This window comes from Saccopteryx bilineata, chromosome 9 (assembly GCF_036850765.1).
Source record: "Saccopteryx bilineata isolate mSacBil1 chromosome 9, mSacBil1_pri_phased_curated, whole genome shotgun sequence".
In the NCBI taxonomy this organism is placed as follows: domain Eukaryota; kingdom Metazoa; phylum Chordata; class Mammalia; order Chiroptera; family Emballonuridae; genus Saccopteryx; species Saccopteryx bilineata.
Genome location: NC_089498.1, coordinates 15,363,959 through 15,436,047, shown reverse-complemented (window position 1 = coordinate 15,436,047; position 72,089 = coordinate 15,363,959). Strand labels below are relative to the sequence as shown.

At 42.3% G+C, this 72,089-nt stretch overlaps 1 non-coding gene and 1 pseudogene across 1 annotated transcript; one reads left to right on the top strand and one right to left on the bottom strand.

Annotated features, from left to right (window-relative positions):
- Window positions 1-41,657: 41,657 nt before the first annotated feature.
- LOC136313575 (small ribosomal subunit protein eS1-like) lies at window positions 41,658-48,666 on the bottom strand (annotated as a pseudogene).
- Window positions 48,667-68,836: 20,170 nt separating this feature from the next.
- Window positions 68,837-68,912, top strand: TRNAF-GAA (transfer RNA phenylalanine (anticodon GAA)). The gene has a single exon. It is a non-coding gene; the product is annotated as a tRNA-Phe (tRNA).
- The last annotated feature ends 3,177 nt before the right edge of the window (window positions 68,913-72,089 follow it).

Genomic DNA, 72,089 nt, shown 5'->3' with positions numbered 1-72,089 from the left:
TGGGACCGCCGCGTGGAAGCAAGAGCTGCCTTCACTTCTGCTCTCTCTCCCTCAGTTCTGTTTTAGGCTTCAAACAAGCAATTGAAGCCAGAGGCTGTGTGAGTCCCCTGGCTGAGGCTGAGTGATAGGCTGCATTAGTGCGCTGGGGGGTGGGGGCTGGAGGTCAAGTTCTGCGGGAGCCCTGGTGGGACCGTCCCACCACGCGGGCTGGGGCAGGAGATTGGCAGCAGCATTACAGCAACAAACAAGGGCAGACCCAAACCCTCCGGGACTGGGATTCCAAGTGCTGCAGCTACTGGACTCAGTGAGAGCCGAAGGAGGGAGGAAGCCTGGCCTCCAGCTGCTGCTGCCCTTCTGCTGGGGGTGCACATGCTCAAGGGGGGGCATGGGCTCTAAGTCAGTTTCTTTGGCGAATTAAATCCCAGATGGTGGGCACAGGTGTCTTGGAGTAGGTGGGCTACTGTATGGTTCAAACTGGTATATAGTATTCTCAAGAATTTTAAAAGTTAATTCTATATATCTATGTATCTATCTATAGTATGTATGTATGTATGTATGTATGTGTCTAATGTTTTGTGTTTTTTAACATAAGCCAGGAAATCTACCTGCCTTAAACCTAAATAACATTAACTTTTAGCCCAAGGAAATGTCATCTTTTCCTTTTCCAAAGTGAAAAATAATGACAATGATTATTTTGTTCATTAGGTATATCCTGGGGATCAAATTCCACACATAAATAATATAATTTAGTGACAGATCTCTCTTTCTCTGTATATCTCTATATCTATATTTATATCTTTATATAGATGTATTATATAGATACATATATGATATAACTTATTTGTGTGTGTGTGTGTGTGTGTGTGTGTGACAGAGACAGAGAGAGAGAGAGTCAGAGATAACATATAGGGACAGACAGGAAGGGAGAGAGATGAGAAGCATCAATTCTTCTCTGTGACTCCTTAGTTGTTCATTGATAGCTTTCTCCTATGTGACTTGACCAGGAGCTCCAGTAGAGCAAGTGACCCCTTGCTCAAGCCAGCAACCTTGGACTTCAAGCCAGCAACCTTTGGGCTCCAGCCAGTGACCATGGGGTCATGTCCATAATTCCACGCTCAAGCCAGTGATCCTGCGCTCAAGCTGGTGAGCCCACGCTCAAACCTGAGACCTTGGTGTTTCGAAACTGGGGCCTCTACATCCCAGTCCAATGCTCTATACACTGCGCCACCAGCTGGCCAGGCTATATATGATATACTTTAATATTCAGCGAAGCCCTGGACGGTAGACAGCACCCCTCATTTGTGGATGAATGATGTGACACCCCAGAAGTATCTAGACTTGCCTCAGTTCCTACCGCCAGTAAGGAAGTAAGGGGAATTTGAACCCAGATCTGCTTGCAGACCTACCCCGCGTGCTTTGCACTGCTGTGCCAGCTTGCTGCATGTGAGTGGCCTGGGCAGCGCCAGGGCTTACGGACAGGTTGGAGTTCAGAGCCGTGACCAGAGGAGATCATACTGGGGAGTTGTACTTTGATAAAGAAAACTGAAAACAATTCTTTGTAAATGTTTGCACACCAGCTATTAAATGACAATCACTTCACATTTTTTTTAAAAAAGCACCAGCTCTGAATAAAAGTGAGTTTTAGAAAATACAAATTGGTGAAATCTGACCAATGAACTCCACAGACACTAACTGAACTCAGCCGCCAGCCTTCCGGGCGCGAGCGGCCTCGGAGGCCGGTGCGCAGTAGACCGGTAATGCTGGAATAATGGGACTCCTTTAATTAGAGACCCAAATTGTTCCAGGGGAATTGATACAGGGGAGGGGGGGGAAGAAGCAGGATCCAAGCTTCCAGCTGTCCAGTGGTCCCTGACTTAGAACTAATTAGGTGAAAACAAAACAAAACAAAACAAAACCCAGCCCATGAAGATAGTGGGCTGCGGTTAGCTCCGAAGCGTTTTAGAGTAGCAACTGACAACAACCTCGGAGCCCGGCTGTCAGTCAGGAATCGCAGGGAGAAGACCAGATGCCCGTCAGTGTGGCAAGAGTGAAGTCCAAGGAAGGAGCAGTGCCCAACATCCAGTGACAAGGTTCACCCGGCTAAACCTGCCCAGAGCTCCAGGTCGAAGCCCGAGCAGGAAGAGGGAGGTCCCTGGAAGGTGTTTGTGTGCAGAGCGCCCTGCTGCCACCCAGGTTCCTCCCCGAGGGCAGACACTCAAAGCTTTCTCACCACGCCCTTAATTTTGCTTTGTAGCAGTTCCTGGAGCTGACAAATCAACCATCCTAAAGCAATTATATCCCCTGAATAACCACTTCCTACATATACAACATGCACCTAAAATATATACATTAAATACTGTCTTCCTATAGATTCTGTGGACTGCAGCCAATCCATCCTTGTAGGCAAATGAGCATTGGGGTCAATGAATGCATAAATATTACTGGGGAAAAAAGAGTCATAGGTCTTCAGCTGTGTGTGTGTGTGTGTGTGTGTGTGTGTGTGTGTGTGAGAGAGAGAGAGAGAGAGAGAGAGAGAGACTATGAGAATGAATGTATGTGTCTCCATTTGAACCTTATTGAATTAATGTCCTAAAACCTATAAAAGCCAGAAAGACATGGAATGACTACCATTAGTTGGGTGAATATCTGAAAGCTAAAATAAACAAGGCTACATTTCTTGAAGAAAAAGAGAGAAAGTATAAACATTCAAAGAACTTCCCAAGTTTAAATTAATTCAAGGTTATAATGAACCAATCTCAATTCTGGAAATGGTGAAAAATTTAATAACCCCACCACCACCCTGTAAAGTAGTGATAATAACAATTGAGTTCTTATTTTGTACCAAGTACTGCATGATGCATTTACTAGATACTATCTCATTTGCCACCAAAGGATGAGAGAGCAGGAAGTATTATAATCCCTTTCTACGGATGACGGAATTAAGGCACAGGGTAGGTTACGTGGCGTTTCACACAATGTCACAAACTAAATACAGGAGCCTGGATTTTCATCCCCTTCAGTCTGATGCCAGAGCCCAATTAAACTGGGGCCAAAATAAGGCAAATATCAAAAGCATTCTTCCGAGTTCTCCACTCTGTGCAAGAACAAGATAGGTAGGATTTTTCATGGAAACCCTGCCCTTTAGTGGTCTGTTCTCTCTCCACCTTCCTGTTTATGGGCACCATGTCTGTGCTCATTGAACAACACTTCCAGTGTGCATGGTGCATTTGGATGTGTGTAGGCTGCTGAATTATATAAATGCTTATCACCTCGGGGACTACCATGCGACTTTTGGTCACTGTTCTGATTCCCTCCTTCCTTCTCTGAGTGAGATTTATCTGCATAACCCAAAGAGGAATTTCCACAGGTTCCCCAATGGTAAAAAAATTTGCCTCTGCTCGGCTAAGTGTCTCGAAGGCTTCAATAGCCAGTGGAGAAGGAAACCAATGGAAGTGAAGTCTCTACTTAGCCTTCAGCGGTTACTTCTGAGCTCTCTTTAGAATTGAGGAGCTACTGGCAAATCGAATACAATAACATATTAAAAAAATAATACACCATGATCAAGTGGGATTCATCCCAGAATCTCAAGGATGGTTCAACATACGTAAAACGGTTAACGTAATACACCATATCAACAAAACAAAGAACAAAAACCACATGATCTTATCAATAGATGCAGAAAAGGCTTTTGATAAAATACAACACAATTTTATGTTTAAGACTCTCAACAAAATGGGTATAGAAGGAAAATATCTCAACATGGTAAAGGCCATATATGATAAACCATCAGCCAACATCATATTAAATGTCATAAAACTGAGGACTTTCCACCTTAAATCAGGAACAAGACAGGGTTGTCCACGCTCTCCACTCTTATTTAACGTGGTGCTAGAAGTTCTGGCCAGAGCAATCAGACAAGACAAAGAAATAAAAGGCATCCATATCGGAAAAGAAGAAGTAAAGGTATCACTTTTTGCTGATATGATCCTATACATCGAAAACCCGAAGGACTCCACAAAAAGATTATTAGAAACAATAAACCAATACAGTAAGGTCGCAGGATACAAAATTAACATACAAAAGTCCATAGCCTTTCTATATGCCAACAATGAAATATTAGAAAACCAACTCAAAAAAATAATCCCCTTCGCGATTGCAACAAAAAAAATAAAATACCTAGGAATAAACATAACTAAGAATGTAAAGGACCTATATAACAAAAACTACAAAGCATTGTTAAGAGAAATAGAAAAACACACAATGAGATGGAAAAATATTCCTTGTTCTTGGATAGGAAGAATAAATATAATTAAAATGGCCATATTACCCAAAGCAATATATAAATTTAATGCAATTCTCATCAAAATTCCTATGACATTTTTTAAAGAAATGGAACAAAAAATCATCAGATTTATATGGAATTATAAAAAAACCCGGAATAGCCAAAGCAATCCTAAGGAAAAAGAATGAAGCTGGGGGCATTACAATACCTGACTTTAAACTATATTATAGGGCCACGATAATCAAAACAGCATGGTATTGGCAGAAAAATAGACACTCAGACCAATGGAACAGAATAGAAAGCCCAGAAATAAAACCACATATATATGGTCAAATAACTTTTGATAAAGGGGCCAAAAAACACAATGGAGAAAAGAAAGCCTCTTCAAAAATGGTGCTGGGAAAACTGGAAAGCCACATGCAAAAGAATGAAACTCGACTACAGCCTCTCCCCGTGTACTAAAATTAATTCAAAATGGATCAAAGACCTAAATATAAGACCTGAAACAATAAAGTACATAGAAGAAGACACAGGTACTCAACTCATGGACCTGGGTTTTAAAGAACATTTTATGAAATTGACTCCAATGGCAAGAGAAGTGAAGGCAAAGATAAATGAATGGGACTTCATCAGAATAAAAAGTTTTTGCTTAGCAAGAGAAACTGATATCAAAATAAACAGACAGCCAACTAAATGGGAAATGTTATTTTCAAACAACAGCTCAGATAAGGGCCTAATATCCAAAATTTACAGAGCTCATAAAACTCAACAACAAACAAACAAACAATCCAATAAAAAAATGGGAAGAAGAAATGAACAGACACTTCTCCCAGGAAGAAATACGAATGGCCAACAGATATATGAAAAGATGCTCATCTTCATTAGTTATTAGAGAAATGCAAATCAAAACTACAATGAGATACCACCTCACCCCTGTTAGATTAGCTATTATCAACAAGATGGGTAATAGCAAATGTTGGAGAGGCTGCGGAGAAAAGGGAACTCTCATTCACTGTTGGTGGGAATGTAAAGTAGTACAACCATTATGGAGGAAAGTATGCTGGTTCCTCAAAAAACTGAAAATAGAACTACCTTATGACTCAGCAATCCCTCTACTGGGTATATACCCCAAAAACTCAGAAACATTGATACATAAAGACACATGCAGCCCCATGTTCATTGCAGCATTGCTCACAGTGGCCAGGACATGGAAACAACCAAAAAACCCATCAATAGATGACTGGATAAAGAAGATGTGGCACATATACACTATGGAATACTACTCAGCCATAAGAAATGATGACATCGGAACATTTACAGCACAATGGTGGGATCTTGATAACATTATATGGAGTGAAATAAGTAAATCAGAAAAAAACAAGAACTACATGATTCCATACATTGGTGGAACATAAAAACGAGACTAAGAGACATGGACAAGAGTGTGGTGGTTACCAGGGGTGGGGGGAGGGAGGATACAGGAGGGAGGGAGGGAGAGAATTAGGGGGAGGGGGAGGGGCACAGAGAAAACTAGATAGAGGGTGACAGAGGACAATCTGACTCTGGGCGAGGGTTATGCAACATAATTTAATGACAAGATAACCTAGACATGTTTTCTTTGAATATATGTACCCTGATTTATTAATGTCATCCCATTAACATTAATAAAAATTTATTTAAAAAAAAAGAAAAGAATTGAAGAGCTAACGTCACGTCACAGCCATTTTGGAGTCTGTGCTCAAATTACAGTGTGTCCCCCTGGATGAATTTTAGTTTTAGAAATTTGGACTAATGACTTCTTTTGTTGAATGGGAAAGGAGACAAATGCTCCCCAGAAGCAACCACAAAAGATTGCTCTATTTTGACCCTGAAAATTACAATGAATCTTTTTGCATTTTTATCTTAATAAGAAAGAAAAATACCCTAAAGTTTATATTTCTTCCATATCCACCCGCCACAGGGACTCATAAATGCCTGCTAATGAAATTAAGGAGCATCACGTGCACAGACACTATTAACCCCAAGCACAGAAAAATAATTAAATTAAATACTTAATGAGAGGCATTCTTTTTTTTTTTTCTTTTTGCTTGGCTCTGAAATATTTAGGTTATGGCACATTTTGACCTTACTATCTCTGCTTTACTCAGGCTGAAACTTTTTGCATTATCTTTGCTCAGTACATGTTTGAGTATGATGAAAGCCAAATACTTTTGTTTTTGTTTTTATTTTTTATTTTTTTACAGAGACAGAGAGAGAGTCAGAGAGAGGGATAGATAGGGACAGACAGACAGGAATGGAGAGAGATGCGAAGCATCAACCATCAGTTTTTCATTGCGACACCTTAGTTGTTCATTGATTGCTTTTTCATATGTGCCTTGACCGCGGGCCTTCAGCAGACCGAGTAACCCCTTGCTCAAGCCAGCAACCTTGGGACTTTGGATCCAAGCTGGTGAGCTTTGCTCAAACCAGATGAGCCCATGCTCAAACTGGGGACCTCAGGGTCTCAAACCTGGGTCCTCTGCATCCCAGTCCGATGCTCTATCCACTGCTCCACCGCCTGGTCAGGTGAAAGCCAAATACTTTTTGAATGTTTAAGCAACAAAATAATACTGGAGGTACACATTATATTTTTAATTATTCCTGCCTTTGAATGATTATCCCACAAAATCAACAATGCCAACTGAGAACACCATCTTTTCCTTTGCCTTATAGACAGCAAACAGTGAGTGCTTGGAAATTTTTGAGAGCAGGGTAAATTTTGGAAGAACAAAAATCAAGTTTTTTTTTTTATGTTTTCAAGTTGCATCGATGTTTTATTAACATCTCTGCAAACCTGGGTGGAAAATATTTATGGTTTTTTCATATGAAACCCTCCAGAACCAAATTTTAGCCTTCAGTTCCAATGTCCTCACTACAAGTGATTGCTGGTCCCTAAATTTCACTTGTAACAAGAGTGAGGTGGTTACACATCAATGTCCCACCGTCCAAATTGGACAAAAACAGATTGACCTCTTCGGTGTTTGCAAATTGGGATCTTTTACTTTGGCAACACTGTAAAAAAATGAATAGGTCTAGAAACAGTGGGTTCATATTCCTACACGGCAATTATTAGCCGGAAGGAAGTATTGTCTGACCTGTGCAGGTGAGGAAGCGATCCTCCTGGTTACCACAGGTTCTAGTCCTGGTCCCTCCTCTCTTCTTATCACTGGGTTGTTTTGCTCATTTACAATAGGTACTTGGCCATTGTAGACAAATTTACCCATCACGCTTTTTTTCTATTTCCTTGTCATTATTTATGGTATCCCTTTGTCCTTCCTGGTCTCTTTGTTCCCCTCTGACAGATGCTTTCTAAGCCTTCTTCAAAGGTTACCTTCCTTTGTTGGTATATTTTGATACGTATACCCTTTGCGCAGACGCGTTCTACCTAGCTTTCCTCATTCACTGCCCCGTCAGGGAGCTTAGCCAAGCACTGGAATGTTAATGGAAGGTGAGTGCATCTGACCCACACGTTTCTGGGATGTGTTCCCAGTGTCATTTGATCACACTGCTGTGAAAGCACTCTGATTAGGCTTATAGAAGTGAGAGCTAATAGATGTGATCTGGGAACTAATTGAAAAGTTAGTGAGGCTCCTTCAGTAATTGCCTTTTTCTGCAAGGCCCAGGACCATTGTGCTTGCAGGCGTCCCCAAACTACGGCCCACGGGCCACATGCGGCCCCCTGAGGCCATTTATCCGGCCCCCTGCCACACTCCCGGAAGGGGCACCTCTTTCATTGGTGGTCAGTGAGAGGAGCACTGTATGTGGTGGCCCTCCAATGGTCTGAGGGACAGTGAACTGGCCCCCTGTGTAAAAAGTTTGGGGACCTCTACTCCAAAGCCTTGTCAATAAAGTGGCCTATCCCTTCCCTCACCTGTTTCCTCATCTTCTTCCCTCTGTCCCTCCTTTCCTCTCTTCCTCCCTTCCTCCCTTCCTCTCTCCCTTCCTCCCTTCCTCGCTTCCTCCCTGCTTCCCTCCCTCCTGTCTTTCCTTCCTTCCTTCCTTCCATTGTTTTGGATGAGTTGTGGTATCACATTGTTGTTTTAATTCGTGTTTCTATATTACTAGTGAATTTGAATATCTTTGCATATGTTTTGCCAGTTTAAAAAGTCTTTGCTTTTTCCTTATTGATTCGTAGGCATTCATTATATATTACGAAAGAGTCCTTTGTTAGATACCTGGTTAGACATATGCGTTTCGGCGCACTGAAGAAAAGAATCTTACTGGTGACCCTCTGTGCCGATTCCTCGAATATCAATGTTTCACTCCATATACGCACCCCTCTTCCCCTCTCTTCTCCAGATAGCGTGGAAATACATTTCCAGGTCCCCAGTGGAGCTGCTCCTGACACGATGCTGTCAGCATCGTGACACTTGGCTAACTCCACCCCCTCTAAGCGCTCTGCTTGACCAGAAAACACGGTACGGTACTGGTATACTCAGTCACTCAGTTTCCAAACACCACGCCAATCTGGGCTCTATCCCCCCAAACAGGGCCGCCTCTGTGGCCCCGTCAATCAGATGCTTTCTGTTTCTCTTCCTTGTTCTTTATTATTTATCCTACACCAGGTGGTCACCTTCCACCCCATTTTGTAGTTCTCTGAAAGGGGGCTGATCATCTCATGAATAATTAAGTACAGTCTGTTTGCATCATCTACTTTTTTTAAACCATTTTTTAATGATAAAGATGTTTTTAGGAATGTGAATTTTTATTTTTATTGAGTTCAGTTTATCTTTTTTTTTTTTTAATTTTTTTTTCTACATGGTTCGAGCCTTTGGTGTTCTTCTTAAAAACTCTCTCCCCCTCAAAGCCACGGATTCAATATTTTCCTTCTCTTCGGTATAAAGAAAGAAGCGTGCTGACGTCGCTGCTTACATTCCTGGGCATTTATTGGGTGGCTGTGCGATGTTAGGTAAACACATGGAAAGAATTATGGGCAGATGCGTTATTCCCTTAAGGGTTAAACATCTCTCTCTTTGATCTATTCTTTGGCTCACTGCTTTTGTTTTCTTTGATTTTGTGTCTACTTTTTTTTTTGTTTTGTTTTGTTTCTTGCTGCATTCCAACATTGTTATTTTACACTTATTAAAGGGGTCAGTTCCAAGATGCAAGTCTGGGTTTAAAGAAAGGTACCACTTAAAATTCCAAACCACAGCAAAAGAATTCTCCATAACCCAGCTCAGTGTGCAAAGGGTAAGGCCACGGCCGGCCAAGTGCAAAGTACCCTTTGCCCTGCCTTGCCTCTGCGTCCTTGTTCTCCCTCGCTCGGGGGCAGGAGCTGTGCCCAGCTGGCTATGGTGTTTAGGTATTTCTAGATACGAAGGGCCAAGGACCCCTTAGTAGCCTCCTGCTCTCAAGCCCCTACAAATGTATATCTTGTTGATCTAGTGGATTTTCTGATAAATGAAACAAAATCAGTAAGAGGAAGCAAAATTATGATTGGTTTGCTCTATTTAGGAATAAACTTTATGGGGAAACTAGATCGAGTTAAATGGATAAAGGGGAACAAGAACAATACCTTTCTGGCAGGACTGTTTATTAATAAAACATATGGCAATTAAATGAGCTAGACTAAACAGACTCCTCTTTATAACGTATCCCACGAAGAACTCTTATTTCCTTACGCTGGGAGAAAGCCTTCTTAGGGCTGCCCAAATACTTACTTTCCCGTTACGAACATGTGAGCTCTCTGACATGTCCTACCGCCCTCAGAGCCCCCATTTAAACCCCGCTGCTCACTGCCTTTTCATTTCCCCCTGCCGTCCTTGGACACTAGAGGTACTTTTCTGATGTATTTGCTATCAATTACATCCTACAAATGTTCCAAACATCCAATAGGCTCTACCCAGTCATCATTTATATATGTGGACCCTTTAGAAACGAACAATCTTCTTTTCTCCCCCTTTTACTATTTTTTTTTTAATTTTTTTTCATTTTTTTTTCTGAAGCTGGAAACAGGGAGAGACAGTCAGACAGACTCCCGCATGCGCCCGACCGGGATCCACCCGGCACGCCCACCAGGGGCGACGCTCTGCCCACCAGGGGGCGATGCTCTGCCCATCCTGGGCGTCGCCATGTTGCGACCAGAGCCACTCTAGCGCCTGAGGCAGAGGCCACAGAGCCATCCCCAGCGCCCGGGCCATGTTTGCTCCAATGGAGCCTTGGCTGCGGGAGGGGAAGAGAGAGACAGAGAGGAAAGCGCAGCGGAGGGGTGGAGAAGCAAATGGGCGCTTCTGCTTCTCCTGTGTGCCCTGGCCGGAATCGAACCCGGGTCCTCCGCACGCTAGGCCGACGCTCTACTGCTGAGCCAACCGGCCAGGGCCCCCCTTTTACTATTTAAATCTGAGGAAAATGTACAGTTATATGAGTGTAAGGTGAAGGACTTCTCCCATCGCCAATTTCCTATCGTTAGGTTGGGGGATTATAAACTTCCATGCTGGGATAAAGTTACTTTGTATACCAGAGTCTGGAGGCATTTTATTTATTTATTTATTTTCATTTAAATACCTTTGACTCATGGGAGTCCATTAGAAAAATACAGCTTCATTGGAATTAGGAGAAAATATACTCTTTGTTCAACATTTAATATTGTATTTCCAATTCACATATGATTGTTTATACAGTTTTCAGTTTCCCAGAACCCAAATAAAAAAGGTTTTATATACTATAGCTGTAAATTTCAAAAGACAGCGTCAAAACATTCAGTAGAACAGAACTTTCTTATCGCTCCGGGCAGACTCAGCTCTAGGCTGGCATGGGGGAACAGGGCTTAATTATAACCGCTTCCTATTACAGTAAGCTACTTGGTTACCGCATGTTGCAAAGTTTACAGACATGAAAAATGTGGATCTCGTTTCTCTCTCTGTTTATTTTTCTACGGTGCTTGGGGAGGGGAGTTTCAACAGGGGAGCAGCGGCACTGCCTCTGGGGCCCCTCTTAGTGATCCCTAAATTCATGTTAAAATGAACTGTAAATAAGACTTGAACAGTCTTCATCCTGTGTTTAACTGTGCTCACTGGGTTATTCAGTAGATCTCAAGTCTTAGTCTAAATCCAGACATATGTACCTTTGTGCTGGGGTGGGGGGAGGGGGATTCTGAGGCTAAGCTTCAACGGGATGAGAAGAGGGAGAGTGGAGGAGTAGCCTTCGCCCTTTGCTGCTGACTTCATGGAAGAAGGGGAGGTGTGAAGGAAGTCAGGGGAATGTATAATGAGGGCCTGGATATTTGGCCACGGAAATAGCCCTGCCTCTTGCACTTGTCCTTGTGTCCACAATGAGAGATGGAAGGAAAAAGGGAAGAAGGGAGGAAGGGAAGGAGGAAGGAAGGGAGGGAGGAAGGAAAGAAGGAAGGAAGGAAGGAAGGAAGGAAGGAGAGAGAGAGAGAGAGAGAGAGAGAGAAAGAAAGAAAGGAGAAAAAGAGAAAAAAAGAGAAAGAGAGAAAGGGGGAAAGAAAGAGGAAAGAAAGAGGGAAGGAAGGAAGGAAGGAATGAAGGAAGGAAGGGAAGGGAAGGAGAGAGGGCGGGACGGAATGTGGGAGGGAGAAAAGAAAGAAGGAGGAAAAAGGAATTAAGGATAGCTGGGTCTAGATCTAGCTCTGTTACAATGTCCCACAGTTTATAACCTTAGTAAGTCACTTCCCCTCTCTGGGCCTTAATTCAATCGTTATTTAAAAATGGAGAGGAAGGATGATGATTTTGTCCCCGAGGTTTTTTCCAGAAGTGTTCCTGGCACTAACCTAAGTGTCTGGAAGAAGCTGGGCCCCAGACAACCAGAGGCGATGGCTGAACCAGGACAGCAGACTGACCCATGTCAATAACATGACCGTGAGAAAATGTGGGGGTAAAGGATGTCATTTGGGCAGGACTCGCTGACGGAGCTAATTTTATTTTCAGTGGTCTATAATAATGTGCCTGGTCCAAAAACAGAAAATGAGGAGATGGACACCTGGCCTCGGTGAGGGTCAGGTGACCCATGACTGAGCCAGAGGCCAGGAGGGCTAGGGGTTAAAGGCACGCACACCCACCCTTGAAGCAGCGTCGTAGGTCTAACTCCATCGAGGTGGCCAACATTGACGACTGGCAAGCTAGTCACCTCCATCCCTCAGCTGGCCACGTTGGGCCCTGTTCCAGGGCAGCTGGGGGATGCGGTACCCAAGGCCAGCATCTCCCCTGCCTGCGTTTGAAGGCGTTAGTGAAGGCATCAGCCCACCTGTAAGGAAAGCTCCCCTCATACCTTCTGAGATGCAAGTGCAGCATCCAGCCACATGCCAATCTGAAATACAGTTTTTAAAGAGATAGAAAGGATGGAGTAAAAAGAGAAGGAAGAATGGAGTCTGGAACATTAAAGGGAAAAACTCTGAACTTGACTTCAGAAGATTTGACTTATACCAGTTTCAGGGGTTTTTTTCTCCTGCATATCGGTCTCTTTCCTCTTTTATTTCCCTTCCCTGCAGGCTCACGTTTACTCTCCTTCATGTTATCTGTTACCTGTGGTCGGTACCATTGCAGGCCACGTGAGGGCAGGGGGTTAAACGTCAGTGACATACACCTGCCCCCAGAGGTCTTACCTTTTAGTGGTGGAGACAGGAAGCAAAGACACCATGAGAAACGAATCAACATGATAGATAACTAAGATAACAGATGATCTGAGAGAAAAGTATCGAGTCCTGGAAAACCAACTAGAGGAAAGAGAACCATATAACAAGAGGACTGATCTACTCCAGAGGCAGCAAGTCTCCCGGCAGAGCAGCCCAGGCAGGGAGAGCCCCTGGGCAAGCAGGAGTCATGATCAGGTTTCCCAGCTAACTGGAATCAGAGAAAAAAAATTAAACCAGTTGCCTTTTACTTTTTCTCATTCCCCTGTTTGTGTTCATTTGGGTGGCCAGCACATATGCAACTGGGTATTATTATTCCTGAAACCATTTCAATTCCTTGTCTCTTTCTCTTGCTGGTGATGGTTGAAGCTTTCAGTTTTACACCACCCTTAGATGCTCTATCCTTTCTTAAACTCATAGCCAAAAAGGAAGCTGATAATATTCTTACTTTATATGACTGGCAATGTTCCTCTAGGCGGAGCATCGAAAGACCCACGATTTTCAGTTTTTGACCGTCTGATGTTAGGCACTGCTGTTGAGCATTCTAAATTTGTGGGCACCTTTAATGTCTGTACAGCTCTGCATACTATTTACTACTGTTTTCCCATTTTACAGATGATAAAATTAAGTGACAAAGACATGAGTTTGTCTGCCCATGAACTAGTGACTTACTGAACCTGGAATTTGCAGCCAGAACATTCTGAAACTGACATTTGCATATTTAATTTCATTCATTACATGCCTCTTTAGTTTAATCAACTTTTGCTTTCCTGAAGCACAAGGAAAGGAAATTGAGTTGCCTAATATAGCAGAAAATACAGCAGAACTTTGTGAGAATAGTGTCCTTATATCACCAGTATCCAGTATGGGGAGAAAAACTATATAAGATGAAAATTCCATTTCTCCTCCCTCTCTGTCCATCACATCTAGGTAAATAGATAAAGAGATGCTAGATATTAAGTTTAGTTTAGTTTGGATATATTTATCATTTGAGTAGATCTATAGTTTTAAGTATATCTTATATGAATATAAATTTTTATTATTATAGTCAAATTAATTTTTTTCCTTTTATAGTTAAATATTTGGTACCAGGGTTGGAATCCAATCTCCAATGCTTTCTCACTCGGTGATTTTCTTGGAAAAGGGTATTAACATCTCTACACTGCATCTTTCATTCTGAAAATAGAGTTAATTATGTCATGTGTTTATTATGTTGGCTGCTGGTTGATAGAATGCATATATCAATGGTGTCCTTAGTGGTCAGTGGACAGTAGATATAAATAAATGAGAAATTAAGTCATTAACACATAAGGTAGTTGTGAAAGAAAAAAAAGATGACATTCGAGGGCAGTCTGAGGTAGATGTGCAGATGGAGGGAGCTGAGGAAGAGAAGCTATGACATCTTTGTTTCTTGTTTATTTTACTACCTGCCCTGTGCTTTTTACAAAGCTTCCAGGGGCGGGGGACAATGTATGAGCTCTGAGAATGTGACACTCTCCAAATTATGAACAGATGTCCTTCAAGTTAACTAGTCTAAGGTGATTGATCATCCATGAAATCTATTTATTCTTGACTCCCAATACCCTGTGTCTACACTGCCTCTCCAAAGTGTGTCTCTCTCAATCCTGTGGCTAAGGTCTTCTCTCACATCATTCAATGTGAGTGCCTTAAAGACGTGGTCAATGTGCTCAGCCCATCCTCGCCCTTAGCGCCAGGGTTTGTTTATTATATATCCAGGTTTCCAGGCCTTCGGCTGCTCCTGACACGTGGTTGATAATAACCCTCCTTTTGGTTTAGACTTGTTCCCAATCTAACACCATGGCCTTAGACAAGCCGCTCTCTGGACCACAGCTTTTCTATCTGCAAAATAAGGTAGTAAAATAAGGTTTTCAAGACCCTTAAGGAGCTAAATCCCATTTCTTTGGGCAGCTTCCCTCACTCCCCAAGCAGGAAAACTCTGAAATAAATGGTCAGAGAGCGTGCTTGTGAACAGGCGATGCTCACAGTTATGAGCTGTTATCCCCGGGCCTAATGGTGCAGGGGCAGGGCCTCCTCCTGACTCTGTCCCTGTGTCTGGACCTTGCCTGGCTCTGGGGTCTACAGTCATCTTTCCACAGATGACAACACAGCATCAGCTGAGCACTGTCATGTGCCAAATCCCCTCTTCTCTTTCCTTTTAACCAATGAACCACACTCACAGATACATTTTAAGGCATGAAACGCACATGCCATGTAGACACTACTTTCTACTGAAAACAACAGTGTGGAAAGAGAAAAATACATGGTTTTCAGGCTACACTCGCCCTGTTCTTCACAAGACATTAACGTCAACACAGAAAACAATGATCTGGCTAGAGGGAAAATAACTTCTGATTGTTGAGAGCTCTGTCACAGTGGGTGCCAGAATGGTCACTGACTTCTCTTGGTTTCCGTTATAATGAACACATTTTAACTAATTTGTTTCACATTCCTTTGCTGCATGCATCTCTCTGTATGGAAAATGGAGATAATGATACTTTGTTTCTGAGAACAACACTATTCCGCAGGAGCTCTACCTGGGAAGGACCTGCCTGGGAACCCTGTTTTTATCACTTACTAGGTATAGGCAAAGCACTACACTTACTAAGACAAATCACTTAACCAGCCCCCCTTAAGATGGTGATGCCTCACTCACGAGAATTTTGCAAAAATTAAAAAATATATATGCAGCCTAGTTTCTGGTGCACAGTAGGTGTTCAACAATGGCATAGTATTATGTAGCTGATGCTTTCCCGCCCAGTTCAAAGGTCTGTAGTATTGTTTTCTTTAGTCCTAGACACAGAGTAAAATGCCTGTTGCTACAGAAAACAGGTGGGAGGACACGGGCGGGGAGGCCCAACTGTTCCTTGTCCTGAAGTCCAGGAGGAGCCATGCAGTAAACACACTTGGCTGGACCCTAACTGCTTGGCGCCCTTTGGAAAATCATGTCTCATTCTCCGGACCTCTCTTGTTCCTGCCTGTGATTTAAAGAGTTTCGGTTGGTAATTGCCAATGTTTCTTCGGCTTTACCGTGTTAGGGGGTGAGAGATCGAGCCTTTCGCTGGCTGCAGGAGCAGCAGTCAGCAGAGATTTGATGGTTTCAAAATTCAAATAAATGGAAGCCGTGCCCTGAAGGCGAAATTCAGGTGCGTTAAATCCATTGTACAGTGGGGAGCCTCCGTCCCAAGGATGCCAGCAGCAGTGCCCCATTCGTAATTTTAGCAGCTCATGTATTTCTTGGTGAGTGCATTCCCAAAGCCTCGGAAATTTTTATGCCATTATTTGTTCTACAAAGACGCAAAGGCTTAGCCTCTTAAAATTACATGTGTGGGTTTTTTGTTGTTGTTGTTGTTGTTGTTTTTTTTTATTTTGCACCGAGTCCTGATAAACAACACGGTATGCTAATAATAATCATGATGAGGATTTTTTTTTTATGATAAAAGTACATCTATACCAAATTCTCTGGGCACCCAAGAACGCCAAGCTGAATATATTGCCTAATAAAAGGGCAGCCCAGCTCTATAAATCTTAAGCCTAGTGAAGAAAAATTCTCCGTAACCACCACCAACTGCATAATAAATAAAGCAACTATTCACCCATGCAAAACAAAGGAAATAAGGAGCTTTGAAAATCACCAGAACTTTGTATCTGAGGACTTCAAAGCAGAGGCTATAAACCTAGGAAAGGGTAATAGAGTTAAATGGTGTACTAGACTCTGAAAAGTTAAACCAAACCTCTTCTTAGAAACCAGGTAAGCTGACTAGCCTTTGGAGACTTCATTGCTGCTGAATTAGTTAGAGACTGTATGTGCTAGTACACACACTCCCAAAAGCTCAGTGGTGCCACCTATCTGTCAGCATTAACATCACACTCATCCTAAGTCCAAGGTCAATGTGAGGGCTCATGCGCATCAGTTTGGGGACCCAGGCTGTATCTTGGCTCCTTTTCTCTTAGCAACTTTGACATCCTGGTGCTTTTCATTTTCATCAGGTAAAGGAAAGAGATGAGAGAGCATAACAGACTCATGCCTCTTCCTAACTACTTCGGACTAGGAATAACACAAGCTGATTCCGGTCACAGTCCACTGCCCAGAACTAGCCACATGGCCCTAACTTTACATGAGAAAGGCTGAATGAAATAAGTGAAGCTGTCTGGTGAGTAAGACTGTTTTCCAACGGTCTGCATATTTGTGTGTGTGTGTGTGTGTGGGGAGTTAACTATATCTCTGACCTTGCTGCATGGTCTAGTAAGCCTGCGTGCCCACTAAGACTACAGCACACTCAAGAGTTAACACAACTGAATTTCAAGTGGCAGGATCGTGTCAGAGATCAAGGGGAATAATGACCCTGAATAATGGGGCTACCTCAAAGCAGAATCTAAAAGGTGGGTTTATACAATATATATCATGAAGTATGTGGGTCCTGGTGGCATGCTATCTTTGTTCAAATTCTGGCACCAACATTTATTTAAACTTCTATTGTTAAGCTGCTTAATTTTTTTAAGGTTCAGATTTCCCATTATTTAAATATAATTATATATAAATAAAATATATAAATTATATATAAATAAAATATATATACATATTTATTTATTCATAAATTTTCCCTAAAACTAGCAGATGTGAGCTATGAGGTTTTTTTAAAAGATAAATAGTGTGTGTAAAAGTGTGACCAAAACCATTATGTCTTTTGTAAGTTTAACATATTGATAGATTGAGTTGAAAGTTGTAGGTCCTAACAGATCCCCTTGAAGTCTGATAGAATGCTTTGAGCAGTAAGTAACAGGTGACCCCTTATACAGGCTAAAACAATGAGAATACTCATTATCTTTTATAACGGTAAGCACAAAGGAAGGTTCCAATGGCAGATCTTCAATGACTGAAGTCTGTGTCAGGTCTCCACATCGATATCCTTCATGCCAATTTCATCCTCAGTCCACAACCAAGGGAACTGTGGCAGTGCCAGGTGTCATTCCCGGACAAAACAGTCAAGAGCAAGAAGACACATTATTCTAGGGTAATCTTTCCACCCTGCCCTCCACCTTCTGGTAGAATCCCTTACAGCTTATTGCCAGAATTGGGCCATGTGACTATGCCTAAATCAATCATTGGCTAAGGGAACAGGATTGCCATAACTGGCTTGGGCTAATCAGGTTGCATGGGATTTCAGATGTTAAGGAATCAACCAGAATGACATATGGTTTCCCTTGTTTTCAGTTACTGGAGCAGCACTGCCTTCTCCACAGAGTTTCCTCACTCTGACAGCGTCTGCACTGTGTTCTCTTGGAAACAAGAAAGGAATCCTAGCTCAGCTACTGCAGTCAAGGCGGTGGTGCCTGAGCCCAGGGTGAGAACCCCAGGCAGACCGAGGCTGGGTTATTCTCCCGGACTTGTAAAACAACTCGCCAGGTTGAGATTTAGACTCCAATCTGTGCAGCCGGGGCCATGAACGTTGCCAGAGGCTCCGTCTCCCATGTTCCATTTTCTCCCTATGAAGCAGGGTATTAAGACTGACTCATGCGTCTTCGGAGATGACTGAATTAAATAATGCCGCATTCCTGGCACACAGTAGGCAGTCAGTAAGAGTTATCACTGGTAATAGTACCAGCATTAGTATAATGAAGAATTAGAAGAAGAAAAACCATTCTCAGTCCCTTACCCTATACCTTCCTTTTCCTGCTCATATTAGACATACATGGCTCTCTGTCCTTTCCAAGAATCCTTGTGTCAATATGAATAGTTCTCATGTTTTTACACAAATATGCCTTGAAGAATATATTCATCTTTGATGTTCAAACACAGGGGCATTGTTCGGTAAACTGGGATAAGCCCATATGGTGGAAAGTTAATCAACTATTAAAAACAATGTTTGTGCAGCACTTTTAATAACATGGAGAATGACTTCCATTATAATATTTAAAATGTGTTTCCAAAGTGTGTGTGTGTGTGTGTGTGTGTGTGTGTGATATGATCTCCACTATGCAAAGAAAAATATTCAGAGGAGACAAGTTTGGAGAGAAAAGCACCAAACTTAAACTGTAGCTCTCATAAGCCAGATCCTGCATGATTTTATTTTTGTTCTTTAATTTCATATTATCCCAACTTTCTTTTTTGAGCTTATATCACTTATGTATTTAATTAAACTATACTGAATACAAAGTCAGTATAGATTCATAGAAAAATTTAGGTATGTAGACGTTATCATTTATTGAGCTCTTACCCACATACCCGGTCTTCTGTTAGCCTTATTATATAGCCATTGTCTCATTCCTTTTTCTGCCAGGATCTCATGGAATAGGTACAATTGTTTCCATCACTATTTCCAGATGATGAAATTGGATCTGAGAGGAGGGAGTAAATTACAAATATCACCCACCTTACGAGGGACCTGGCATTGGAAACCCTAAGGTGTTAGCCCCAAACACCCATGATTTGGACTACTTCAAATAATACCTTGCCTTTATAAAGCAGAGAGTCAGAGATAAATCACTTATTGGAGATATTATAGAGGTAGGTTAAGTAGTCAAGTCCTGTTAGAGGTCCCATTCCATAAAGAGTTTTGATTTCCTAGAAGAGTAGAACAGGAGAACATGTTTTGGAGATGAGTGTCCAACCGAAACTGTGGTGCAAGCAGGTAAGAAACACCTGGTTTTAACAGAGGGAACGGGGTGGGGGGGGAGCAGTAGGAACGCCATGTGAAGCAGAAAGCGGCATTTCGATCTTTCTGCCTATATCGCTACATAGCCACAATCATTGCTGGCTCGTTCTCATGGAGACTGTTGTGTCCTTAACTTCTCAGTCTGTGGCTTCCTGTTCACGCGACCGTGGGGCATCCATGGACTCGCAGCTCAGCCTGTGGAACAGTGGGTAGTAACTAAGAGCGGAAGCTGCTTTGGCTTGGCAGGTGAGACGCAGGTGCTTTATTTCAAAGTCAAATCATTAAAAATATAAATTAAGCTCAAAAAGCAAACATATGTCATACAACTCACTTGTGCTGGGTATGTCAGGTAAAATTTGTGCCGGGACATTTTTTTAGTACGTTGGCGACTCCACGGAGGATCTATAACAGGGGTCCCCAAACTTTTTACACAGGGGGCCAGTTCACTGTCCCTCAGACTGTTGGAGGGCCGGACTATAAAAAAAAACTATGAACAAATCCCTGTGCACAATGCACATATCTTATTTTAAAGTAAAAAAAACAAAATGGAAACAAATACAATATTTAAAATAAAGAACAAGTAAATTTAAATCAACAAACTGACCCGTATTTCAATGGGAACTATGCTCCTCTCACTGACCACCAATGAAAGAGGTGCCCCTTCCGGAAGTGCAGCAGGGACCGGATAAATGGCCTCAGGGGGCCGCATGCGGCCCGTGGGCTGTAGTTTGGGGACCCCTGATCTATAATGAGCTCGGTAGAGGGAGGTTGCCTGAGTTAAATTATACAGTCAGAGTTAAATCTGGCATTCTGCCTTTCTGTGATTTTTTTTTTTTTTTTTTTTTTTTTTTTTTAGGTGTACCAATACGATGACCTGGCTGTACGAAATCTTCCTTTAAATTCAGTTAGACCTCAGCTGCATGTGTTAGAAAGAGAGCACTCCCACGATAATACCTCATGCCATTTCGGCTAACACCTGTGGATTCTTTGTCCGTGTCATGTTGAAGAAGTACAAAGGGAAGGGCTGCGTTTGTTTATAGTGGATGTGTTCAGGTGACAGAGAATGGACAGAACTCAGTGTCTGTCGTGCGCACTGCGCGGCGCATTATTTTTGAATGCCAGTCTCAGAGCGTCGATGTTCCTGAGCTGCAGTGGTACGCGGCAGCAAAGCTGGGCCTGACACTGACACAGTGAAGTCTGCCAGCTCCTGACAGGATGACAGGGGAACTGTGAAGATATCCGGGACCTGGCCACTAGGGAAGTCCTTGGGAAAGCATGCGGGTAAGATTACACAGAATATTTATTGTTTCTACCTGCTCTGCACTCAACTCTCTTCCCACTAGTACAAGGAAGTGCTCAGCTACTGGAGGCATTACCTTCAGCATCTGGTGATGCTGACTCTGTTTTTAATGCCGACCGGAGTCTCACATCTCTCAGGTCTTAAAGCTTGCTTCAGGGACAGCGAGACAACCCAGAAAGGGTTGATTTGAGTTGACATGTGAGAAAAGAAAACAACTTCTTTCTTTTCATTTTAAGGGAGGATACAATTTTCTACTTAGCTGAGAGATCAGAGGCTATGCAGCTAGCTGCTATGGGCAGAGAGAAAGATACTTCATAAAAATAACTTCTTTTAGAACCAAAATAGTTCAGAAGCAGAGAGTAGAATGATAAAGAAAAGCCTCATTTCAGATACATGGAGTGAGCCCCTGGATCCAGCCAATTCCGAAGCCATAACCACATCTGGACTTCTTAATTACATGAGTCAATAGGCAATTTTTTTGTTTATTCCAGTTTATGTTGGGTTCCTTTCATAATGGACATAAGAATGTGCATAGTACCAAGGTGTATACATATATGTGTAATATATTATAATCTCAAACAGCTAACACCAGGAAAACCAGCAACCTAATTAAAAAGTAGGCAGAAGACCTAAACAGACACTTCTCCAAGGAAGACATACAGAGTAGCCAATACACATATGAGACACTGCTCAGCATCACTAAAACCAGGAAATACAAGTCAAGCCCACAATGAAGTATTACCTCATACCTATCCGAATGGCTATCTATCATCAATAAATTAAGAAACAACAGGTGTCGGAGAGGATGTGGAGAAAAGAGAACTCTAGTGCACTGTTGGTGGGCATGCTGACTGGTGTAACTGCTATGGAAAAACAGTGTGGAGTTTCCTCAAAAATATTAACACGGAAACTGCTTATGACCCAGTGACTCCACTTCTGGGAACATATCTGAAGAAATCCGAAACACTCATTTGAAAGAATACATGCACCCTTATGTTCACTGCAGCGTTGTTTACTATATCTAAGATATGGAAGCGACCCAAGTGCTTATCGATAGATGAGTGGATAAAAAAGCTGTGGTACATTTTGCCATAATGAAATACCGCTCTGCCATAGAAAAGAAGGTGATCTTACCCTTTGCAACAACATGGATGACTTACTTAGAGGATATTATGCTGAGTGAACTAAGTCAGACACAGGACGACAAATACCATATGATCTCACCTATATCTAAAGAACAAAACAAACAAGCAAAATGGAAACAGACTCATCGAGGCAGAGAACAGACAGATAGGATCAGAGGGGAGAAGGGAAGGGAGCTGGGTGAAAAAGGTGTACAAGGGAATAAAAAGTACAAATTGATAGTTACAGAACAGTCACCAAGATGTGAATGACAGACAGCATAGGGAACATAGTCAATAATATCAGAGCAGCTAGGTATGGGGCCAGGTGGACGCCTGATGCATTGGGGAGATCCCTCTGTAAAGTACCTGGTTTTCTAGACACGATGCTACACTTCTGATCGTAATGTAGAATGGTTCTTCGTGTAGACGAATTGAAAAGTAAGATAAAGATATGTTATTTATCGTATTTTATCATACCATATTATAATACATACATCAGGTATATAATCGTACCCCTAGTCGGCTGTAGGAGTGGTGTGAAGGAGGGTTTTACAATAGTAAAAAAAAAATAAACTGGTAAATGACAAAATAGTGTCGTAACCTGCACCTCAAAAACAAACAGAAAATCTTCACACTGTTTCATCTTCAAGTAGAACCGTTTATTTTACAGTAAACGGTGCCAGGACCTCTTGTATCAGGTTACTGGCGATAACAAGATTCCGTCCCTTGAACGTGGGTGGGTGTCCACCAGAGGAGCCCCTGACAGCTGATAACTGCCTTCAGCTGTCAGGGTTGGTGCTGTTTACCAAAGAGACAGTGATCACAGACAAAAGCTTGTGTTATGAACCATTAAACAGAAAAGACAACGACGTGTTCAAGCTTATCAGAGACTTCTGTTCGAGGCATAAAAACACAGCGCCACATGTGGATTGATCCACACTGAGGACGCCCCACTAAGCTTGGGTGAACTCCAGAATTGCTCCCTAAGAATGGAGCGCCTCGACGCTCCATCAGTGACTGCAGGCTGCGCAGTCATGAAGGAGCTGCAGAACCCATCCGTCATAATCAAAGTCAGCATCAACGGAGGACGTGCTCTCCGTTACTGTCGACTCCATCCATGTCTGTGGTTAATATAAATATATTGATAGAGGGCGCTGCTTTTCTTTTCCTTGCAGAAGTGAGGTGACTTCCTTATAGCTAATTAGACATATTTTTTCCAAAGGTGCAAAATGAAAATCTGTTTCCTGGTAAGTGAAACAATAGTTTCATTGACTTAGACCTAAGTGCAAAGCAGATAAACTCAAATACTGAAAGGCACTAGATACACATTAGTCAAAAGCAGGATGAACATAGTGACTAGAGCGAAGTTACATTCTTTTAATAGGAAACTCTATGTGACTCAAAGGATCTGGATAATGTAATGATTTCACTGCCATTTTATCTTAAGGAAAGAATAGTTATGGAAAAAGAAGGCATGACCTCTGCATGTGAAGTGACGATGCATTTGCAACATCTGGCATCTCTTTTCCATGAGTGTTAGCATCTGGCACAGTGCCTGACACACAGTAGGACCTCAAAAATATCTCGTGAAGGGAAGGAGGGGGGGAGAGCCCAATGTTGTGACGGAAGAGAATGATGCTGATATCTGAGAGCGTCTCATACGCAGACATACTGCCTTCTCCCACACCTTGCGAAGACAGTGTCGCAGACCTCGGTGCCAGACAGCATTATCCTCACCTACCACATCCAAGCAAAGACCTGGGACCCCTTAAATGTGAGTGATGGTGTGCATGTGTCAACTGCAGAAGAGTGAGTGACCCGCCACAAAATAAAGAATAGATGAGAGGTAGGAAGTTGGACAATGTTTCATGTATTATCAAGATTCTTTTGAAAAAAAAAAAATTATAATGATGAGCCTTTCATTGCTCATGACATATCTAAAATTATAACGAACTAATTCTGCAGTTGGTGTTTACGAGGAGGTATGAGGCCATGTTTTAGGAAACAGAAGCACGAGTGGGGGGAGGCTGCAGCAAGGTTAGGTCCCGCTGTTGCCGGACAAGCGAGCACAGGTGTTCTTAAAGCCGCAGAAGCTGTCAGAAAGTGGGGACAGAGCTCTTGCAGGTTGAGTCATGCAATGATTTTGTCCAACCTCTGATCCTGCAGAGCCGATCTGAAGGGGGTGGGCGACTTTACATTCCGCTTCTGCTCTGCTCGCTGCCCTCGGCTGCTTGCTGTGCTGAGACCTCGGTTAACCCTGTACTTGCATTCTCAGGGTTCTTCTGGGGCAGGTCACAGGGTTCCACATCCGGGAGGAAGTGACAGAGGCCACTGGCTGGGCATCTGATTTGAGAGTGAGTGCCCAAAGAGCGCCCAGGAGCCAAAGTTGGGATGGGGGAAGCATGCATTTGCGGAAGAAAAAATAAAAGATTCTAGGTATTTGTTAAATCCAACCTCATGGACTAGTCCTAGCTCCGGAGATAAATGAATATAATCCCAGCTACAGCTCACAAAAATTATCACTCTTCAAGCGACTGTGATTTAATTTCCTCAGCCAGGTAGAGCTGGAGGAAAAACCCCATGTCTACCCAAGCTGTTTCTCCATCCTCTTCAAGGTCAACACAAAAACTAGTGCCCAGGCTAGGGCTGGAGTTTGCCTGTGAAGACATCATGCCGGCCTACCCGACAAGGGGACAAGGGGACATCAGCCCTCCTGCGTCTCAGCTCCTGTCCCCACACGAGACATCAGGAGTTGCCCCTTTGGCCTCAACGCACGAGAGTTTCATTCAATCTCCTTTCCCGAGACTGCGCTACAGACTGCATTTCTGTCTGTCATGCTATTCGATCTACACGGCACTTCTCTTCTTCCCTACCAAATCTCTCCTTTTTAATTATTTCCTACTAAGTATAACTGTTGGTTGGCTCATGGCTGGCCAAACAATAGCTTTTGTGAACGTTGCTGAGAGGAACATCATGTCTGAAGCGAGGAAGATAAAGTTTCCGCACAGCCACAGTGGCCGTCTCACACCTGGAGCGCTGGTTCTCATCCTGGGTAACCACGCTCAACGAACCTTGATGGACAAATGGTGTTCAGCCGGAAGTGGCAAGAATGAGAGTGGAAACCAAAAATATCCTTTCGTGGAAAAATGGAGGACCTGGAGCCCAGAGAAGAAAAAGGAACAAGAGGCCATGAGGGTAAAATTGAGGTATTTGGAGAAGCATCCTGTGAAAGTGTGAATATATATTTCAGTAAATTAAGATTACTTTGTAAAGATCAGATGCATCCTCAAATAAAAGAAAGAAAATGAATCCGCGGAGTGACGTCACGGAAATGGCGCCGTGAGCAGCGCGTCCAACAGCTCTCCCCTAAATCACAACAAATTTATCAACTAGAAACAGAAAAATTTATCCTCGGAGCATTCCGGAGTTCCACACAAACTGATAGCGAAAGGACTGTTATCACTTGAATCTGAGAGACGAGGGTGTGGAGGAAGCTACCACAGGGACGTTCTTTCAAACCACAAGGAAGTGCGCCTGTGGTGAGTCAGCCCATATACTTGGGAACCGCAAGCCGCCGCCGAGAGCTGCTGCGAGCCCCCGCGAGCCGCCACGAGCAACTGCGCGCGCGCCCGGTCCGGTTGAGCACCGCTGACGTTCCAGCGGCCCGCACACTGCGAGTGGGGGTCGCCGGCCACCGGTGCCCGGAGCGCCCCATTCGCGCGTGTGCCTTGGGCATTCCACGCGCCCAGGGCGCCCTGCTGGCCCGCACACCCAGGGGGCTCCATTATCCTGCGCCTGGTACGGTCCAGCCGCCAGCGGCGGGGCGAGCGGGAGAGGCTTGGGAGATTCTCTCCGTGGGCGGGGCACCTCACCCAGCCATTCAAGCTAACAATCAAGCGTTGGGGGAGGGGCGCACGCAGGCAGCCTAAAATACCTTCGGAAGCACAGCTGCGACCCAATCACTGAAATTAGCTTAACCCATGAAATTTGCGCACCCTCGGTTCTAATTGATAAGATCTCTCTCAGTTCAGCGATCCAAGACAAGAGGCGTGATATTTTTTAGTGCCTCTCGCTAAAGGGGCGGGGGCAACTTCTGATTGATAGAGCCTCCATATTCAGGGATAAACGCTAACAAGAAGGACTTGGCAGATAATAAGGTCTATACTACACTAGTCGTAAGCAGAGACTAGTGCCTCTTCTTCCCTGCAAAAACAGGCTACAAAGTGTGGAAAGCCTGGGTTGAGAGGTCCAACTAAATGATAGGTGCTGATCAGTCACCTTGACAACAATTGACTCCCACCCCCGCCTGATTACACTGGAGGCCCTGACTGTCAGAGCCTTTCCCAAAGCCTTGCACTGAGTGGGGATAGAGTGGGGATTTCCCAGCTCTTTGAGCCTCTTACTCCCCAGGCAGAAGCAGTTGCAGCCTTATAGCTGGATCACCAGGCTGCTAATTCAGAAAGGGGGGACTAGGAGAGAGAATCCAGGAAAGCAAACTCTCTCATCGTTGAACCTTGCAAACGCCAACAAGCCTTTACTTCCAGCAAGACTAAAGCCAATTATATGACATTGCCATAGAATCCCATCAACTGCAAATCCCTACCTAAGAGTGATACAGGGGCAGAGCCTGGGGTACATAGTCACTGACCAGGAAGAGGGAGAGAAAAGAAAAAGGAAGAAGTTAACCTCTCAAAATCAAGAAAAACCCACAGACTTTACAACTTGATCCACTAATTTTTTTTTGTTGTTGTTGTTGTTTGTTTCTTCTATCTTTTTGCCTTTATTTCCTCCACCTTGGTCCTTCTATTCTCTGCCCATCTTATACTTCCCCTTTCTTGAACTACACTACTCATGAGTGTTGCATTTTATTTTTCTTCTTCATCCTCACCCTCCTTTAAGGTTATACTCCAAAACACTTAACTCTCACTCTCTCCTCTTTTGTTTTTTGTTTTTTTGTCTTGCTTTATTTTGTTTTTTTCTCTTCCTATTTTATTTCTTCCTTCGTCTTTCTCTTTTTCTTATTTTTTCCTTTCTATTCGTTTTTTCTTTTCTCATTTTACTTTCCTCCCATATAATCCTCAATCACAAACAAATTAGTTAATTTGGGACTCAAGGCTTTTTTTTTTGGCTTTATTTCTCTTTTTTGCTTTTGTTTTTATTTTTTTTCTTGTTTGTTTATTTTTGTGGCATTTTGGGTCCTCCCAATCCAAGGTCTCCATTGTATTTAGTCTTCGCTCCACTTAATACAACAGATTTTTACTTATTATTTTTATTTTTTCTTCTTTATTATTCTTTTTTGGTCCTATTTTCTGGTTCCCTCTTATCCCTCTCATTATATCTCTTAGTTGACCATCACTTACAAGCAAATCATCTTATGCTTGTCTAAGATTTTCTTCCTTTTTTTTTTTTTTCCATTTAGTAGGTCCCTACTCCCTTTTTTTTTGCCCCTTGAACTCTTCACCCCAAATCAGGCCCTCCATTATAGGCACGATATTTCCCTGAGGAGGGGAGAGGAGGGAAAGAGAAGAGAGAAAAAAAGGGGGAAATAATAAATTATTACTGTTTTTTTTTGTGGGGTGTTTTACCCTTTTTTTTTTTTTTTTTTTTTTACTTTTTACTCTTTATTAATTCTAATTAGTGCTATCAATAAGACCACCCTCAGATGCCGATAAGAAAGAGGAAATCGAATATTATGGATACAAAAGAAAGAGAGGTAACACAAATAGATGTGGAAAAATCTATGGAGAAAAGACTTAACATATTGGAAGCCTTGGAGCTAAATGACAGAGAATTTAAAATAGAAATCTTAAAAATACTCAGAGATATACAAGAAAACACAGAAAGGCAATATAGGGAGATCAGAAAACAACTCAATGAACACAAAGAATATATTACCAAGGAAATTGAAACTATAAAAACAAATCAAACAGAAATGAAAAACTCAATTCACGAGCTGAAAAACGAGGTAACAAGCTTAGCTAACAGAACAGCCCAGATTGAAGATAGATTAGTGAAATAGAAGACAAACAACTTGAGGCACAACAGAGAGAAGAAGAAAGAGACTCAAAAATAATAAAAAACGAGAAAGCCCTACAGGAATTGTCTGACTCCATCAGAAAGAATAACATAAGAATAATAGGTATATCAGAGGGAGAAGAGAAAGAAAATGGAATGGAGAATATACTCAAACAAATAATAGACGAGAACTTCCCAAGCCTGTGGAAGGAACTAAAGCCTCAAATTCAAGAAGCAAACAGAACACCAAGTTTTCTTAACCCCAACAGACCCACTCCAAGGCACATCATAATAAAGATGACACAAACCAATGACAAAGAAAAAATTCTCAAGGCAGCCAGGGAAAAGAAGAGTACAACATATAAAGGAAGGCCTATTAGATTATCATCAGATTTCTCAGCAGAAACTCTACAAGCTAGAAGAGAGTGGACCCCAATATTTAAAGGCCTGAAAGAGAGGAACTTTCAGCCAAGAATACTATACCCATCAAAGCTATCCTTCAAGTATGAAGGAGATATAAAAACATTCACAAATACAGAAAAGATGAGAGAATTTATCAACAGAAAGCCCCCACTCCAGGAAATACTAAAGGAGGTTTTCCAACCAGATTCAAAGAACAAAAGAAAACAACACCACAAGTAACAGCTCCACCAAGAACACAATAAAACCAAACTTAAATTGTGACAACAAAGGAAAAAAAGGGGGGAGAGGATGGAGATTAACAGTAGCAAAGGATGATGAAGTGCAGAAATACTTATAAGATAGGGTACTACAATGAATATGGTAGGTACCCTTTTCATTACTTAATGGTAACCACCCTTAAAAAAACCACCACAAAAACACTTGACTTAAAAAAGGTAGCAACAGAGGAAAGAAGTATGGAACACAAACAAACAAAAACAAATGATAGAAAAACAAAAGAGAAGAATCAAACTAGATACAAAACTAACAGAAAGCAATTTATAAAATGGCAGTAGGGAACCCACAAGTGTCAATAATTACACTAAATGTAAATGGATTAAACTTACCAATAAAAAGACACAGAGTAGCAGAATGGATTAAAAAAGAAAATCCAACTATATGCTGCCTACAAGAAACACATCTAAGCAACAAGGATAAAAACAAATTCAAAGTGAAAGGCTGGAAAACAATACTCCAAGCAAACAACACCCCAAAAAAAGCAGGCGTAGCAATACTCATATCTAATAATGCTGACTACAAGACAGAAAAAGTACTCAGAGACAAAAATGGTCATTTCATAATGATTAAGGGGAAGTTGAATCAAGAAGACATAACAATCCTTAATATATATGCACCAAACCAAGGAGCACCAAAATATATAAGACAGCTACTTATTGACCTTAAAACAAAAACTAACAAAAATACAATCATACTTGGAGACCTCAATACACCGCTGACGGCTCTAGATCGGTCATCCAAACAGAGAATCAATAAAGATATAGTGGCCTTAAACGAAATACTAGAACACCTGGATATGATAGACATCTACAGGACACTTCATCCCAAAGCGACAGAGTATACATTTTTCTCTAGTGCATGGAACATTCTCAAGAATTGACCATATGTTGGGCCACAAAGACAATATCAGCAAATTTAGAAAAATTGAAATTGTACCAAGCATATTTTCTGATCATAAAGCCTTGAAACTAGAATTCAACTGCAAAAAAGAGGGGGAAAAACCCACAAAAATGTGGAAACTAAACAACATACTTCTAAAAAATGAATGGGTCAAAGAAGAAATAAGCGCAGAGATCAAAAGATATATACAGACAAATGAAAATGAAAATACGACATATCAGAATCTCTGGGATGCAGCAAAAGCAGTAATAAGAGGAAAGTTCATATCACTTCAGGCCTATATGAACAAACAAGAGAGAGCCGAAGTAAACCACTTAACTTCACACCTTAAGGAACTAGAAAAAGAAGAACAAAGACAACCCAAAACCAGCCGAAGAAAGGAGATAATAAAAATCAGAGCAGAAATAAATGAAATAGAGAACAGAAAAACTATAGAAAAAATCAATAAAACAAGGAGCTGGTTCTTTGAAAAGATCAACAAAATTGACAAACCCTTGGCAAGACTCACCAAGGAAAAAAGACACAGGACTCAAATAAATAAAATCCAAAATGAAAGAGGAGAGATCACCACAGACATCATAGATATACAAAGAATTATTGTAGAATACTATGAAAAATTATATGCCACCAAATACAACAATCTAGAAGAAATGGATAAATTCCTAGAACAAACAACCTTCCTAGACTGAGTCATGAAGAAGCAGAAAGCCTAAACAGACCAATCAGCAGGGAGGAAATAGAAAAAACTATTAAAAATCTCCCCAAAAATAAAAGTCCAGGCCCAGACGGTTATACTAGTGAATTCTATCAAACATTCAAAGAAGACTTGGTTCCTATTCTACTCAAAGTCTTCCAAAAAATTGAAGAAGAAGCAATACTTCCAAACACATTTTATGAGGCCAACATAACCCTCATACCAAAACCAGGCAAGGATGGCACAAAGAAAGAAAACTACAGACCAATATCTCTAATGAATACAGATGCTAAAATACTAAACAAAATACTGGCAAACCGAATACAACAACATATTAAAAAAATAATACATCATGATCAAGTGGGATTCATCCCAGAATCTCAAGGATGGTTCAACATACGCAAAACGGTTAACGTAGTAATACACCATATCAACAAAACAAAGAACAAAAACCACATGATCTTATCAATAGATGCAGAAAAGGCTTTTGATAAAATACAACACAATTTTATGTTTAAGACTCTCAACAAAATGGGTATAGAAGGAAAATATCTCAACATGATAAAGGCCATATATGATAAACCATCAGCCAACATCCTATTAAACGGCATAAAACTGAGGACTTTCTACCTTAAATCAGAACAAGACAGGGTTGTCCACTCTCTCCACTCTTATTCAACGTGGTGCTAGAAGTTCTGGCCAGAGCAATCAGACAAGACAAAGAAATAAAAGGCATCCATATCGGAAAAGAAGAAGTAAAGCTATCACTTTTTGCTGATGATATGATCCTATACATCGAAAATCCGAAGGACTCCACAAAAAGATTATTAGAAACAATAAACCAATACAGTAAGGTCGCAGGATACAAAATTAACATACAAAAGTCCATAGCCTTTCTATATGCCAACAATGAAATATTAGAAAACCAACTCAAAAAAATAATCCCCTTCACGATTGCAACAAAAAAAATAAAATACCAAGGAATAAACATAACAAAGAATGTAAAGGACCTTTATAATGAAAATTACAAAGCATTGTTAAGGGAAATCGAAAAAGATACAATGAGATGGGAAAATATTCCTTGTTCTTGGATAGGAAGAAAATATAATCAAAATGGCCATATTACCCAAAGCAATATACAAATTTAATGCAATTCCCATCAAAATCCCCATGAGATTTTTTAAAGAAATGGAACAAAAAATCATCAGATTTATATGGAACTATAAAAAACCCCGAATAGCCAAAACAATCCTAAGGAAAAAGAATGAAGCTGGGGGCATTACAATACCTGACTTTAAACTATATTATAGGGCCACGATAATCAAAACAGCATGGTATTGGCAGAAAAATAGACACTCAGACCAATGGAACAGAATAGAAAGCCCAGAAATAAAACCACATATATATGGTCAAATAATCTTTGATAAAGGGGCCAACAACACACAATGGAGAAAAGAAAGCCTCTTCAACAAATGGTGTTGGGAAAACTGGAAAGCCACATGCAAAAGAATGAAACTCGACTACAGCCTGTCCCCGTGTACTAAAATTAATTCAAAATGGATCAAAGACCTAAATATAAGACCTGAAACAATAAAGTACATAGAAGAAGACATAGGTACTAAAATCATGGACCTGGGTTTTAAAGAACATTTTATGAACTTGACTCCAATGGCAAGAGAAGTGAAGGCAAAGATAAATGAATGGGACTACATCAGAATTAAAAGTTTTTGCTCAGCAAGAGAAACTGATATCAAAATAAACAGACAGCCAACTATATGGGAACTGATATTTTCAAACGACAGCTCAGATAAGGGCCTAATATCCAAAATTTACAAAGAACTCATAAAACTCAACAACAAACAAACAAACAATCCAATAAAAAAATGGGAAGAGGACATGAACAGACACTTCTCCCAGGAAGAGATACAAATGGCCAACAGATATATGAAAAGATGCTCAGCTTCATTAGTTATTAGAGAAATGCAAATCAAAACTACAATGAGATACCACCTCACTCCTGTTAGATTAGCTATTATCAACAAGACGGGTAATAGCAAATGTTGGAGAGGCTGTGGAGAAAAAGGAACCCTCATTCACTGTTGGTGGGACTGTAAAGTAGTACAACCATTATGGAGGAAAGTATGGTGGTTCCTCAAAAAACTGCAAATAGAACTACCTTATGACTCAGCAATCCCTCTACTGGGTATATACCCCAAAACCTCAGAAACATTGATACGTGAAGACACATGTAGCCCCATGTTCATTGCAGCACTGTTCACAGTGGCCAAGACATGGAAACAACCAAAAAGCCCTTCAATAGAAGACTGGATAAAGAAGATGTGGCACATATACACTATGGAATACTACTCAGCCATAAGAAATGATGACATCATATCATTTACAGCAAAATGGTGGGATCTTGATAACATTATAAGGAGTGAAATAAGTAAATCAGAAAAAAACAAGAACTACATGATTCCATACATTGGTGGAACATAAAAATGAGACTAAGAGACATGGACAAGAGTGTGGTGGTTACCAAGGGTGGGGGGGAGGGAGGACATGGGAGGGAGGGAGAGAGTTAGGGGGAGGGGGAGGGGCACAGAGAACTAGATAGAGGGTGGCGGAGGACATTCTGACTTTGGGCAAGGGGTTTACAACATAATTTGATGACAAAATAACCTAGACATGTTTTCTTTGAATATATGTACCCTGATTTATTAATGTCATCCCATTACCATTAATAAAAATTTATTAAAAAAAAAAAGAAAAAAAAGAAAGAAAATGCTTTGTAGGATAGAGTGAGATCCCAGTCACTAGAAGGTCCAAAGAGATCTTTCAGAAGCAGGTGAATAGAATATTCCGGAAATGGAGTCGATCAGTAAACTGAGGCCCCCGGGGCAAGTTCAGCCTGCTGCCTATGTCACTGGGTCCTACTTCACCCTTCCATCCACATATCGTCTGCGCCTGCTTTAATTCTACAAAGCAGATCTGAGTACTTGCATCAGGGACTCTATGGCCCAAACAACCTACAATATTTACTGTCTGTCTCTTGAAAGAAAAATTTTGCCCATCTCCCCTGTAGAAGAAACTCAAGCGTGCAAATTGAGACCCCCCGAGAGGTTAAATTTTCTGCCTCTGTCTTGCTTTTTAAGAGAGAGTAATCTCTATTTGGAAGCAGTGGAGAAGAAAATGATTTAATTTCTAAAAATATTTTGCAGAAACACACCCATATGAATAAGTACTAGAAAGGGAATTATAGCTTGATGGAGAATTTATGGATTTCCCCATTAAAATAATCATGAGTGGGAGGCATTAATATTCCAAGTTTAACTGTTCATAATAGCTACTGCAAAGTCATTTTCATGATCATCAACAAAATATTATTACCTAGTTCTCTTTGCAATACATGAAAGAATTTCAGATTTCATCTCCGTAATGTATGCATACAAAGCACATTGACGGGGGAAGCAAGTCCCTGGAAGACACAATTTCTAAGAAACGAATGATAGATCTCTATATAATGAAGCATACTCCGATTTTTATAGAACCTTATTCATAGTTTCAGAATATGTTTAAAAGGTTCAGACATGTTTTTACTGTACCTGAAATCAAGTAAGCCTTTTAATTGCAAACATTATGCTCATCTCCATATGCTCATAACTTCCAAGATGGTGAACAGCAGACATTTTGCAAGATTTATTGGAGTGTTATTTCCTGTAGGCATTCATTTGTTGAGTTTTTATGTGATGAATGCATTTCTAATTGGGATTATTTACATAGGCATCTGGGCCCAGTTAGGGGTAGAAGAGGAACAGGGAGACTCGGGTTTAGTTGATTTCACATTTGATTGGAAATTTTTCTACAGTGGAGCAGGGGTTCCCATGACATCATTTCTGCCACAGCATTGGAGTGATGTGGTTAGCCTTGATGGTTCCTTCCAGCTCTCAGTGCCTATAATCCCACAACCCCCGGGCCATGTGTCAAAGGACAAAAGAAAAGACTATAAAGGAGTCACAAGCCACTAGCTTAGAGGGGAGAGTTGTGGATTTCATCAGTTGGGTTAGAATGGAACAGAAAGAACAAATCTAAAGAAATGAAAATCTTTTTTGCAAATGTTGATTGTACTCGTTCTAGTGGCCGGCTTCATACGATAAAGATTTTTCTCCAAGTTCAGAGAGAATTTTTCTAGAAACTGTTTTTGTATATTTATATTTGGACATTCCTCATCTAAAACAGCTACTAAAACACATTACTTTTCCAACACCACTGTCGGTCCGAATATCTATATTTCCTAAAACAGTTCAGTAATTCCGAACTTAACAGCATCATCAAGAGTTACAACAAAATGGCATTTGATTTTTCTAAGTCTGCAACAGGCCACACAGTTCTCAACCTCCGGTGTTTACTGGCAAATGGCTCACAGAAAAGTAACAGAAATATCTGCTAGGAGGAATGGGGGGCTGACTGGAGAGAGACAAGAGGAGCCGGAAACAAGGAGAGGGCCCCCAGAAACCGGAGTGATCCATGTCGGTGAATGTGTATTTACTGGGAGTTATAGTTAAGACAGAAGGTTGTTTGAGGAAGACAGAGGAGTACGCATATACCAAATGCGGTGCGTGTGGGTTTAGGAAAGAGGAATTGGCTCTTGTGACTGTAATTTTTAACCCCGAGGCCATACGGTTTTTCACTGTCCTTGTGCAGTCTAGCTGAAACACAATGGAAAGTTACAAATGCAGGGCCTGCCCTGCATTCTTCCCTGCTTTGTGAGATACAGTGTGCTTTGTTTATCAGTTGTGACATAACAGGAAACCCTAGAATGGAGCAGCCTGAAGCAACAAGAATCCATTTATTCTTATGACGCTGAGTTTGGCTGAATAGTTCTTCTCCATGTGATGTTGACTGAGCCTACTCATATGGTTTATTCAGTTGTGAGCTTATAGGGCTGGAACATTCTAGATCAGGGGTCCCCAAACTTTTTACACAGGGGGCCAGTTCACTGTCCCTTAGACCGTTGGAGGGCCGGACTATAAAAAAAACTATGAACAAATCCCTATGCACACTGCACATACCTTATTTTAAAGTAAAAAACAAAACGGGAACAAATACAATATTTAAAATAAAGAACAAGTAAATTTAAATCAACAAACTGACCAGTATTGCAATGGTAACTATGGGCCTGCCTTTGGCTAATGAGATGGTCAATGTGCTCCTCTCACTGACCACCAATGAAAGAGGTGCCCCTTCCGGAAGTGCTGCGAGGGCCGGATAAATGGCCTCAGGGGGGCCGCATGTGGCCCACGGGCCATAGTTTGGGGACCCTGTTCTACATGTTCCTCCAAGATCTGGGTCCTTGGTCATGGCTATTGTCTGGAAAGCCTCAACTATTCTCCATACCTGTCAATCAGAGTGACTTACCAGCATGAGCTAACTAGCCACAGTGACTGCATATAATTTCAACCAGCCAACCAACAAACAAAAATCCAAAAAAATTAGGGTTTTTTTTGTTATGTTTTTTGTATTTTTTTAACATGAAATATAGCTCCCAAACCCAAATTCTCACTGTTGAAATACCCAAGCATAGAGAGCAGTGGTTCTCATTCTGCACATTAGAATCACCACAGAGCCTTAGGGAAGAAAGTGCCGATGCCTATGCCTCTTTCCAAAGCATTTAACTCGGAAACACTGAGCTCTGGCTAGATGCCAGCCTTTCCATAAGGCCCTCCCCATCATTCTCAGTTGCAACGAAGACAAAGACTCTCAACCCCTGCCCATGCTGACTATTCACATCATGCAAAGGAGACACAGACTTTCATAGAGATGGAGTTCCCTGTTTTGAGTCAGAAAGTCAAGGCCCAGCCTAACAACGGGTCAGCTCACTCAGGGCCACTGTTCTCTTGGGGAAAAAAAAAGGGGTTCTTTAGTTTCACCTCCTCTCTTAGGTTGTTTTATAATCTTGGTCATAAATTAAACCTTCCCGAAGCAATCACATGAGATGTGAGTGGACGTTAGAGTTTAGAATTTGGATAAGAACCCAGAAATTAACTCTTCTTAGCTACATTATTTTATGGTGACTTATTTAACTTCATCTCTCCAACATATAAATTCTTCGTTTTTATTTCAATCAAAACACCTGTGTTCCAGGCTGCTGTAAGGATGAAACGATAAAATACAAGTCAAAACAGGACCGTTTTAGATACATACTCAGCGCTCAATAAACGGTAGTCGATTCTGGATTATTAATTCCAGCAGAGCTCTTGTATTTTTAGGGTAAGTGCCAATGATAAGCTTCAAAATTAAGCGGGAAAGAAAGTAAGCAGGAAACTTGTCTTTAATTAGAACCCTGCTATTATGGCAATAGAGTTTGATAAATATATAGCATCTTACTCTACCTTACCAAATAGGATCAGAGAAATTGATTATTTATTTAGGTGATCTTTTTCTTGATGAAAACATCTGCATCAGTCAGTTTGTTCTAAAAAACTAACATTTGTTCTGAAGGCTCCCCATGATGTTGGATTAGTGGGAATGACATTAACGATCTTCCTTTTTATATTGAATACATATTTGAGGAAGGACACAATGGTGACAGAATATACACACAGTCCGGAAAGGTAAACAAAACAGTTCCTTCGTGATGCACGAATGCATGCAGATCTGTAATTTTTTGATTTGGACTGTTTTTTGAGTTAATTTTTTTTTTTTTTTTGTATTTTTCCGAAGCTGGAAACGGGGAGAGACAGTCAGACTCCCGCATGCGCCCGACCGGGATCCACCCCGCACGCCCACCAGGGGGCGATGCTCTGCCCCTCCGGGGCGTCGCTCTGTCGCGACCAGAGCCACTCTAGCGCCTGGGGCAGAGGCCAAGGAGCCATCCCCAGCGCCTGGGCCATCTTTGCTCCAATGGAGCCTCGCTGCGGGAGGGGGAGAGAGAGACAGAGAAGAAGGAGAGGGGGAGGGTTGGAGAAGCAGATGGGCGCTTCTCCTGTGTGCCCTGGCTGGGAATCAAACCCAGGACCCCTTGCACGCCAGGCCGACGCTCTACCACTAAGCCAACCGGCCAGGGCCTTGAGTTAATTTTTTTTTTTTTCATTATTTGAAAAAATTTTCAATTTCCTAGAGTCAAATCTCTCTGTTCTTTCTGATGTTACTTTACTGCTCAGGAAGTAGGCAAGCCCTGCGTTTCCATGATTTACTAGTTAACTCTATTTGCTTCTTACTTAAAATATATCTTCCTGTATTTCACATTTAATAATTTAATCAAGTTGGAATTACTTTTAACATATGTTCAGATACAAGGGACTATTTTAATTTTTAATATTGGTATTTAGAAACTATTTGGCATGGACAAGTCATTCTGAATTTTTTACGTGGTATTTATGTCATTTTATTCATATATTTAAAGTAGGTTCATGAACGTAATCTAACAAGTCGGCCTGGCATGCAAGACTCCTCCAAATTCAGAGATAATGGCCTTCTCCTCTGACCTGCAGCCCGCCCGCTGCACCGACTACGGATGCACAGAAAGCAGACTCCTGGCGGGAAACACCACTGGCCCCTGATTCCACCATATTCCTTCATCTACAACTTGATACATTTACCCCCACCAGTGCCTCCTCTTCAATTGGTACAATTATAAAGAAGAGGAAGGGAGAACAGAAATGTCTGTCAGGCATTTTCTGTTTGCTGTTTTCTGACAATATTCATAGTTATTTCTGTACTGTTTTATTCTTACAAAATTTGTGAGTGACACTTTTTTCCTATTTTCACACCAGACATTCTAACGCTGTGAGATGCTAGGAATTTTGACCAACTGGCAAGTGGCTGAAGGGCTTTGATCATGTAGCTCTGTCTTAAGCCATAGCCCCACTTCCTTCCAGTGAGGATTATTTTGCTTCTCATTTTAGCAACTTCACACAGTATGCTTGCCAGCTTGGACACCCATGCTTCAGCATACGTAGATATATTACTAGACATTGCTTCTTCTTTTTTTTTGTGTGTGTGACAGAGACAGAGAGAGAGTCAGAGAGAGGGACTGATAGGGACAGACAGAGAGAAGGGAGAGAGATGAGAAGCATCAATCCTTTGTTGCGGCACCTTAGTTGTTCATTGATTGCTTTCTCATATGTGCCTTGACCAGGGGGCTACAGCAGACCGAGTGACTCCTTGCTCAAGCCAGTAACCTTGGGCTCAAACCAGATGTGGCGACCTTGGGGTTTCAAACCTGGGTCCTCCGTATCCCAGTCCAACACTCTATCCACTATGCCAGTGCCTGGTCAGGCTAGACATCACTTCTTTATCATGTGGGTGTCGATGTTCACTCTCTTAGGATTTTATGAGCTTCTTCATAAAATGTGTCTTCAGCCATCAGCACGGATTCGACAGAGTAGATGTGATGACAATATATGTTGTATGGATGGATGGATGGATAGATGGACGGACAGATGGACAGATGTATGGATGGATGGACGGTCGAACAGGCAGATGGATGAAGGGATGGATGCAATTTAATCACATAATACTATTTATTATTTTGCCTTCTATTTTAGTTATATTATACCTTTCAAATTAAAATTCACTTTAATGTATACATCATCCAAAATGGTTTAGAAGGGCTTTTTATTTTAATTAAGGTATAGAGTTACAGTTGTGTGCTATCACACCTCTGTAAGAGACAAATTCTATTCTTTTTAGCTATATACTGAAAACTTTGCATAGGAATTGTTTCTAAGATATACAATTATTTACTGCTGCAGCAAAGAGAAAACAAAATCAATTTCCCTCCAAAAATTTATGAGTGATCTAGCCAGAGCGTTAGCTAATACATCTCTCAAGGAGATCTTTCTATAGACCCTTGCTGTGGCTGTATTTCTTTTAAATTACACTCTACACTTTCTAATCAGCTATATCCAGGCATTTAAGTAAAATTTATGATAAAAACAGAAAATCCTAAAGTCCTTGAATTCCACTGGTTTTAACAAAACACTTGATGACAAAATTCTTCAACAGTTGGTTTTTTCCCATTAATCGTGCTATTTCAATATTTCTGAAAGAAAAATAAGAGTGGGTTTTCCACATTTTATTCTGTCAAGTTTAAGGTAGGGAAAATTTTGTGCAGAGCTAGCATCCCATTTATCAGAAACAAATTTTTAAACATCTCATTATCAGTATCCTTTTTTAGCACACTTACTTGAGAATATTTGATATTAAGGAAAAGGAACAGAATTTTTTTTTTTATCTCCAATGCTCTAATTGTATAAATTTGGCCTGGATTATATCTTTGACACTGACAGGTTAGACATGTTAGAGCAAACTATTCCCATTCTTTATACTGTGAATATGAAAAGTTCATCAAAAGTAAACAAAATCTAAGAGTTGACTCAATATATTTTACAATTAAAAGAATTCACTGACATGGTCATTTTTGTCCTGGATAAAATGAGCATTTGACTTGATGGACATAGTAAACCAATCTTCCTGCCCCGAAGTAGGGGGTCATTAGCCAATCCCTTGAAGGCCCGAATAGAATAAAAAGTGGGAGGAGAGAAGGAATACGCTCTTCCTTGAGTTGGAACGTCCATCTCATCTTTTCTGCCCTCAGGCTTCTGGGTTCTTAGGCTTTTGGACTTGGACTGAATACCACCACTGGCTTTCCTGGGCCTCATTTATAGACAGATGGTGGGACTTTCTAGCCTCTAAAATTATGTGATTTGGGTCTTTATAATAACTCTGTTTTATTTATTTATTTTTAGATTTTATTCACTAATTTTGAGAAAGAGGGGAGGGCGGGGAGGAGCAGGAAGCATTAACTCATAGTTGTTGCTTACTGCATATGCCTTGACCGAGCTAGCCTGGGGTTTCAAACTGGTGACCTCTGAGTTCCAGGTCGACGCTTTCTCCACTGCGCCACCACAGGTCAAGCTAATAACTCTGTCTAGTAAATTTCCTATTGTTTCTATTTCTCTAGAGAACAATGACTAAAACGGGATGCATTCCCATGCAGAAGACCACCATGTTAAGCAGACAGATGCTGAACTACACTGGCTGAAGCAAGGACCAGGTCTGGAGACCTGTCTAACGACCTCTCTCCCCAATATGAGCCTAATAGCTCATCAACTCCACAGACTATGGGTTAAAAGCACAGACTAAGTTTCTTCCAAAGCAGTAGAAATGGAGACTGAGGGACGTTAATGGACCAGCCTGAAATGGGCACTTAGCATAGGTAACAGCCAAGTCACGCTACTGTAGTTTAGTTTCCAAACTTCAGAACTTTGGAAATAAAGTTCAAGTATCATTTTCAATGGAATGTCACCGGAAACATGGGAATTACACCACTGTGTGGGAAGAATCTGAGGAAGGGAAGAGAGGTCACATTCGCTCCAACCCTCTAATTCTCAGCACAGAGCACTTAGTGTGGAGAATAAAGATAACCTCATTTTCCATTCCCTGACAGAAAACACAGAATAATTTAATCTGCTCTAGGTCATTTGTAAAAATGGTCAAGGGGATACCTAGTATCACCCCAATAAATTCAATTAAAAAGACACACACATACACACACACACACACAAACACACACCACACACACACACACACACACACACACACACACACACACGAGTGAAGCGAAGTCTATTCCTGTCCATTGTGCGTCTCACTGTAGAAGTATACATAATATTTTTTTCAGTCAGTTATTTTATGAAGATTAAGTCCTGTCCATATTCTTATTGCCTCTTTAAGATAAATTTCTATTTTCTTTTTTTTATTTTTTAATTACAAATAGAATTTTTTTTTTTTTTGTATTTTTTTTTTTTCTGAAGCTAGAAACGGGGAGAGACAGTCAGACAGACTCCCACATGCACCCGACCGGGATTCACCCGGCACGCCCACCAGGGGCGACGCTCTGCCCACCAGGGGGCGATGCTCTGCCCCTCTGGGGCGTTGCTCTGCCGCGACCAGAGCCACTCTAGCGCCTGGGGCAGAGGCCAAGGAGCCATCCCCAGCGCCCGGGCCATCTTTGCTCCAATGGAGCCTTGGGTGTGGGAGGGGAAGAGAGAGACAGAGAGGAAGGAGGGGGTGGGGGTGGAGAAGCAAATGGGTGCTTCTCCTATGTGCCCTGGCCAGGAATCGAACCCGGGTCCCCCGCACGCCAGGCCAACGCTCTACCGCTGAGCCAACCGGCCAGGGCACAAATAGAATTTTTAGACCTGGTTGGATAGCTCAGTTGGTTAGAGCACCATTCCGAAGCACAGAGGTGGCCACTTCAGTCCCTGCTCAGTACACACATGGGAGCATATCTATGTTCCTGTCTCTCTCCTCTTCTTCTCTTGCTAATATCAATCAATAAAAACAAACGAACAAACCAACAAAAAATAGGATTTTAAAATCTGTCACCATTATACATCTGGATCTTAAAGGGATTCTTGGACCGGGGTGGGAGGGTCTCTCATATCCATCAACTTGTTCAACTTTAGCACTTGTCTCATCCCCCGTAGCTCTCCCAGAACTGCTGCCTTCACCATGAAGCTCCATGAGTTTTCTCAATTCAAACTCGGGCTTCTTCTTCAGCATTTGGACCTTTCTAACGAAGACATCATGGAGGCGATAAATAGATTGCCAAGCCTTTTCTATGTCTTTTCCAGTGTTCTCTGGGATCAATTCATTGACTACTTCTTTCAAGTCACTTGCATCTCTCAGACCATGATTTCTATCATCATCTTCCAGATTTGGCAGACCTGTTGATGCTGAGCATAAGAGGCCTTCTGAATCTGATTGTTGCGTTTTTTAGTGAAACCAACACAGCATAGATGAAGCAAATAAGTATAGGTAGTCTTGACATCAACATGAGCTTCAATCATGGTCTGCCATTTTTTAATCTTGGAGCACATTTTGTGATGGGTAAGACCCACGCCATGGAAATTAATCAGGCAGTTTTTGCCCTGAACATCCTCAGTAATTAGCTTGAATTTTCTAAATGCTAGTTCATTATTCTGCAGATCAGCTAGGTGTAATTCAAAAACACGACCCCTGAGACCATCGGATGAGATTTAATTCCTTGAGTTCTCGTGATGAGTGTTGTTCCAATATTACTTATACTGAACACAGCTGGTGCTTTCACACCATATCAGTCTTCCTTAGAAAATGGACCGGCCACTTGCTTCTTGGCGCCCTCCCTAACCCTTCCCTAAGGCGCTTGTTCTTGCCCCCCGCCCCTTCCCCATGGAGCTGCTCCGAGAGCTACAAGGCTCTTCTTTCTGCACATCTGTGCAGATGGCCCAGAGTGGTTTTTGTTTGCTTGTTTGGCCTTTGTTTTTGGTACTGGACAATAAACAGGGTGTGTAGCTTTACTTTGGCATCCTAGTTTAAGTGGTGGTTAACCCCTTTTTCAAAGTCCATGGGACTCTTCCTGTTGTGGGGTTCAGCTTTGCTGTGCAAGAAACGACTGTTAACTAGCTCTAGCCCCTAGTCTCTGCTGCTGCGAATGACTGGAGAGGATGCAAATGGATAGCCGAGTGAACCACTGCAAGGCTCTTGGTCATCAAGACCTTGGCACAACGTTCACTATGACTTGTTTCTATCTCCAGCAGTGCAATTATCCACCATTTTCTTTTGCTTCCTGCCCAACGGTCTTTTTGAAGTTTCACACTTTTTTTTTTAAAAAAGGAAAAGTTCTATGGGGGAGGGATATTAAAAGTAGCAGCATTTGGAAAACCCTTCCTCCACCCCTGGCACACAATCAGATGATGGCTAGTTGGCATTCAATGTTAGGGGTGAGGTGGGAAACGGCTTATTCAATATTTAGCATATTAAAGACTATGAACTTGTGAAATAGAGAGCAAAAATGGGAGAAACTATTAGAAATAGTTTTGACTTTTTTTTTACTCTAAGATCAGTGCTTTTCCATTGTTTGCCCTCAGACTGGGGGTGCCTAGGAATTCTTCTGATGTGGTGGTGGTAAACGATGTCTAATTTTCAAAGATGTGATTTCTCATCTCTGTTAGTGTCTTCATAGGTGTTTTGGTAAAGGGTTGGGAAAGGTTCCATTTAGAACTGCTTTCCAAAGGCCACATTAAACCATCATCACAGCTCTCCTTTGATAAAGGCTGGAGAGAAGAGGAATGTTCTGTACTCAGAGCCAGAGGATTTTATTTCCCTCTTATGTAAACTACTTTATGTCAGGATACGGGTTTATATAAAATTAATGTGTTATATATACCAAGCCTAAATGACTTAATTTTGGATATATAGACATTTTCAATGATTAAATATTAGTATGGAGATATTGAAGGGCCTCTCAGGAATGACAGAGCTCCCCACCCTCCTTTGTGTTTCGTCTAAAGCAGGATTTAAATGTTTTTAATAGACTCGAGAAAGTCTAGCAATCTCCACATAGACAGCCTGGCCTGCTCTGATTTATTGGTAGATTTCCTGTGGAATTTTTATTCGACACTTGATTTCCCCTGTGGGGCTTGTTAACTCCTGATTGGGTAATGTAAATTTCTAGCCAAGATTAAGCACAAACAAAGCCAAAATTCATTTATTTTAATAAGGCAAAATGAGGTTCTGAGGGTCTGCTGTTTCCTTTTTTAAATAAACTGAGTCTGTCAGGAGAGTCTTTGTAAAATATTTGGTGGGAATTAAGAAAAAAGAAATGGAATGCTCTCATTTGTGGGTTATTCATTAATGATCTGAAATGAAAACTGGTTCTACGTGCAAATAGTCTGTCTGAGTGTCTCCCTGCCTCCCCTTCTATGGCTCCTGGGATAAATTGCTAGGAGAAGTATTTCTGTTTTTCCTTAGGCCTGTCGACTTACCGCCTCCTATGCCTTGCTATACTCATCCTCAACAAAGAGATGGCATTTCTTCTGATGTGTAGCCGATGAATGTAGATTTCCTAATCAGAGAAAGCTAACAAAATATTTTATATATATATATATATATATATATATATATATATATATATATATATGATAATGAAACTGTATAGTTTCCCTACATATTTTTTCCATCATTTATTTCTCACACACAAAAAATAAATGCCTGTTCTAAGAGAATAAGACACTTATCCTTAGAGTGGTGACAGCATGTGACAGAGAAGGGAGAACCGCCCAGAGAGACATGTAGGAGACATAACCCATGGCAGGAGAAGGCTGACTGGGAGTGGAATAGGAGGAGGAGGAAGAGGTTAGCATTTCAGCTTTCCTGGCTTGACTAACTGATGACAGATTTACCTGCGGGAAAGACATGAAGAGGAGCGGATTCCTGGTTAAAAGGTGAGAGAGTTCATCAACTAATGAAGCCAAGTTACTTTTGGGACATCCAAGAGCTCGTGCCAAGATTGTGAACTGTACGTGTGGAGCGCAGCAGACAGTTGATGATGTAGTAACACATCTTGGAAGGTTTTGCAGAAAAGGACATATAGAGCCTGACCTGTGGTGGCGCAGTGGATAAAGCGTCGACCTGGAAATACTGAGGTCACCAGTTCGAAACCCTGGGCTTGCCTGGTCAAGGCACATATGGGAGTTGATGCTTCCAGCTCCTCCTCTCCTTCTCTCTCTCTGTCTCTCCTCTCTGTCTCTCCTCTCTCTCTCTCTCTCTCTGTCTCTCCCTCTCCTCTCTAAAATGAATAAAAAAAAAAAAAAAAAGAAAAGGACATTAGAAACCAGATATCAAGATTGCAATGAGCACTTGATCTTGTTTTCTGCTGTAATCTTGACACATAAATGTCTGTATCACTCAATATGTATTTTTGCATGAATAAATAAGTAAGGGAATCAGTGAGTGACTTAAAATATTATTAGCGAGAGGGGTTCTATTGGGGTGAATGAAGATAATAAATATTTTAAAGGAAGAGATCTGTCAGGACTCAATTATTAATTATCTCCTTGTAATGTTCTATGCTTACTCGTTCAACAAGTTCAATTCTTTTAACAGTTTCAAGTCATTAACTTTTCTGACAATTCTGCATCAGTCAGAAATTGCCATGGGGCTGCTTAACAAACCGCTCCAAAACTATTGTCTGAAAACAATCCTTTCTTATTTTTGCTCACCGAACTTCACATTGGCTGGGAGTCAGTTGACCTCACCAGGTCTCACCTAGGTGTGGCTTCCAGCTATGGGTTAGATCCAATGTTTCTCACGTGTCTCATTCATTCTCTTTCAGAGAAGCAGCTAAGCTTCCCACAACAGAAGCAGGAGAGGCAAAGAGAGCCCTTCTGTTCAAGGTCATTCCAAACTGTTTGTGTCCTGACTCAGATGATCTAAACATGCTGAATAACTGGGCTTAAAATTCAGGGGCAGAGAAGTCCATTCCCTACATAGAATCATGGGAGGGGGCTGAATATTTTTCAATCCTATACACTGTATTGGCCAAAATCGGCACCTAAAGTTTTATGATTTTCCCAACAAGTGAGGTCACTCAATTCCCTACTGGCTCTTTTCCCCTGAATGTACCACGTCATTTCTAAGGGGCACCACTTTCCATATTCCCGCCAAAGGACTTTATTCACCTTACGGTGTTCATATTTCACATGAGCTCTGAGGCTAGGTAGAAGAAATCTTAACATATTTTCATAGCAAATAGTCACTAAATATTTCCAAATATCCTTATAATATTTCCCTTCAGTTTTTCCTTTTCTGTTCCATTCCAGTTGTCCCCAGTGTACTGACTCTCCCATTCCCACTTCCTGGAATAGCCGCCCAAATTCTACTTAGAGTCAAGTCACCCCCCCTCCTTAATTAAACCTGCATATCATTCAACTTGCCCACTAACGGGCACTTTCTTCATGTCACCTACCTACTCAAACACTGGTTAGCTATGTCATTAGCACAAGGAATATCTACTGGGCCATCTTTAATGCCAGAAACAGTGCCATGTATGTAAAGCATGAAGAAGATGCAAGGCCTTTTGGCTGTCATGCTAGTGAGGGTCAGAGAGGAGAGAAACACAAACGGAACCTGAGAAATAGCTCTGAAACATCTTAGATGATAGTGAGTACCATGCAGCACACTGTAGGGAATGATTTGACAGACCACAGCTGGGTGTTCCCTTTAAAAGGGACCAGAAATACTTCTCTGAAGAGGTGGCATCTGAATTAATACTTGAATGGCAAAAAAAAAAAAAAAAAAAAAAAAAAAAAAAAAAAAACCCCATATGCAAAGCTGGTGGGAAGAACATTCTGGCAGGGTGAAGAGCTGGTGCAGAGATCTCGGTGTGGCAAGAACGGCCTTGGGAAGGCTGAGACACCCAGAAGGCCAGTGTGGATGGAGCACGAAGAAGGAAAGGAAATGGTTTGATTGATGACACTGGAGAAAGGCAGAGAGAAAAACCATTTAAGGGCTTTTGGCCCAGGAAACGAGATTTACACTGCATTCGAGAGTCATGGAATGTCACTAGAAACTTTAAGGATAAGAAACTACATTTTTTAAAAGTATACTTTGGCTATGGTTTGGAGAACTGATTGTACAGTTTGGAGAAGTTGTCAGGAATGGAAGGAAAAAAAACCCCAAAATTATGTGGTTGAGGTAGCACTGCAGAAAAACGGAAAGATCACAGTTTAGATTTTGTGTTTGTTTTGTTTAGTGAGGGGGTGCCGTCGGAGGTGGATGAAGGTCGGATGAGGCCCCGGGCACAGAAGAAAATATTGGGCCCCTTAAAAAAAAGAGAGAGAAAGGGAAAATAAAAATACATGTTAACCTTATTTTTAAATAAATAAAAAATATCATGTACTATTCATGTTAAAATTGCACATATGAAACCAAACTTAGTGTCCTTAGAAAAAATTATGAAGTTGGGGTTCTGCGGGGCCCTTCCGAAGTTGGGGCCCAGGGTGCACGCCTGGTGCGCCCACCATTAAATCTGCTTCTGCATGCAAACAAGAGTTGTATTTAGGCGTCTTACATTAGAATTTCCCGATTAGACATCAAAGCGGAGCTGCCAAATTGACACTTGAGTTCAAAGGTCTGGAAATCTGTCAAGAGACTGGGACTATAAATGAGAATTTTGGCAATCATAGAAATATGTGTTATAGTTTAATGTCAAGGTATGAGGACATTCTGGGTTGTTCAGTCATAGGTAGGTGACGATGCTGTGAGGGGTCCCTTGACAATTAACTTCCAACTAAGGCAGAGCTAGCTCTTCACTGGCCGCCTCCTGCATACAGGTCATTAAAACAGCCGTTAAAACAAACAGACAATACAAACAAAACTAGGTAAGGCAAGGAACAGCTGTCTGCCAAGGCTTCCCATTCTTGAGTCTGGCCATACAACATTCAACTAAGTGGATTTCCCGCCCCTGCTCTAACCAGCTTGGCCATTCTGGGCAAACCTATCTCCCCGGGAGCAAGGGGGTCCTTCTAACATCCAGCTAAGTTCCCCTACCTAGTCCTTTACTTAAAATCCTACTTCCGCCCCTCCTGGCGTCTTCCAACTTCACGCATCCTTTGGGGTCTCACGCACGATAGTTCACAAAACCTCCAGTCATTTCCCCGTAGCCCACCTTGTGATGGCACCGTTATTTTATTTCCTTACCTTAAAAACCCCATACTCTCACACCGTCTGATACCTAGTGAACTGTCCTTGAAGTCTCAAGTGGTTTTTCTTTCCCGTCGGACCACACCCTCTTTATTGGTTCTCAGACTCTATATATATATTTTTTTTTTGTATTTTTCTGAAGCTAGAAACCGGGAGAGACAGACAGACTCCCGCATGCACCCCACTGGGATCCACCCGGCACGCCCACCAAGGGGCTACGTTCTGCCCACCAGGGGGCGATGCTCTGCCCATCAGGGGCGTCGCTCTGCGGCGACCAGAGCCACTCTTGCGCCTGGGGCAGAGGCCAAGGAGCCATCTCCAGCGCCCGGGCCATCTTTGCTCCAATGGAGCCTCGGCTGCGGGAGGGGAAGAGAGAGACAGAGAGGAAGGAGAGGGGGAGGGGTGGAGAAGCAAATGGGCGCTTCTCCTGTGTGCCCTGGCCGGGAATCAAACCCGGGACTTCTACACGCCAGGCCGACGCTCTACCACTGAGCCAACCGGCCAGGGCCTCAGACTCTATTTATGAAAACACATTGATAAGAAAAATATGAGCTTTGACATTAGATTTAAGCTCAGCCTCCAGCTTTGTCAGCTTTTTTTTTTTTTTTTTTTTTTTTTTTTGGAGATGAACGCTCTTATATAAATCCCAAGTTACACACATCAACCAACTAGCACATGAAACTTCCAGGAGGAAGACTTACCGCTCCGGTTTGAAGACAACTTTCTGTCCTCCTTCAAGTATCAGCAAGGCTTTCAGCTGTGTCCCTTTATAACCCCCATCAGCTTTAGCGACTTTCTTGGTGGCCATGGCATGCATGATTGCCCCCAGCTCTGGGGTCTCTTCAAGGTACACTTCCCGGGGAACCACCCACTGAGTTGCAATCTCCCAGGGAGACTGCAAGGTGTGTGGTCCAGCTTGGGCATCATCTCCACCCACAAGCCAGCCATCATTCGGTGAAAAGCCCTCTCTGGTCCTCCCGGTTGGCAGCTGATGAATCTAAGTTGTCAATCAGGAAAACTTTGGTGATGATAAAGATGATGAGGAGGATTGCTAACAGCACGACTCGCTGCTTCAGCTTCATGTTGACCTCTCTTCCTTCTTGCCGACCCACTCTCTCTCATGCGCCGGGGAGAGCAGGTGGCGATGGTCAGCGAGGAGATTCCATCATTATACACACTGGTCCATTTCCTCACGGAAGCGCCTTCTACATGTCCTTGGATCTGGTCCAGTCTCCTCCTGCTGTCGATGCAGAGGTTGGGTTAATTACATAGTGTCCCTCCGTTTTCAGTTTCCTTTCATACTGGGTCTATCCCATAAGGATGTTGTAAGGCATGATAGGGAATGTCACATGCAAAAACTTCTCTGACAATGCTCTGCACATTGCAAATTCTCAGCGGCTATTAGATTCCCTTATTTTCTTCTCCTTAGCACCTTAGCATCTACGTTAAGTACTGGGATCCCAAGAGGAGTTGCCACCTGCTGTGTGGACAACAGAAGGAAAAATGTGATTGGTTATGAATATTTCTTGTTTGTTTTTCCGTTTACAATACCCTGCTGTGACTCACTTGATTTTCTGCAATGTCCTTCTTAATCAAAGGGTTGTGTGGCCTACAGTTTTGCAAATTGAAGTGGGTTGAAATTTGTTTTGTCAGAGAATTTCATGACACCCTCCACCTCCTCCTGGAAATAATTGGAGACCCCCTGCGGTATCACAGACCAGGGCTGAGGAATCACGACTCTACATGGTTCCCTTCCTCGTGCTTTTATGAGATCTAAATTAACAGCGGCAGTTCATTAGGGGAGTGTGATGGAATGTGCATGGATTGCTGATAAACAAGTAAGCTCTTGGGGAACCATGAAAATGCCTTCCTTTTCTCCAAAGAGGATGAGCAGAAAGGGTCAAAGTGTAGGGATGTGTATTATGTATGTGTGTGTAATAAACATTCATTAGAAATAAGATGCTGAGGACATCCAATTCTAATAATAAATTAGTCAATATCTGGACAGCCATTTAGAGTTCTATTTATACTTTCTTGCTTCTTATCTTGCACTTATTAAAAGTAAAAAAAGAAAAAGCACACCCCCACCTTATGTTTGGTGTCTAGAGGTTGCACATAATTCAAAAGAAGGAAAGAATTAAAAACAATTAGGAAGGTAGAGGGAGTATCATGAAGAGTTTACTGAACTCCCATGAATTCAGGGGGAAGCTTCTCCATATGAGGCTGAAGGGGGTGGGGCGAAGAAGGAGGCATTTATTTATATATTTATTTATTTAGCATTTTTCTGAAGTGAGAAGTAGGGAGGCAGAGAGACAGACTCCTGCATGTGCCCGACCGGGATCCACCTGGCACGCCCACTGGGGGGCGATGCTCTGCCCATCTGGGGTGGTGCTTCGTTGCAACCAGAGCCATTCTTGCGCCTAAAGTGGAGGCCACAAAGCCATCCTCAGTAACCAGACCAACTTTGCTTCAATAAAGTCTTGGCTGCAGGAGGGGAAGAGGGAGAGATAGAGAGAAAGGAGAGGAGTAAGGGTGGGGTACTTCTCCTGCGTGCCCTGGTAGGGAATCAAACCTGGGACCTCCACACGCTGGGCCAATGCTCTACTGCTGAGCCAACTGGCCAGGGCTCAGAAGGAGGCATTTAGATCTAAGGTGGACACCTGCCCATCATGGATTTCTGAGGAAGAGATATCTCTCTAAAACCCGCTGGCACATACGAAAGGTAGAGCCTATAGTGTTCAGTAATGACGTATGTCAGAGAGCTGTTTCTTAGACTTCGTATTAAGTACCACTGCCTTTTTCTAGAATTTCATTTTGAAATGGATCTTCTTATCCCTCCTAGTCACAGAAGGGACAGGGCAGAATTACTTCCCATTCTTGAAGCATTTAAAGGTTATTCTGTAGCTGTGGCCATGCTCATTAGCAAATGAGCTGCACACTAATTCCTCAGCCCAGAGGGCTCACAACACCATGGGATCTCATTAGGAAGTCCTCCGCCATTCCCTGTCTCTCTTCTTTCCCTGTGTTTACATCACCCTGAGAAAAGCCTGTCCCCCACCCGGCCTGCCTCCTTTGGCCCGCGGAGGAAACTCTTGGAAGCCAGCCACACAGGACATGTGGATTCAGGAGGAGAAGCCCCCTTTCAAGCCCCAGGGACCTGTCAGTGTTGATTAGTACAGCAAATGTCTCCTGCCTGCGATGGCAGGTCAAGGGCCACGGCTGCAGGGGATGTCCTGCTTGTGTTCCCTGGAATATTTTTGATATTAATATTTTCTCTCCTGTCTTCTCCATGAGGATCCTCATGCAAGTCAGCGCATGAGGAGAACAAAAGATGGTTTGAAAGATGCAGTTGTACCAAACGCATAATAACAGCTTATGATTTCTAACAGCAAATACCTATGGATTGCCAAATCAGAGGAAAGCACTTTGTCTGTATTCTCTGATTGGATTTTTTGTGGCAATCATAGATGTTATGGGTGCCATGTTAACTTAAGGAAACAGTAGCTCATGATAGTAAGTAAGCTGTTCAAAGCCAGGAGGTGACTGAGTCAGGTCGTAAATCTCACTCTGTATTTTGTCATAGTCTGTGCCCTTTCTGTCATTCCAGGCGAGAGAGAGAGAGAGAGAGAGAGAGAGAGAGAGAGAGAGAGAGATGATGGATAAATGTCTATATGATTATAAGGACAACAGCATTATCAAGGTTAGCGGTTAGCTTTAAAAGATCCCTGTCATCCAGGGGGAAGATCTTAGGTGATAACCTTCCCAGAAGTCAGAATGTGTGATTTTGTGGGGGGAGCTGTTTTTGTCCTGGCCATTCCTCTGTTGCTCAGCTATCTGCCTGCCCCTAAGGATAACGCTTATCGATAATGTTGACACCAGCAATGAGCTCTGAATTGCTTCCTCTCTGATATGCAGCCTCTCACAGTGACTTATTCCTTCCTTAGTGTTCATTAGTTTGGTGTTTTCCTTTTTCCATGCAAACTGTATAATTACAACTTGGGAGCGTGGCTTGAACTCTATTCCCCGGTGCCCTAATCTTTCTCTTTTAAATCAATCTAATCACAGAAAATGTCAAAGTTAAATAGCTCTAGGAAGGGACAGAAAGGCAGATAGCAAGAAGGTTGGGTTGCAAAGTTCTGGGTAGTCTTCTGCAGGGTTGAGCTAACCGTGTGGGAGAGGGTGGGTGCGGATAGCATGGAGCGGCCTGGGGAGTGAATGAGTGTGCCTGACAGTCCGAAGGGGAACGCGGGAGGTCAGGTTCCAGTCCTCACAGGACGCAGTCTGCTCCCACCCCTTTAAACTTTCTAGGCAGGAGCCCTCCCTTTAGAATAGTCAAAGTGCCTCCCTGTGGCTGGTTGGATCTGCAGCGAATATCTGTTGGCTACTTTTGGTCAAGGTCGCCTTCTTAGTTCCTCCAGTCCCTTCCCCGAACGGGTGTTATCCAAGGGTTTGGGGTGACACTGTCATCTAGTTTTGTTGTGAATGCTATCTGTCAACTTTGGCTTTGTAATCTAGTTGTTCTATCTTTACATGGTATTCAGAGAGTTTGAAACTGTCTCCTTCTCCCACCTCATGATTCCCATCGGGCCCTAAGTGGCATGGGACCCCTTGTTTTCTATTGCTGATCCAGACCATTAACTGCCCCCCCCCCCGCCCCATAACCTGGGTTTCTTGGAAACAGATAAAATTCTACTCGGTGTCCCTTCATTAGCATCCTTGTGACTTCTCTTCATTCATTAAAGATTTTAACCATTAGATTTCTATATACTATTCAGTACTGTTCAGTCATTATTCTTCGAAGATTGTAGCATCCACAGAAACTGTTCATTTAACACCTTGCTCTCATGAGCCCTGAATTCACTTTTTGATTAGCCCACTATTTCCCACCTCAGGGACCCATCCGAGTGGTCATACCCGAGACATTAATAACAACTGTGTCATTTGCACAGGCTTGATTTCTAGTATAGCCCTCTCCTCTAAACACTTTCTATCTCACTATTCTATTAGCTCTAATCCAAAGTTCTTTGATCTTATTGAGACTTTCAAGTCTTTTACAACAATGTTTTTGTTTGTTTGTTTTTTTATAGAACACACCTTTTATGTTTTCATTATCATCTTTAAATGCAATTAGACAACCTAGCCCATCATTAGCTGATCCCTTGAATCACTACTGCTGGGTTATAGTAAGGATGGTATGAAGTCAAACCATAAACTATCCAACATTTTTTAGGGAAAATTCCTTCTTCAAAGGCCAGAGGTGGGAGACAGAGGCACTTTTAGGAGAATACGAATTAATATGTTAAAGGACAGTGATGTGGAAGAAGTTTTAGGCTGGACAACTACGCAGAGGCCCGGTGGCAAGAACACTCTTGCAAAGCCACACCAAATTGTTATTTTCTGTTTCGTTTTGTCTTAGGCAGTGAGGTACCGAAAGCTGACAACTTGTGTGTGGTATTCTGGGCGGCCTTCGCTAGGGCTGCTGTAACGAGCTAGCACGATCCTGAATAGCAGACATGCGCTGTCTTCCTGTGCTAGAGGCTGGACGCCCACGGTCAAGGTGTCGGCAGGACCCGGCTCCCTCTGCGGCTGCTCAGGAAGGATCTGTTCAGAGACTATCTCCTACTTTCTGCTATTCCCTTAGTTTGGCAGCATAACTCCAATTTTACATGACGTTTTTCTAGTTAGCATGTCTCTCTGTCCAAATTTCCCTGTCTTAGAAGAACACCCATCATATTGGATGAGAGGCCCACCCCACTCCAATAGGAAGTCATCTTGGCTTAATTAAATTACATTTGCAGTGATCCTGTTTCCACATCAGGTCATGTTCTGAGGCCCTGGGGGTGAGGAATTTAATCTATGAATTGTGCGGTTTACAATTCAACCCGTTATATGGGTGTTCATCAAAAATATTTGTGACATCATATGCAAATTCAGGTGCCACCTCATCAAAAAGGACCTCATTTTCTCCTCCCACTAGGAAATACACCTGCTGGGGAATGGATGAGGAAGAAAAAAAAAAACACCCACAAGGGGCCCTTTGTAGATTTCCTCTCTCTGCAAATGGCCTGGTGAAGAGAAGGAGCCAGGATTGCAACAGAATGGGCAGGTGCGCTCCCTGCCCCGGCCGGAGGCCCGCGTGGCCGGGAGGCAGTGCCCGGGCCTAATGGAGATGGCGGTGCCCCTCTTTATTACTAGGGGTGACACTCAGAGAGGCCCCCATCTCCACGTCTGCCGGCATTCACCAAAGTTAGGCCAAGGGAAGTCAAAGTAATTTAGATTCAATCTCCTCTCAGAAATGAAATGAACAGACATTTTATTAAAAGGAAATGAAGAGGAAATTGAACTTTCATATTTCATTGTTCATTTGCGATGACACAAAACAATATCCGTGAACGGAAGTTTGAAAGATTGTTATTTATCCGTCTCCCCTCCCCTCACGCCCATTCACCTACATTCTACTTGCTCTTGTTCAAATAGGGGCCAAGGCATTTTTGTCTTCCCTGAAGAGCCGAGTCCTGGTAATAAGAGTATGACTATCCTAAGCTAAGGTGCTCTGTATTATGTATAAAAAAATTTATTTTTTACATTTTTTGTATAGAATGCATTTGCATAAAGCATTTAACTAGTGGAAACTTTAATGAAAGTCATAATTTATTTTTCCTATCATTAGTTACAGCTCACATAAAAATATAGTTTGGGGCCCTGGCCGGTTGGCTCAGCAGTAGAGCGTCGGCCTGGCGTGCGGGGGACCCGGGTTTGATTCCCGGCCAGGGCACATAGGAGAAGCGCCCATTTGCTTCTCCACCCCCTCCCTCTCCTTCCTCTCTGTCTCTCTCTTCCCCTCCCGCACCCAAGGCTCCATTGGAGCAAAGATGGCCCGGGCACTGGGAATGGCTCCTTGGCCTCTGCCCCAGGCGCTAGAGTGGCTCTGGTCGCGGCAGAGCGACGCCCCGGAGGGGCAGAGCATCGCCCCCTGGTGGGCAGAGCGTCGCCCCTGGTGGGCGTGCCGGCTGGATCCCGGTTGGGCACATGCGGGAGTCTGTCTGACTGTCTCTCCCCGTTTCCAGCTTCAGAAAAATACAAATATATATATATATATATATATATATATTTTTTTTTTAACTACATATATATATATATATAGTTTGGGCCTCTTCCATCTTTTTGGGGGAAGAGTGCATGAGAACATGGTGACAGTAAGGAAAATCATCACGGATTAGAAGTGGCGTCAGCCAGCTTTCCTCCTGGGAAGTCAGAGCGAGTGCCGGTATCTTTAGGATTTCATTTGTATTTATTCTATGTATATTATTTTATACATTCTATAGAAAACTATAGAAAGGTAGTAGGACTGAAATAAGGCTTTCTGTGTCTGAACTGTTTATGAGAAAGGGGGTGGTGTTGTCCTCGCTTGAGCCGCTCAGGGCACCAACATGTAGACTCTGGTGGTCAGGCGGGGCCTCCAGGCGAGGGATCTGTCACAGAACCTTCAGGAGTCCTTACTATGGGGCTTCCCGCCTTTGGAACGGGTCTTCGGAGGATAGCTAAAGTGCATTTGCAAGTGGACCCCGCAAAGCAAAGCGCCTTCTCTTATGCCTAAAAGCCAGCCCTCCTCCCCAGCAGTCAGCGTGTCCATGACCTGTCTCCTGTCCCCGCTCACTGCAGAGCGGTGGTCATGCTAACCCAGTGGTTACCGAGCGGCGTGTCACCAGGCTGGGCTGTGGGCATGCAGCCTCCAGCTGTGACAACTCAGCAAGTGTTTCTCCCCCCTTCTCCCCGTCCCGCACAGGGGTGGAGGGCAGTGGTGGGATTCAAATAATTTAACAACCGGTTCTCTGCTCTAGTGACCGTTTTAAGTATAGAGAAACAATATACCGAAAGGTAGTTGATTATTTCATGCATTTAATACTTAAGAATAAAAGAGGTAGACAAAACTAGATTATGCTATAAGAGTTTAAAGATATTAATGAGAAATATTAAATAATACCTGACAAAAAACAATAAAACTGTTACTTAAGATATTTCTAGTGACAGCTTGTCACCACCTCCTGGTTGTTTGGCACTTTTTCTCTTTATGTCAGTGGCAGTCAACCTGGTCCCTAACGCCCACTAGTGGGCGTTCCAGCTTTCATGGTGGGCGGTAGCAGAGCAACCAAAGTATAAATAAAAAGATCGATTTAACTATAGTAAGTTGTTTTATAAAGATTTATTCTGCCAAACTTAGCAAAAATCTGACATAAAGTACTTGGTAAGGAATTATTATTATATGCTTTAACTCTCTTTATAAATTTTATAAAGTAAAGTTACTTCTCTACTTTATAAATCACCATTACTGTGGAACCAGTGGGCAGTTAGAAAATTTTACTGCTAACAGAGATACAAAAGTGGGCGGTAGGTATAAAAAGGTTGACCCCCCCTGCTTTATGTTGTATGTTTGTTATGCAAGTAACAAACGTGAGGGAATTAAAATGTAGTATTTCATTAAAGATATAGTGAGTTTTATGAAATGAATAAATAAATATTACAAGCGTAGTTCTGTCAAAGTTTTTTCACCTATGGACAGAATGAACATGACTATGGGCACTTAGAACATGCTGTTGCGCAGATGAAGGTTAAAAAAAGAGTAAGGAATGTAAATTTGTGATTTCCACATCGGGCAGCTGCCCAGCGCCCACCTTAGAGAGAACCCTGATTACAAGTGCCATTCTAACAACTGGTTCACTGAACTCAACAAAAAATCAGGTATCGGTTCTGTTGAACGGGTGCGAACCAGCTGAATTGCACCACTGGAAGAGCAGCTTTCTCAGGGGCCAGAGCTGAGGAAGGCCCCTCCACTTGGTAGCTGTCCCTTGTTGCCTCAGCAAAGGGACAGAGACATTAGAGATTTGTGTGTCTATGACAGCACAATGAGGAGATTTTGCTGTCCTAGCTCCCAAGAGTCACACACACACGTTTTGATTACATTGATGGGCCCAGATTATCAGTAAAGCTTAGACATCTTGGGAATGTTGAGTGAGTCATAACAGGTGTCCATGTTTTCTTATCATACAATAGAGTCCACCTCACATCGCCCTCTGTCTCTCTAAATTGAGGTTTAGGAGCTCCATTGTTGCTGGTGGCTTGTGTGCCCTCTTAGTGGTTGGCCCTGCTGGGGAGGAGTGAATGAAGCTCATTCAAACCAGACCTCCACGAGGGGTGCAGGCCAGCGGTTAGAACTGTCTGCAGCAGTTAGGACTCCAGAAGGTGATTCAGGAGGCAGATCGCTTCCTTGACTCGTCCAACTCTAAATTCATTATACCTTCAACTCTGTCTTTTTCTATTGTACTACTCAAATCTAGAAGGCTCTAGCAGAAAAGGAGGACATCCAGATGATGGAAGAATAGAGACTTTGAGGGAATTATCAAAGAACTAATGCTGAGAGAACACTGACGGGTGACGTTTGTGGTCTTCGGACCAATGAAAGTTATTTCTGATAAGGGTGCAGTCACAGGAGGGGCTCCCCAAAGGTCTACAGGGGAGCTAGGAAAAGAGAATGGCTCTGCATTAAAGCGGAAGACAGAGGCTGAGTGTGATTCACCCTGAAAGTGGTGGGCGCAGAGAGAAAGCGAGGGAAACCGCTTCCTGGAGAGCAGAGGTCCTGAAATTCCGAGCTGGGGGAGTTCTTTTGCATCACCTCGTGCGGGTCCTTAATTTCCCTGTGGCAACATCAGCACCGAAAGGATGCATTTCAGAGAATGCTAATAGGTGTTCCTGGAAAATAGTGTTCCATGGATAATTAGTTTAGGAAATTCTGCTTTAAAAAAAGCGAGGGAGATGTGTATGTTGGAGGGCTCCCCTTAGTCTTTAATACAATAATGTAGTTACCCCCCAAGAGAGGGGGGATACTAAGGAACATTTCCTCAAGGCTGACCACGGTACACAATTTCTGTCAAAATATTATCTCTGGAAAAATGTAGAAATACTGAAATACACACTCATTTCTTCGGCAGAAATTCTGTTAGAAAGGAGATGTGTCTGTAGTTTTTTTCTTCCCCTTGACTTTATCAATGTGAGCAGTTCCAATATGAGGCCCAGAGATTATTTTATTTTAGAGGCGATCTTAACTTTGTCACTTATCAGCTCTTGGGCTCTCTTTGGGCTCCCAGTGGGGACTGAAATCTCGCTGCAGGTGCAGACGGCTGCCTAACATTTTGCTGTTCTCCACCTGCAGACCCAGCCACTCCGAGCAGCGGATGCTAGCGGGGTACGTGACTGTTCTCGCTGGTGCCTGCATGACTGTTTCTACTTGATTTCACCGACACAAGGATGGTTGGTAACTAGGCAAAATCGAGCTGAGGAGCAGCACGCCAACCCCCCCTCTGTTGTAAGCCCCGCCCTGGAAGCCTTTTCTCCTTCTGCAGTGGTCTGATCGGTCGGGTGGCATCCCAGCACCAAATTTGCTGCACTTCCTCTAAACAAGAACTCGGCCTCTTAGCCATTCATCTGATGTTTGAAAACGACCGCGATTACAAACCCTAAGCTAACACTCAATACACAGGGCTTTGTAAATATAGGATACTATCCGTCCCAGTGAGACAGCCCCCGCTATGGGGCATCTGGTCCCTCACGCGCACCTGCTGCGGGGCCCTGACAGAAGACGCTGCGTGGAGACAAAGGCTCTGTCCGTTTCAAGTCAAGGACACAGGGCGACTCAGACTGAGAGTCAAGACCCTGCCAGACAACGGTTTACTTTCTCGGATCGCATCGAACAGTAGAGAACTTGAAGGGAAACTGCTGTTCTGACTTGCTCGCTTAGTGACTTCATCTTTGAGGCAAGGAAAGCATCAAAAGTTTTCGCTAAAATTAAAATTCAACACAGGACAGTTTTTTTTTTTAGGCTACGAAGGAGAAAACAGAGCAGGAGACTAGCTGTGTGGCCCCACCACGCTGCTGGTTATCATAGAGGCCCCAAACCCTCTATGATAATGCTTTCCACAGTAGCCAGAGGAAACAAATTATTTGTAAACAATGGTAAAAACTGTTTTTTAAAAAATTAGGGAACAAGGGAAAAGGAATATCCTTTGTTAACATAATTAAGTGTCTTTCTTGCCGGGCTCATTGCTAGAGTAATTGTCCATAGGACTTCTACTTTTATTAAAGGAGCCTAGCTTTGATTCATAGTCACTGAAATCATATTAATGGCATTAGGGGCTTTCAAATCTATTTCAATAACACATTTTACAGGAACGAATTCTGAATCTATTTGCAAACTTGAAATACACCACAGAATATTTTGCATTGATTGAAATGTTGAAAATCTGGCTGGATGGTGAAAGTCAACACATCTGAGGGGGGAGTGTCCATTTGGATCTCTTAACCAAAAATCATCAAATCATTTTACATGTCATTGAATTAATGAGCGGCAAAAATAGGTTTTCGTCCCTTAGTTTTGGGCTTGAAAGCAGGGATGTGGGACAAAAGGTATGTAAATGTGAACACACAGATGGCACGCTTGCTGAAAGGTACAAAGTAATTTCAAGTCTCCTACCTATCTCCTTGTGAATGTCATGACCTAAATTATATTTTCTATGTTGAAATCTAGTGAGGAATTTAACAAGTCAGTTATAGTTTTAAGAGCAATATATATTTTTAAGCAATTGAAATATCCTTAAGAATATTGAAAATAATGACACTAATCATAAACCGACTTTTTCTCATTCTAATCCTTATCATGATTCTATGAAGTGAGCGTTCTTTCACCCTTCTGTAGATTAAAAAATAAAAGAGGCATTATTTCAACTTCCTTTGAAGATGTATAAGTATCTACTGAGGCTTTGGATCTGCGCTGTGGGTGGGATTTCTCATTGGATGGGTGAGTAAAGAAATGAATACCGCAGATGGCAAATCCGACTGCAGCTTTCTGTTAGATGGAAAAGGAGGGCTCTCATTTGGTGATGATGCAAGTCGGTTCCTGCACCCAGCAGAGCAGTACTTGTTTGCTTTCTTGTGCACATAGACATTTTAATACTAGGCTAAGTTTCAGTTTCTTTCACCAAGCACACTGAAAGCAAGCTGCCAGGCACTCAGGAGCCCACACAGCAGAGTGAGGTGGTCCTGCCCGGTCCCCGGAGTGCCAAAGTGGTACGTAAGGAATCAAAGAAGCCCAACTGTCAATTCACAGAGCCTTTTACATGTTAGTCTTTCTCATCATTCTGAGGATTTCTGGGGATCCTGATCCCTTCACATTCCAGAGCCAGGCTTACCGGGGGGACCTGTGACCTGTGGGACCATCTCTGCCATGCACGGCAGAGCCCTGGGATCCTATTGGCCAGGGTGTGGAATCCTTCATTCATTCCCACAGGCGTTTCTCTACTTCCACTAGAAGAAAAAAGCCATGAGACAGGGCTTGCTTTGCCGCCTTTTTTTTTTTTTTTTTTTTTTTTTTTTACTGCTAAATCCCTAGTACTGAGATGACTGCCTGACAGAGCAAGGATTCCATTGATTCTAACCCAAGGAGAGAATTCATTGGTTCAGTAGAGAACTCAGGTCTGGCCACACCCGAGCTGCCTCCGGGTGAAACTCCTTAGAATTTCCTTGGGCCTCTGGGCTCCTCCCAACAATCCTTTCACTTGGGATGTTAGCTGCTTCCTACATCGGACAGAAATAAAGTTCTTTAACCTTGCCCAAGTCTGAATTTAAAATTGATAGTACCCCCACCAAGGTATGTAATTTAACTTCTTCTCCATTCTTAGACCATAAAAATTTTTTTTCTTCTTCTAATGTATACCAGTAAGTAAAACTGGGACAGATTAAATTTCTCCTTTCAAAGGCATTATTGCAATTTTAGCTTGAAATAGTGACCGAAAACTAGAAAGAAATATATTTCTATACTTTTCATGCTATATATTTCTCCTCATAACAGTAATATATTTGTATCATAGAAATTATAGATAGTAGAGAAATAAATACCCGCCATGATTAAAGCTTCCAGAAAATTTTATATGACTGGGTTTAATAGCCTTTCCTGCTTTGCTAACACACACACCACACACACACACACACACACACACAGAGGCCATTCCATAAGTCTTTTGATAAACTGCTTTTTTTCACCCCTCAAAAATATTTTATTGTACACATTTTCTCCTAGGAGTTCCATAGCATGTTTGACTAAGAAGATGTGATATGGGCCCTGGCCGGTTGGCTCAGTGGTAGAGCATCGGCCTGGCGTGCAGAGGTCCCGGGTTCGATTCCCGGCCAGGGCACACAGGAGAAGCGCCCATCTGCTTCTCCACCCCTCCCCCTCTCCTTCCTGTCTCTCTCTTCCCCTCCCGCAGCCAAGGCTCCATTGGAGCAAGGATGGCCTGGGCACTGGGGATGGCTCCTTGGCCTCTGCCCCAGGCGCTGGAGTGGCTCTGGTCGTGGCAGAGTGACGCCCCGGAGGGGCAGAGCATCGCCCCCTGGTGGGCGTGCCGGGTGGATCCCGGTTGGGCGCATGCGGGAGTCTGTCTGACTGTCTCTCCCCGTTTCCAGCTTCAGAAAAATACAAAAAAAAAAAAAAAAAAAAAAAAAAAAAAAAAAAAAAAAGAAGAAGATGTGATATGAACGGGCCTCTTCTGAACATAATAAAACACAGGACATGAGATTAAAAAACATGGTCAACGGCACCCAGAGTGGCAAACGTGTGGGCAGACAGACGGAAGAGGAAACACGAGGCAGCAGCAGGTAGAACGTCCGGATGAAAACCATCCTCTGCGAGGTTTTACCCATTCTGAGATATCTGGTGGTCCCACATCTCCGAGGCAGAACTGAGTGTGCGGCGGCAAAATATTATGAACTGGTTTCTTGCTTGGAAAGGTGAACTCACGAGCTATTATTATCAGTCACTGCGCGCAGATGTAATGTTCTTGATTACTTTTTAAAATCTTCGGGGTCATTCTGCATAATTTCATGCTAAATAACATTTGCTCTCAGTCCATTTCATCACACGGATCAAGATTGCCTGGTAAACAGACATTTTGCCCTTCAGTTTATCTGAAAACAACTTCTTATATTCTGAGAGCTTTGATTTGTTTAGGCAAACTCGTAGGTAGATGACTCTAACCTGATGGTCATGGTCATGGGATTACTGGTGGAAAATTGACTATAAAAAGGAAAGTTACTGGCAACTGAAAGGCTAAGTTAACTGAGAAGCAGCATTCAGGGACTACTATTGGAGACCAAGAGAATGTGGGGGTTCAGGCTTCTGGAGACACTATTTCATTCAGGGGCATAGGCAATATTATAAGGTCCTTATTAGCATGGGCACTGGGACCAGCCAGAACTAGTTAGATCCTGCCTCTGTCACCTAATAGCCGTGTAAGTGCTTAGGACAGTGCCCGCACGTGTCAAGGGCACAGGAGGTGTCCAGTAGCTATGACCCAGTTTCTGGTGCCACGTCAGGGTGTCCCCATCTCACAGCTGTTCTCTGTGAACCTGGCTGTGATCTCTGGCCATAAATTCAGCCCAAACAAAGCTTTGTCTCCCTTGTGATGTTTTTGTCTGCATTTCTTATCCTGCCATTTGCTCATTCCTTTATTCACTCATTCGTTTATTTGTTCATTAGCTCATTCATTTTTTCCATTACGCATTTACTGAGGAGGTACTCTGTGCAAGTTATCAGTAGTTTGCAAAACGTACCAAAGAAATCTCTGCCTTCTGAAAACCTCTAGCAATTACGCTGTCATGGCGTAAGGGTTAAGATAGTGGACTTTGGGGACATGCTGAGAATACTTAGGAAAGGCACCCACTGCAGTATTGATAATCATAGGATGCCTCTGTAGGAAATGACTTTGAAAGAAACACCCAATGATAAATAGGAGTTAGACAAATTAAGCTTGTGTGGAAGAGTCAGAGAATGTTATCAGAAGATGGAACAGCATGTGCAAAGACAATGTGTTAGGGTTTCCCAGAAAAACGGAATACATACACACACACACACAGAGAGAGAGAGAGAGAGAGAGAGAGATCTTATGCTGTAGCCTTGAATCCAAGCACTGCAGGGCAGCTGGCAAGAAATGTAGGTAGAGTCTCTGTGTTGTGGTCTTAAGAAGAATTCCTTCCTATGTGGGCAGCCTGTCTTGACTCTTAAAGTCTTCAACTGATTGGATGACCCTCATTATGGAGGGTAATTTGCTTTACATAAGGTCAACTGATTGTAAATGTTAATGAATCTAAAAGACATTTTCACAGCAAAGTCTAGATTAGTGTTTGATCAAACAGCTGGGCAGCATACCATTAGCCGAGCTGACACATAAAATTCACTATCACCAGAAAGCATCATTGTCTGTGATCCCAAAAGGGGGCCAGGGTCATTGGAGAAGAGAGGAAGGCCAGCTAGGATGACAGAGACTCAGACTAGTTAGAAGTCACTCTCCATCTTAGCTGCCTGGGCTTTAATATTCACTCTCTCACATTGGAAGGGGGCTAAATAATTTCAAGAAATAGAGCATATATTAGAGTGTACCAGAATGGTTCTCTGGCTCCAATTTATTTCTTGCATCAGCCATATTCGATATTAATTTTTTCCCTTAAAAGACATGTTCCAAGTCTTTCTCTCTTTCTTTTTCTCTTCTTCCTTCCTTCCCTCCCTCCCTCTCTCTCTTTTTCTTTCTTTCTTTCTTTCTCCCTTCCTTTCTTTCTTTCTCTCTCTCTCTCTTTCTCTGTCTCTCTCTCCCTCCTTCCCTCTCTCCCACCGTCCCTCCCTTCCTTTCTTTCTTTCTCTCTCCCTCCCTCCCTCCCTTCTTTCTTTCTTTTTATTCTTTCTTTCTGTGAGAGGAGCAGAGATAGAGACAGATTCCTGCATGCACCCCAACCAGGATTTACCCAACAGCCCTATCTGGGGCCGATGCTCAAATGAAACAAACTATACTTAGCACTTGAAGCTGAATGCACTTTGACCAACTGAGCTATCCTCCGCACCCAGGGCTGACACTCGAACCAATGCAGCCACTGGCTGCAGAAGGAAAAGAGGAAGACAAGGAGGAGGGGGAGAGGAGCAGATGGTCACTTCTCCTGTGTGCTCTGACCAGTAATTGAACCCGGGACATCTACAGACTGGGCCAATGCTCTACCACTGAGCCAACCGACCAGAGCCAAATTAGTCTTTAATATATATTTCCAGGTAATTGAGTTACACTGGCATAGTTTCACTTCTCTCCTTCAAACTTACTTCTCTTTGTGATTCTTCTGAATCATTCTCAGTTTCTTGGAATCACTCCCGTGAAATTTTCCAAACCCTGTGAATGTCACTGTCTAGGTATACAAAAAGGCCTGGAATAGAATTAAAATTCTTCTGGGGAAGCCAAGCCAGCAGCCTCTCCTTCGGTGACTACTTCCCCACTTCTGTCACACCTGGGCTGCTTTATTTATCTGGAGGAGTCCTTCCCTGCCAAAAGTATACTTAGGATATTTACTTCTCTAATTACCGTAGCACAATCTTCTCAGAAGAACTTGGAGGAGGGCTGGTCCCCACACTAAGAGACAAATGAGAAGATGGAGTGAGTTGCTACCCGGAAATTCATTGAGTAGAAATTTACAAGTGGTGGTGGGCAGAAGACCAAGTCAGCAGTCAATCAGCCATGCCAAGAACCCTGGGCATAGTGTCAAAAGATCAGAGAATCTGGGAAAACTACCACAATAATTAGTAGGTGATGTTTTTAGAATCACTGCGGATATTTTCTGTGTTTTAGAGAAAGAGGAAGTGTGACAGAAAGCAATAATGACTATAGAATTTACCAAGCACTTGCTGGTTTTCTGTTCCAAGTCATTAAATAGTTCAAAATATTCAGTATAAAAAACCATTTACTGTTGGTCTTCTGTAGGCAAGTTCACTTGGCAGTAACCAATCTTCCTTTAGGACCCTGCCCTGTGTTATCTCTTCCCCTGGTCTTACTGATCACCATTTCCACATCATATTGTGGTTATCTCTCTCAATTAATTCCAAGTTCCTTAGTCTCTTACTATTTCCAGAGGATACATGAATAGTATTTTCACAGGAAATAAAATGCAAAAGTTTAAATACTTTCAAAGTGTGCTATAGTTAAAAACAAAATAAAAAACAGAGATCCTTGAAAAGTCAAAAGATTTTAAATTTCAAGGGTTTATATGTGGTTATAATATATGAGACAGAATCATATTAATATTTAAAATATAGGTAACATCAAGAAAGTCAGAGTTTTCAATTAAAAAAACAAATAAAAAAGAGAATGTTCATCACTAACTTTTGTTGTTGTTACTGACTATGGGTGGATTAATTTATAAGTTGGCTTTGACTTTCTCTTAAGTATCATATTTAAACCTTCTTTGACTTAGCATTTGTAATATTTTCTGATTCACTACTGGTTTATATTATATACTAATGTGCATGTTGACATACTTTTTATTACTTATGTCTTCAAAAATTCTTACATTGATAGTATCACTTTCAGGAATATAGAAAAATCCAAGATTTGTATTTGTTTTCTATTTAGGACTAAATCTGCAATTTTATTCTTTTCCTTAAATTATATGCCATGCAAAATTAAATAATTTTTTTAAGATCAGTTGGAAACACTTGTTTATTATATTTATTATTATCATTTTTATTTTTGTGACAGCATGGAGGGACCTGGAGAATATTATGCTAAGTGAAATAAGCCAGTCTTAACTCATTGATTTAAAATCTGGGACAGGATACTAAAAATAATTGCAAAAGAACTAGCATTAAATTTTACTTTGCATGACTCCTTATAATCATCAAAAAAATAGAAATGGCTCAAATGTCTAAGTAAAGTACTTCTTAAATGAGTTATTATATGTCTTCAAAAGACAAAGTAATGTAGCCATTCACTATGGCAATTGTGATGTTAGGAAAATTAAGAACAGTTCTTCTTGTATTATGGTAAGCCAAAAGGGCAGGATGCAAAGTCACCAGGGTATTAAGTGTGTTTTCATGTTGAGAAACATGGAAGAGATATTTGTAGATGCAAACACTGACTTAAAGTTCTGGGGATTACAAGGACATATTCTTTTTCTCTCTCTCACTGTCTGTTCGCGTTCCTAACAATGTCCATAAATGCTGTCCAAATCCCCTGACTCATATACACTTGAGAAGCTCCACCCACATCTCAAAGACCTCCCTTGGTATTCTGGGAAATATCCAGAAAGTCACGCAAGTACTCTGCAAAGCATGCCCATTTTTCTTACTTCTTTTCTAGACGACCTTGGTTGTCTATGAAAGCATCAGGTCATTACCCTCGCCCCCCTTTTTTTGTGACAGAGACAGAGAGAGGGACAGATAGGGGCAGACAGACAGGATAGGAGAGAAATGAGAAGCATCATTTCTTAATTGCGGCTCCTTAGTTGTTCATTGATTGCTTTATCATATGTGCCTTGATTAGGGGCTACAGCAGAGTGAGTGACCCCTTACTCAAGCCAGTGACCTTGGGCATCAAGCCAGCCACCTTTGGGCTCAAGCCAGTGACCATGGGATCATGTCTATGATCCCACGCTCAAGCCAGGGACCCTGTGCTCAAGCTGGTGAGCCTGCGCTCAAGCTGGCAACCTTGGGATTTCAAACCTGGGTCCTCTGTGTCCCAGTCCAATACTCTATCCACTGCACCACTGCCTGGTCAGGCCAGAACATCATCTTTGCAATTGCTGCTGCCGCCTGTACCTTTCTAAGAGAGCACTGCCATTTTTAGCAGCTAACTCCTTGTCGGTTACAAAGCTGCCAGAGTGTCAGGTAACAAACTACGTCCTCAATCTCCTAGATCAGAGAGGTTCTCTGCGATTTGTGTCAACACTGATAGTCCTTTAGAAAATGCCAAGAGAATTCTTTCCTCTGGAGTCCTCCATTCTTCCCCCAGGTCCTAGTCTCTGGAATTTCCTCCTTGAAGGTCTCCTCACCATTTGCTCCTCTGTTCTCCACTACAAACTGCACAGTGAGCGTATAGCAGAACATCTCTGCTTACTGATTTCCTCTACAGTCTATGGAAGAATCAGGAATTCAACAGAGGCTCAACAAATATGTGTCGAATGAATGAGGGTAAACTAGCTGTCAGCTCACCAGGATGTCAGTCACCATCAGGTTTAACAAATGAGTCCAGGGTCCACCAGGACCAGGGGTGTGCATTTCAGCCTCATATGAATGACAACCTTGGGATTTCAAACCTGGGTCCTCTGTGTCCCAGTCCAATACTCTATCCACTGCACCACTGCCTGGTCAGGCCAGAACATCATCTTTGCATCATCCATGCAGGGTACATATAAGTCTCGGAGTGACTCAGGCCACACCCTCAGGCCCCTTTCCGCCCTTCTGGATTTTTAAGCGGTTTGTGGCTCGCTGAGGTGCTGTTGGAGAAAGAGGTACTCTACTCTCCTGCCCCAGGGGATCTCTATCACATCTCTGCTTTGTCACATGCTGTTCTATTCTTGTAGATGACCCTCATCTAGCATAATTATATTGTGATTTATAGTAAGACTATATATTTGGTCTTCATCTTCATTTCTGGCGGGGAGCTCCCTAAACCCTCAGAATTTCTGAAGTGATGGGAGCCACAACGATGTCTTTTGCTATGACAACAGGTGGCTTTTAGAAATATCAAAGGGTGGGGGCTGTTTATCAGAAAACCCAACCATGTTGATGAGAGGGCTAGAAATTTCAGTTTGATGCCCCAAACTCCAAGAAGAGAAGGGCTGGAGGTTGAATCCATTCTGCCAATGGTCAATGATTTAATCAAACGTGCTGATGTAATAAAGCAATTTACAGTAAAATTATAGTTTTTATGTTTATCTCCACACAAATTTAAAAGGATGACATTCAGATAACTTCCGGGTTATTGAACACATGGAGGGGCTGGGAGACTGGCCTTCCTGGGGGTGGGTGGAGACTTGATGTCCTCCCCCCTCACCATGCCCTATGCATCCTTGCCCTTGGGCTGCTCCTGGGTCATATCCCTTTACGATAAACCAGTGGTCGAGTGAGTAAATGGGTTTCCTGAGCTGTTCTTGAGGCAGGATAGAAAGAAGTTAGGGACAACTTCTAACAATGATGAAGTAGGAGCAGACATCACAGGCCCATAAACCACGAGGTCCTCTCCCCAGAGCCCCGACCTTTGCCTCTTTCAAAGAGAAAATGGCTTATGGCAGGAAACTCCTGTGGTAGCTGCAGAAGTCAACAAGACAAGGACTGGCTAAAACAAGACCAATCCAAGATGGAGGAAAAACTGACCAGAGACCAACTCCAAAGCTCATTTTACCATCAGTATAATGAAAACTGACACCACAAGTAGAAGGTAGGGCAGGCAAATAAATGCCATGACGCTTTCAGAACGGGCCATGTGAAGAACAAGACCCTCCCCAACCCCCTGCAAAACCAGAAGGCGGAGTCAGAATTTGGTACCACAAAATTCAGAAACAACCCACTCTTGGAAACACATAAAATCCCGAAAACTGACCGCCCACAAGTGCAACTCACTAGCAAGTTCACCATCTCCTCTCAGATGTATGCTTTGCTTCTTTTAGAGAGGTGTGTTCTAGCCTCTTTTCCTCTACCCAGATCAAACCTGCTCTGCCTCTCACACAGACTCTCATCTGGACTACTTCTTCAATTCTTTCCTGTGCGAGTTAAGACCTTGGACATTCGGGTCGGTGCTGGGGCCGGGCAAACCCATGGTACAGAATTGGTCCAGTGACATCCTCACAAATTAATTGAACCCATGGAGGGAATCATGAGAACCTCTGGTTTATAGCCAATTGGGCAGAAATGCAGGTGGCTGAAGTGTTTGGGTAATCTTGTAGAAGTGAATGCTTAATGTAGGAAATCTGGCTCTGTCTCCAGGTAGGCAGTGTCGTAATTTGAATTAAGCTGTAGGACACCCAGCTGGTATCCAGCCTCAGCATTGCTTGGTGGTATGTGTGCGGGGATGTGTGTGTGAGAACACCACTCATGCTACCAATGTGAAAATTGGGTTTCAGAAAAACAACAACAGGCCCTGGCCAGTTGGCTCGGTGGTAGAGCATCGGCCTGAAGTGCAGAAGTCCTGGGTTTGATTCCCGGCCAGGGCTCACAGGAGAGGCGCCCATCTGCTTCTCCACCCCTCCCCCTCTCCTTCCTCTCTGTCTCTCTCTTCCCCTCCCACAGCCGAGGCTCCATTGGAGCAAAAGATGGCCCGGGCACTGGGGATGGCTCCTTGGCCTCTGCCTCAGGTGCTAGAATGGCTCTGGTCGCGACAGAGCAACGCTCCCTGGTGGCCGTGCCGGGTGGATCCCGGTCCGGCACATGCGGGAGTCTGTCTGACTGCCTTCCCATTTCCAGCTTCAGAAAAATACAAAAAAAAAAAAAAAAAGAAAAACAACAACAAAACCCACTTAGAACGTAGTAAATACTTAGTAAAAATTTTTGTTTCAATTCTATACTGTTGTTTGGATAAGGAAAAGTAAAATTCCATAGTCGCTTACTTATATTTAGGTCAGTCCCAAGAAAACAAGACTTCCATTCCTCTTCTACAAAGAAAAAAAAATGTTTAACATCTTAATTCACGAGAGAACTGTAAATCCATACTCTCTAGTTATCTTCCTTTTATCTTTAGAAAGATGCAAACACTTTTAGAAAAAAAAAATGTCTTATGTAAAACACAACCTGTTTTATCTTAAAATGATCATTTGTATAACTAGAATTCTGTCTTGTACTTCCACATTTTCTTTTACATTAAAAAAGGCCTTGAAAATATACCATTATATTGGCTCTTTCATTTTTCTTCATTTATTTACTCATTTAGACAATAATTATTGAACTCAATAAATGCTGGGCACTCTATTAGCAACTGAGAATTCAAAACGGACGAGAACGATATGCCCCTAACACAGGGGCAAGGGCAGTGGTGAGAAATAAACATTCAGAGTTGTATGGATAAATATGTCATCGCAGTTGTCTACTACTACAGAAGGCAAGTTCAGGGTCTGGTGATACTCACGTGTTTATATATTCCTACTCTTTCAGATGAAATGTCAATGACAGTAACGGGGAACTTCAGTGAAGAGCATGGTCAAAGTCACCTCCACAGGAGAAAGGAGAGGTAGGGTGCCCGAGAAAAAGTAAGATGTTTGTTTCGTTTGAGAAACAAAGGGAAGGTCAGCATGGCTGGCATTTTAATGAGAGATAGAAGAGGGACTCAGGGTGATAAAAGTGGGGAAAGTAGGCACCGATGATTCATAGCCATTTAACCCAAATTAACAATTTTAAACTTTATTTTCAAAAAAAAAAAAAAAAAAAAGGAGGACATTCGTGGCTTTGAAGCAAGAAAATGATGTCATCGGATTTTCAATTTAGAAATGGTTCCTCTGGCAACTGTACGAAGGACAGATTAATGGGAGGGGACAAGAGTGTGCATGGGTGCCCAGCTAGAATGCCACCGTAGAAACGCCTCCAGTAGATGTTTGTGATGTGATGATCAGGAAAGAAAATGTGTCCCATTTGTAAGTGGAACATACAAAAAAATGGTAATTTCTTATACTAGCAAACTCGGAATCATTAATCTCATCTCAAGAAGAAGGAAATTGGTCCTCAGAAAAAAATATGTTCAGAAATCTGAGGGTCTGCTCTTTGGCAGTCCTTTTAGCTAAAGTTAAATTTATATTTTAAAAAACCTTTAAGAGAGATAGGCGACTCAGTATGCTGTTCGCCAAATACTTTTAGTGCTCCCAAGGGCAAACTTAGTAATGCTAGGCTCAGTTCTTTACTCTGCTTTGGCTAAAGAAACAGAAGCATAAAAGCCACCTGCTATTTCTGGGCTGAAGCTGTAAGAGCGAGCACATTATTGGTCCTGTTCTGTTTCCCTTCAATAAATCTAGACAGAGACTCTTCCACCAGCCTGGCTCTCAGAATAAAGACAACGTGGGCCAGGCTCCCGGCCAAACTACAAATAGGCACGTAGCAGGAACAAGTGATTCACGTCTGTTAGCTGAAGCCACTGAAGATTCTGGAGTTGTTACTGCAGCAAAACCAATCCTATTCTGACTGTTTCCATACATAACATGATTCTCATCATTGGTTCTGAAAATTGAAGGTTCAGGAAAGTAGAACCCAAGTCTATCAGATACCAGATACAATGCTTCCCTGCTGTGATTGTAATGAACACAATAAATACGTGGAGAACACTACGTGAGTGGAAGGCATAGAGCTATTTCCACACTTTGAGGAGTCACTGCCTGAAATGTGTGTGACTGAGAAGGGAGACAGACAGTGCAAGTACACAGCAGGAAAGGCGAATGATAATATCTATGTTAATGCTGGTTACATAAAAGAATTATTAAAGCTTGGGATGGATTTTCAGATTGGAGTTAATAAAAGGGTGTCAGGGTGTGAGTGTATAAAGTTATCTACTTTTTATAAAGTTAGAGACTTTATAGATATAAAGAGATACAGACAGGTGCACATAATAATGGGTTCTAGAAATAATAGACATTGGAGTCAGAAAGAAATTACTCTAACTTTACAACTTGTCAAAACAATCCCACCATTTCAGAAAGGAATTCTACAGCATATGCCCGCGTCAGCTGTGTGGCAGTAAGGACCAGTTTCCCTGTAAGTGGGTTTAAATGGCTCTTGCTGCAGTCCTTAGCTCTCCTTTCCTTAAGAGTGGTTTAGAGAAGATCAACATATGGCACATTTGGCAGTAAAATATCATTAGTGCAAAACACCCACACGTGCAGAAAGAATTTTTAAGATTACAAAGAAGAAAAAAATCTCAAGGGCTCTGCTGGTGTGAGGGGTTTGGAAGTTGTTATTTTTCTATGCACCTTCCCCCATCAGCGCTCATTCTCCCGTTGATATAACTAGCCTCTACAAGGAACTGGGTCGGGGTGAACCCGTGATACACAATCATCAAATAGGATTTGCTGGCACTGCCTGGAAAGAGTCTCCCTGCACTGGATTTCCTCGTGAGGGTGGAAGATTGGTGCTTCTCTGGCCATCTTTCCGCAGTGGAAGGCTGATAAAGCTAACTTGATGAACAGTAAATGGGAAATAGAAAATGGAGCTGATGATGTTGTAAGAACCCCCTGCACCAAGTCACCTCCTCAACGTGGGCTCGTCTGCTATGTGAGCAACTAAAAATTCTCCTCTTCTGCAAGCTTGTTTGAGCGAGTTTGTTGTTACTGCGGTTGGTATAGTAGCATTTTGGGGGTGAGGGGGTCACTTGTGACTGAAAGAGTCATCACTGATGGAATACTCTTGAAATTCAT